Source organism: Camelus dromedarius, chromosome 5 (assembly GCF_036321535.1).
Source record: "Camelus dromedarius isolate mCamDro1 chromosome 5, mCamDro1.pat, whole genome shotgun sequence".
NCBI lineage: Eukaryota > Metazoa > Chordata > Mammalia > Artiodactyla > Camelidae > Camelus > Camelus dromedarius.
Genome location: NC_087440.1, coordinates 2,904,021 through 2,964,968, shown reverse-complemented (window position 1 = coordinate 2,964,968; position 60,948 = coordinate 2,904,021). Strand labels below are relative to the sequence as shown.

General features: G+C 50.6%; 1 long non-coding RNA gene across 1 annotated transcript; it reads right to left on the bottom strand.

Moving 5' to 3' along the window:
- Window positions 1-17,331: 17,331 nt before the first annotated feature.
- Window positions 17,332-56,245, bottom strand: LOC105093273 (uncharacterized). The gene is made up of 3 exons (XR_837543.3): window positions 56,122-56,245; window positions 17,825-17,883; window positions 17,332-17,572 (listed from the first exon to the last, which is right to left on the bottom strand). It is a non-coding gene; the product is annotated as an uncharacterized LOC105093273 (long non-coding RNA).
- Window positions 56,246-60,948: the final 4,703 nt, after the last annotated feature.

The following is a 60,948-nucleotide window of genomic DNA, read 5'->3' as shown; positions in this document are numbered from 1 at the left end:
GAGCCATCCCCCAGCCCTGCCCCTCATTCCCTGGGTATCTTTGGGATTCGGGCCCCGGTTTGGTGGGCAGGCCTGAGCCTGCGGGAAGAATGGAGGCAAACGGCCATGGAGAGAGAGTTCTGAGGGGGCTGCTGCCCTGTGGCGGTGCCCGGTGGTGGCCTGGGGACCACTGATGGTTGATGGAGTCAGGGAGACTAGCTGGACGTGGACAGGAGAGGGGCCACGACAAGCTGGGACACACTGGGCACCTCCACGGGTTTGGCTTCACCCCCAAACTCTGGATTTCACGTTCATCTTGCACGTGTTACAACTCACACCTCAGCTTGAGGAAAGGGGATTCAGGGAAAGGCAGTTCTGAGCTCAAGAAGGGAGCAGAGGTGCCAAGCCGACGCCCTAACCCAGAGCGGTGACCCAACGGCCTCGCCTCCCCTCTGGGGCCCCTGAACGTGGGAAGGTATCTGGCAGCTGTGTGTCTTTGGGAACTGTCCCCCCCCACCCCGCCCCTCACACACTGGACAGACACAGGCAGCCTGCAGGCCCCTCCTGCCCGGGGTCTGGAGCCAAAGCAGAGGGCCTGGGGGTGAGCAGGGGGGAGGAATGCGGCTGGGCCTCCAGCTCCAACATCCAGAAGGGAAGAGAGTCAGGGGCTGGCACTCGCCCTGGGCCCCTGGACCGGCGTCCTTCTCCCACTGGTCTTCTCTCTCCTCCACTTTCCACCTGTTTCTGAAGGGCCCTCCAGGCTGCACCAAGGGTCACAGAGCCCTCCCTTCCTGCACGAAGGACAGAGCAGGGAGGCTGGCCCTGCCTTCGGACAGGCTCCCGGGGGCCTGACCATCTGCCTTCTCAGAGCTGGGCCTGCTCACTCAACCTTGTGTGTGCTCTTCCTCGGAGACAAGCCAAATTCCATCACCCGTCTCTCACGCTAGCCGTTCCCTGCCCCAGACCCGCCCTGCAACTTCCCCCAGGGAACTAGCAAGTCAGAAAATGTACCTTTTCCATGTGGCCGGAGTGGGCAGCCCTGAGAGGGGTGGAAACTGCTGGGGCGGGAGTCACGGTCCAAGTGTGAGTCCAACCCGGACCGCTGGGTGGCCGGGAACCTTCGGGGCATTTCTGCCCAAGTTCCGGCCCAGGGTTGCTGCCTGGGATGAGCGAGATGGTAGCAGCCTCACCGGCCAGTCCCCGTTGACAGGACTGGTGTCACAAGAGGAGCCCAGCCCCCAGAGCGGCGCGGGGCGCGGGGCGCACACACAATAGAGCACCGAGCATTGTTAAAGAAAGAAGCTGCTCTCGGGGCTGGCGGAGGGGCCTGCCGAAGACATGAGACTTGAAGGCATCCCACGGAAAGAGCGGTGGCCGGGCCCTGTGCGCCCAGCAGGAGTGAAGGCCCAGGGAGCCTCGCGGAGATGCTCGGGGTGAAGGGGCAGGTCTGGCAGCGCTGGGGGGGAGTCGGGGAAGCAGCTGTTAGCGGTTAGCACAACGTGAATGTTACAGAGAAAGCAAAGTTCTGGGCTCTGGAGAGGGGGAGGGCTCCTAAGGACAATGACAGGCCTCAAGAGAGAAGCCGGGATGACACAGGACCCTGCAGTGACCAACGACTTAGCTCACGGCATCACTTACAAGCCCGTTCACAGGTACATCTTTTTCTCTTCATCTTCCTCACAACCCTGTGAAGCAAGTCCAACTGTCTCCTCATCTCCACTTTCAAGACCATTTCAAGCCAAAACGAGGCTCAGAGGGGCAGTGATTTCCCGAGGCCCCCACGGCAGAGTCAAGACTCCACCACGCGCCGGTGGCTTCGACCCTGTGCTCTGGGGAACCCAGCCCGGGTGAAGGCTGGGAGCTGCCCTGAGCGCTGAGGGCCTGGGTGACAAGGTGACAGAGTGGGTTGGAGCAGAGGTCTGCCCTGGGGAGCCCCCCTGGGGGCCCAGCGGTGATTCCTGAGGAAGATGGAGGGGCGGGCTGGGAGGCAGGGTGGACACAGAAATGCCAAAGCCACCCTGCCTGACTTCCTGCACCAAGGTGCTCCCTTTGGATGTCGCCTTCAGGGGAGGGGCAGGGGTGGAGCTTGCCCGCAGGGTCTGTGGACCCAGCTCAGCTCAGACAGCACCTCTGTCATTGGGTGAGCCTTCTCTGTGCCAAATTTTTTCACCTACCTCCTCTCCCCCAAGTGGACATTATAATTTCCACACTACAGTTCAGGACACGGAGGCTCTGAAAAATGAAGTCACTCACCCAGAGTCTCAGAAAAGTGGAAGAACTATCACTGAAGCCAGGATCTTCTGCCTCTAATGTCATATTCTTCCCAAAGCATGATCCAGAGTTAATGAGAATTGCCAAAGACTCGAGTAGCAACCAGGTACAGTGCCAGGTGCTTTATCTGGGTTATCTTTCATCTCTATGACCCTCCCTCATTTTATGGAGTAGGACTCTCAGGCTCAGAGAGGTTAAGTGATATGCTTGAAGCCACACAGCACTCAACGTAGATCTTCCTTGACTCCAAAGCCCATACTCTTTCCTCTATTGCTTATTTCCCAAACTGTATTCCATGGGATGTCCATTGGTATCCTGGAAAGGGTGGGTGGTGGGGAAGATGTTGGTGGACAAACATTTTGGGAAGCATTGGGTTAGACAACTATTCTTACATTAAGACTGTAATAATCCAATCTATTTTTTGAATCTCTGACACTGGAAACTGGTATATTGAAACTTACTTGGCCCACAGTCCCTTTTTATCACAAAGCATCGCATTTGTGAGGGATGTGCTGAACTCCAAGTAGAGAACCACCTCCCCAGGAGTGGCCAGGAACCAGTACAGAGACAGGCAGTCCAGGGCTGCTGTGGTGGCTCGGACACGGAGCTGGGGACCCAGGCTCTTTCTAGCTTCCCACTCTGCCACCCTTAACACATAGCCTCCACCCTAGTGGCTGCAAATGACTGGAGCCCTTTCAGGCACCACAGCTCCATTCCAGGCAGGAAGAAGGGAAAAGGCAAAGAGCAAAGGTGAGTTGAATCTTTATACCCCCGAAGCTCCCCCAGCGGACTTCTGCTTCACCCCATCAGCCAGAAGCATGTCACATGAGCACCCTAGCTGCAAGGGAGCCGGGAAGGTTGAGTTAGTTTAAGGGGCACATTACCACCCAGATGGGATTCGAGGTCTGTGGGTGAAGGAGAATGGGGGAGTGGGTACCGTAAAACCCCTCCTGCGGTTGGGTTCTGCGAATCTGATTTGGAAAATGCTGCTCTACACTCATGCCATCTTATTTTTCCGCCCAGTGACAGTCAACTCATTCTTCCAGGCCCACAAACGGCCACTCCACCACCAAGGCCCTCGGAGTCCTCCGTCTCCTTCTCCCCACCCCTGGCTGCTTGGGAGACAACGTGCCCCTCATCACTGCAGCCTGTACCCAGGCGAGGAACAGGGATGTCAGCTCCCTGTGGCTGCTGGAGGGCAAGGACATGACCCACATGTGCGGTGTCAGCCACAGGGCAAGCAAGCCCTGGCACAAATGTCCCATAACTGCACGAATGCGCTGCAGAAGCAGAATGTGGTCCAGGGTGCTTTGCTTGGTTAGCTGAAGCAGGTGCCAATCTGAACTGGCATAAATAGAACAGAAGGCACCTAAATAAGGCTCCAGGGCGGATACAGGTACCAGAGGGCAGCGATGCAGTCAGGGCTTGGGACGGGATGCTGCGGGTCTGGAAGGGCTTTGGGATCCCGTGCAGCCTCTCTCCACACGGGCCGCTTCATCCACCTGCTCTGAAGCCCGGCCTTTTCTGCTTCTCTGTCCAGGGGACAGAAACAAGATGCCACACTTGAGCTCCCGGTGAGATCAGCTCCAGACGCAAGCTGGCCCTCTTAACCCAGTTCCCAGGTCAGGGAGTGGCCCGGCTTGGGTCAGGTGTCACCCTGGTCCAATCAGTTGTGCCCCTCCAGCGCTGGGGGGAGGCCAGGTGGGGCTCACGTAATACAGTGGGTGGGAGGGGTAGTAAGGGCAGACACCCCCAAGACGTGACTACCTGCATTTCGAGTGTAGCGGGGGGGCGGGGTCAGCAAATTATGACCCAGGTGCTAAATCCAGGCTGCCGCCATTTTTGATAAATAAAATGTTATTAGAAAGCAGCTATGCTCATTCATTGCTGTATTGTCCACGGCTGCTTTTGTGATGTGACTGCAGAGTTGAAGAGTTGTGCCACAGACCGCAGGGGCTTACTACCTGGCCCTTTGCAAAACAAGTCTGCCAACCCCTGTATGACCGGGAGCAGGTGTGTCTGTCTGGGAGCTTGTGGGCAACTTGAGGGCAGGGATGTATCATTCATTCCTGCATCCCTGAAGGACCCAGCACAGGTAGCTGGGTGAGCTAAGGAAGGAAGGAGGGTGGGAGGGAGGCAGGGCAGGAGCGGCGGGGGTGGGTGGGGGCCTTGCTAGTTTCCAGACCACTTCTCTGGCTTCTATGCTGGGGAAGGGGGTCGCTCCCTCTTGGTTCGCTCAGCCCCGCATCTGCTCTTAATTGAGGCGTAGTGGTACAAGCCTGATTGGGAATAGCAGGTGCTGGGCTGTGGTGAACATTAGGGAATCGTCACTTGGCGGGCTCCGGAGCTGCCAAAACGAAAGTGTGCCGACGGGCCAGATGTGCGCTCATTACCACCCGCTCTTCCTCTGAAACGTTTTAAGGGAACATTTGTTTGTGGAGGAGACACAGCTGTTCCCAGGGAAATGGGTTTCCCTCCTTTGGGCAGGGAAGCGGGGGAGGGGACTGTCGGGGGAGGGACGCTGGGGACCCAGGACACCGTGGCTGCATGACAGCTAAAGACCCTCCGTCTGGTCAAGGGCAGGGGTCCAGGAGGACGGCTCTTCGGAGGCTGGACTGTCCTAGAACGCCCATTGTGACTGTCTCCACACTCGTGTGAAGGAGATGGTTAGCCCCATTTCTCAGAGGAGGAAGCAGAGGCCAAGAGAGGCCACATGACCTCAGCCAAGGCCACACAGCTAATCAGTGATGGATTCCCAGCCCCAACCCGGCCTCTGTTCTCCAGGACCACTGCTTTCACTCAGGCCTGTCTCCATCCCCTTCTGCTCTGAGCCGCATCTCTGATCTCAGCCTTGGGCCCTCTGCTTCCCAGCCTGTGTGTGTTTCTGTCTCTGCATCTCATTGTTAATTTCCCGCCTCTGGGCCTCTGTGTTTCCCATTTGATTTCACGCATCTCGTTCTCCGCCCTTCTCAGTGTCACGCTGTGTCAGTGGGTGAGCGGCTCTGTGCGTGCTCGTTCTCCCCTTCCATCCCTCTCCCTGCATCTCCCTCTCCATCTCTTTATGCCCAAGTCACCTCAGTGATGTCTGTAACATCTGAGGGCTTGAGGCCAGGTCTGTGTGATTTTGCCTCCTTGGGGTGGCTTGAATCCTTCAATCTAATACACACACACACACACACACACACACTCTCTCTCTCTCTCTCTCTCTCTCTCTCTTTCTCTCTCTTGTACCTATTTCTGTATATTTCAGAACAGTGTTTTTCAAGTTGTGTGTCGTGATCCTTGGTAGGTCAAGAAATCAATGTCCTAGACTGTGACCAGCAATTAAACAAACAAAAATAAAACAAAGTATCAGAGTGTGTGGCACGGACTATCTTGTAAATTGTTTTGGTTTTCTACGTGACTGTGTGTCCCGGGTTCCAGTGTAAAATATTTTCATTGTAAAATCTGGTTAAATAAATAAATGTTAGACAACCACTGAGTGGGGATGCTTTGGCTGCAAGTGCAGAAACCTCTGACCCAACAAGTTCAATAAGAAGGAACTTACTATCACCAGTATAAGAAGCCCAAGGGCAGGGCAACCTCAGCACTAGTTAACCAATTGCCGGACAACATCACAGGGTGTCAGGTACTTTCCTTTCTCCCTCTGTCCTCGGCCATCCTCAGTGAGCCAGCTCACTGTCCTCATGGTCACAAGGTGGCTGCTGGGGCTCCACTCACCCCTGACAAGTCCATGAGAGAATGAGGGTCTGTCTGGTCCCATACATCCCTTTTTAGAATCCAGGAAAACTTTCACAGCTCATTAGTGCAGACACGGTCACAAGGCCACCCCTTAACCAATCACTGGCAAAGGAGTCAAGGCTCACTCTGATTGGCCAGACGACGCAGGAGGAAGTCGCTTCCCCGATGCACGGATGCACAGAGGATGGTGGACACTAGAGGCCTTGAGCTTTTTTTTATCAGGATGCAGAGGGAGAAGTCTATGGGCTGGGCTCCCACCCACACCTGCCACACCCTCTCACTGTCCCCTCTGCCTGGGTGCCTGCCTCAGTTTCCCTCCTAGTCCTCAGGGGACGCCACGGTAAGTGTGGGGTACCACTCAAGGGCTTTGTAATTATTTTTTAGGGCTGCTGTAACAAATGGCCACAAACTTGATGGCTTAAAACAACAGAAAGAGATTCTCCCACAATTCTGGAGAAGCCCAAAGCCAAGGTGTCGGCCGGAAGGCTCTAGGGGAGAAGTCTTCCTTGCTCTTTTGGCTTCAGGCAGTTCCTCAGCTTGTGGCAGCACCCCTCCTGCCTCTGCGTCCGTCTTCACACGGCTGTCTCCTCCCCTCCCCACATCTTCCCTCTGTGTGTGTCTTAGAAGGACACATGTCTTTGTATTCAGGGCCTCCCTGGGTGGTCCAGGATGACCTCATCTCCAGATCCTTCATTACATCAGCAAAGACCCTTTTTCTCAAAAAAGGTCACATTCACAGGTTCCTGGACGTGGATGTACCTTTTAGGGCCACTATTCAGGCCACACCGGGGCCTCTGCTCACCGCAGCCCAGCCCAGCCTCTTACAGGCGCAGGGCCTGGAGTCGCAGACCCTCTCCCACTCGCCCCAGGAGGCCTTGACCTCTGAGCTGCAGTGTCTCCATCTGCCAAACAGAGACCCGGATGAGGAACTGAGGCAAACAGGCCTGGCCAGTATCCGGAGGCGACATGTTTTCCCAGTCTTTCTTGTTCCTTAAGAGGAAAAAGCCGGTTGGCATTCCCACCCATTCTCCGGGGAACTGAGCCCTTTTTTGGAAACTGGGCTGAGGCAGTGGGGCCTGATGAGCTGTTAGAAAAACACCCCACGTCCTGCAGGAAGGTCAGGAGGCCTTAGCCAGCCTCCTGCTCCAGCCACTCCCTTGAGTCAAGGCATGAGGTCTAGAAGGTTCCTCTGATGAGGCTGCACCTGCGACCTGAGAGGGGCTAACCTGGCCGCAGCCTCAGCCATGGTCGGGGGTACCATCCCCCACCCCACCGAACGCCTCCCAGCTCCCCAAGGGCCCCCACACATCAGGCTCTGGCAACAACCCTCACGGCTCAGGTAAAGGGGCTGAAGTCCATTCATTCATTCAACAAACACTGACTGAGCACACCTGCCCCCCGCCGTCTGCCCCGCTCACTCACCACTGGGCTCCCCTCCGTCCATTCCAGGGTGTGTGTGTCCATTCTCCATCGAGGCTGCGAGCTCCTCCACACCTTGAACGGCACTTGCTACTGTCTCGTTGCTGCCACCACCAAAGGGTTTCTTTGTGGATGAACTAAACAGCCTTTCCTCCTCCGGGCCCGCAGCGCTGGCCTCCCCAGGGCCCCTGCGGTGGGGGCGGGGCGCTCGCTGCTGGGGTCCCACCTTACGAGTGGGCTTCTTTGAGCTGCTGCTGGGTTGTTCTTTGGAGGGGTCTCCAAGTTGCAGAGCGCAGGAAGGAGGAAGAGGGTTGTCCAGCTGTCACACGCTGCCCCCCCCAAGCCCACCACCCCGACCTCTGGTCCCAAAGCCACCAAAAGAGATCAGATCCTCCTTCCCCAGGATGACCCCACCCTCCCTGGGGCCGGGGACTGTTTAATTAGAACACCTCCAGTCGGAAACGCTCATCCGTTGATGGGCAAAACAGACGCAGGCTTTTAAAGGACATGCCATAAGTTTGACAGTTATTGGATTTTTCAACTTGTTTACAAAAGCAATATTGTTAAATGGCCAACGGCCAGGCCTGGTTGTTTCTCCTTCTGTGCCTTCTGATGACAAGGAAGCATTTTATCTCCCCCAAGCCAGCTCCCGGGAGGTACGGGGAACAGCACTCCATTTTCCTATCTGTTTAATTATCCATTCAGCCTGTCTTATGCTGAAGCTCTCTCTCGTTCGTTCACAGCCAGATCTGTTCTGGAAGGCAGCAGAGAGCTCCCTCCCCATCCCGGACCCCTCGCAGCAGCTCCTGAAAGCAGCCTCACTCAGAGAAAATGCCACCCACCCCAAGAAGCTGTCCCTTTGGAACAACGGATCCAAAAAGGGGATGTAAGTGGTCTGGGTGACCCTGACGCTTGACTTAACATCCCTGGGTCGAAGGCTCCTTATTCAGAGGAAGAAGATTGCTTTCGGCAAAGTGGTTCCCAAACCAGGCTGCTGGACGCCAGGAGCCCGTGGGAAGATTTAAAACATAAAATAGACATGATTGTCATGTCTTGAACTTTCAGATTCTGATTTAGAGGAACTGGGTCCTCAAATCTGGATTTTTTCAAGTCCCCCGCCCCCCAACCCCACCCCTCAACAGGTGATTCTGAAAAACTAACAGCCAGATATAGAGGCTTTCAGACTGGAAAATCTCTGCCTGCCTTTGCCCCTGAGGTCCTGTGGTTTTCTGTCGTGGTGAAGCAAGAGGGGATGGGAGGCCTGGGTCTTTCTTCGGCTGTTCATCCCAGACCAAATGAGAACTTCACGGTCGCTCAGCTGGCTGAAACTGATGAAAGTCACACCTGATGGAAAGTCATCTCAGGTAAACATCCAGATGGATGGGGCTCCAGAACCATCAAGTAGCGATAAATAAACCGGCACGTACGTGCCCACAGGCAGATGTAAGGGCTTTGTGAAGGGTCTTATCACGCAACACTTGCCCTGGGAAAATTTATCCCTGTCCAGCTTCTGGTGGGAAAGTGCCTCCAAATAAAGGTGGACCGCACAGGGCAGCTGGCTTGGCTGCGGGATGCAGAGAGGAGGGCGAAGGTGGTGAGCCCCAGGTGCGAGCCCCACCCCCACCGCCCCATCCCCGAGCGCCCTCCTAGCAGCCCCAGTTTATCCCCCTCCCCAAGAAGTAGGCTGCAGAGCGGGGAGCAGGACCAGGAGCCCCTGCATTCAAACTTCCCCACCTGTCCCCTCTAGGTGGGTTGGAGGCTGGAGCGCAGACAACCACACGGGCAGTCACACTCACACTAAGGCTTAACCTCTGTGTGGCGCTCAGTCTCCAACACCCTTACACATCCATCATCTGGCTCCATCCTTACAACAGCTCTGTACGGGAGGCAGGGCAAGCCCATTTGACAGCTGAGGAAATGGAGGGTCCAAGACAGAACTGAGTGGCTTGAAAAAGGTCACAGGGCTGCCAAGCAAAGAAGCCAGAATTTGCCCTCAGATCTTCTAAGTCCAAGTCCAGAGCCCATGTGCCTTCTTTAGTATAACAAGTGTACTTGGTTTCCATCCTTCTCAGAGTGCTTCCGTATACATGACTCTGCTGGACAAACTGAGGTCGGATCCTCAGCCAACAACTGAGGGAACTGAAGGTCCAAGAAGTTCAAGTGACCACAGCAGGAGCCCTTGTAAAGCAGGAGCTATATCTAAGAAGAAAAGATATAAAGCTGGCTAGGGGGGTGGGTAGCGGCAAGAAGATAAGGTTTGGAATCAGACTGCAGCTTTTACAAGCTGTGACCCTGGGCGAGGTTTTTCCATTTTAAGTTCTGTCATCTGTGTTAAAGGACAGTTTTTAAAATGTAAAGTAACCACTCTAATACAAATATAAAGACAAATGAATGTCAGAATGATTTTATTTAACTAATTAACGAGGGAACCAGTAAGGTGTTAAACACTGGTTCCAAGGAGAATTCAAAGATCTTACACACATAAGGCGATCTGAAATGAATTTATATAAATAGTTGCAAAACTGGTCAATATCCTCAGGCAATAGTTATTTGCATCCCAACAGGCAAAATTTATTTGCATCTCTGGACAAGAATCATTTGCATTATTATCAGTTTTCGACAACTTCTAGAATTGTTCAAATTGCTCAAGGACAATAAAATGTACAGATTACCCAGAAAGGCGCACTCTCCAAGACATCAAGCAATTTTTTTTTTTTTTTTTGCTCATTTCAAAGACTTCCACAATTTTTTCCTAACATTATAAAACAGGGATGGTCCAAAGGGCTGTTGGGAGGACTGTGTGAGGTGGCATGTTTCCTGCCTGGAGCGATAAAGATGCCTACGAGGGCTCCCATCCCTGCCCCCATCAAAGATCGTCCCTTCCAGGATGGTTTGCTGGCTACCCAAGCCCCGGGGCTTTCTTGCCCTGCTGAGTTTGGTACAGGGGAAAGGGACATGACCCTGACGTCACCCAGACTTGGGGTCTGGTCCCAGCTCTGCCACATCCTCAGATAAGTAATTTCTCTGCTTCCTCCATCTCAATTTACCAGCAGTAAATACGAGGAACCGGACCAGCTGGCCTCAAAATTATCTTTAACTCCATAAATCTCGGCTTCACATTGACTGATATAGCACAACCGGAACTGTGGATTTTCTGAGATCAATCCATGGCACAGCTAACAGACATGGACTCGGGAACCAGACAGATGGATATTTGAATCCCAGTTCCGCTCTTACTATCTGTGTGAACTTGAGTCAGTGGCATAACATCTCTGAGCCTCCACTGCTTATCTGCTGGATGAAGTTACAACAGAGGCTCCAAATGTTACTCTGAGGGTGGATGTTACATGCTATCCCAAGGTTAATGCTCAGTACATGTCAGTTTCCATTCTCCACTTCCCTATACCCACTGGGTCCCCCTCTGGGTCACAGGTTCAGATAGCCCCTGCCTCTGCCCACGGTCACTCAGTCAGTCCGTGAACAGACCCTCACTGAGCTCTGGCCGTGCACTGCAAGAGTGTTTGTACTTGACTCCTGCGCTCGGGCAGTTTCAGTCTTGCCTCGGATCTAGGCTGAGGACACAGCTACCGTCAGGGGTGAGAACTCAGTCCTTAGAAGGGGCAGGCAACAGGCTGGGAGAGATCACGGGAGGTAGAGCTCGCTTTGGAAATGGTGCTAGGGTGGGCTTCCAGGAGGAGGTGACCCTTGAACAGACACTGCAAGACTTTTAGGCTAAGGAAGGTGCTCTACGGGCATAGGGGCCACTCAGACTAAGACTCAGAGTTGGCAAGGCAAGGTGGGTGCTGGGACACTGCCGTTCAGTTTGGCAAGGGCCCAGGGTACCTGCGGGGCAATCTTGGAGAAAGGGTCTAGAAAGGGAATGTGAGGTCTCGATTGCCAAGGGCTTTCAGGGATGGGCAAAGAAGTCTGGCTTTCACCCTTCAGATGGTGGGCTGCCGGTGGAGGCGGCTCTGGGACTCCTGTCTCCTGGCCAAAAGGGAATGCCACGGCTGGGGTTGCACCTGCTCCCCATCGCAGCCTCCCCAGTGCCTAGCCCACGGGGGGTCGCATAAATGGTCTCCCTAAATAAATACGGATTTCTTGTTTTCTAGCACAGTGCTTCTCAAATTTAGCACACATGAGTCCTTGGGGATCTTGTTAACATGTAGATTCTGATTATATAGGGCCAGCACTGAGCCTATGACCCTGCATTTCTAACCAGCTCCCAGGTGACACCGAGGCTCCTGGTCCACGGGCCACGTGCCGAGTACTGACTGTGGGGTCCAGCATACCCTCAAAGCCTGCGGTACCCTCAGGACCAGCCAGAAACAACACAGACAGGAAGATGGGATTTAGACTAAATAGCTTTCTCTCCTCTCTCCTCCTAGTCTCCAGGCCACAGCTCCCAAAAGCCAGACTTCCTGGGTCCCAGCTGCTTAAGACTCACCCGCTAATGCACTGACCCACCCAGCCTGCCCCTTCCAAGCTCTATCGATGCTACAGGTCTTACTTTCCATCACCCTCACCATAACATAGGTCTCACCCCCTCCAGACTACAGGGAAGGGGAGACTACTTTCCCTAAACCCTCCAGGAAAGTTTGGCTAAGCTGGGAAGGATGCCAGCAACTAGAAGGGGTTGACCAGCTGAATGGTCACTGGCTGATAAGAGCCAATCGCCCGTGACTGTCACACACAGTTCTAACCAGGCCTGAGTTCTAACCAGGCCTCGAATGAAAGGAGTCAGCCTCACGTGGGGTGTCACGGAAGGCTTCAGGATGAGGTCTGGCACCTGTCACCTCACATCACACAGGCACCTCTCAGCAGGACTCAGCTTAGATGGTCCCCCAGGCCCCTCTTCTCAGGTCAGGTGCCCTCTGCTCTGTTCCCAGAGCACCCCACACTCCTCCACCATCACCACCCAGATGACCTGCCCCCACCTGCTGCCCGGTAAAGAAAGCACTGTGCACTCCCAGCGCCTGCCAGAGGGGGCGCTGCTTCACAGTGTTTGAGAAGTGAATGTGGGGCCCACACCCATGCATGGATCAGTGGTTCCTAACGGGGCGATGTTGCCCCCAGGGACATGAGGCAATGTCTGGAGACATTTCTGGTTGTCACATCGGGGCTGGAAGGGTACGAAGGGGCTGCTGGCAGCTGGAGGCCAGGGCTGCTGCTAAATATCCTCCAGTTCACAGGACAGCCCCCACACAAAGGACGCTGCAGCCCCAAATGCCAAAGGTGTCAAGGTTGAGAAAATGAGTACACAGGGACATGGTACTTCCAGGGGATCTTTGTGGGGACAGCGTTTACTAGAGAAACCGAGACCCCAAAGAGGTGAAGTGACTTTCTCCGGGTCACACTGCAAGTTAGCAACAGCCTGGAAGGAAAGGCGGTCTCAGGACTCATCAACCACAGTTCTTTCAGCCACCACACCCCTCAGAGCCTCTCCACCCCTGCTGTCACTTCTCAGCGTCATCTTTGTCCCACCTCCCCGACACAGTCTAACAAGAACGCTTCGGCAGCAGTGTCTGGAAGAACAGCAGATGGTTGAGATCTTTGAGACTTTGAACACACCACTGACAGTAGGACTCTGAGCCCTCTCCCCAGGCCTGTGTTTGTGGAAACATTCCCACCCAAGAATTAACTGAAGCAAAATTTAAATGGTAACAAATAAGTAAAGGCAAACAACACTGAGCAAGTAATAAGACACTCTGAGATGTTCACAGTGCTGGATTTCTGGACAGTTAAATAGGTTAATGCACTTCCCAACGGCTTGTGGAACAATCTCGGTGACCACTGGGGATGTGGCGGCCACCTTGTTATACGTTACAGTTTAAATGACTCGCTGACTCGACCAGGGTCCAGGTGAGAGCCCGCTTCAGGGACAGCAGAGGGCAGGAAACAGATGACTCTGTGCCCACCATTCAAGCCGCCTGGCGGGCCTCACACTGACTTTCTCGTGCCCGCCCATTCGCATGCAGTTACCCCCAAACAAGCAGTTACATGTGCGCAAGTGAAAGTAATTTACTCAATGAAATATCTGTTATTAATCCATTAATTCCTGTAATCAATTATTTCCTATAATTCGTGGGCATGGGGGATATCCTCACGGCCCCCCTCCATGGGGAGTTTCATTTGAGAAGCCACAGAGTTGGCATGGCCCAAGGAGGGAGTGCTCAGATGGGGAAACTGGGATGGTTTGGGGGCAGTCACTGGGAAGAATCTGTGTAGCAGACCTCAGAAGGGGGTGGTCTCCTATCTCAGGGCCAGGGGCGAGGCTCAGAACTCAGGAGTATCACAAAAACCCAGCCAGGGCGGCAAGTCTGTGAAATGCGATCTAGATCCCCTTTCAGTTTCCTTGTCTGCTAAGAAGGGGCTAACCACCATCCTTCCTCCCATCCATCGTCTCTTCCGTCCTGGTGTGTGCAGACTCTGGGCTGGGCACAGGGACGGAACTGGAGAAGAGGGAGAAAGAGAAGGGGCGGGGAAGGGGCCACGGATGGCGAGGCGCCGGAAATAGGGTGCAAGCTGGGTAAGTCAGGTGGGAACATTATTCAATGTATTGATGGTTAATCGTCACATGAGTTCCCCTTGGCTGAAAAGCCAAGTTGTACCACTTCACATCCATTTGGATGGCTAGTGTCAAACATGATATGAAAACAAAAAACCAGGAAACAAATGTTGGTGAGGGAGGCTGGAGAGACTGGAACCGTTGACTGCTGTTGGGAATGCAAAACGGTACAGCCACTGTGGAAAAGCATACAGCAGCTCTACAAAAAAATTACACAAAGAACTGTCATTCGATCTATAAATTCTACCTCTGGGTAGACACACAAAAGAAGTGCAAGCAGAGACTTAAGCAGATATTTGAACACCCACGTTCACTGTAGCATTACTCACATTCGCCAAAAAGGTGGCAATAACCCACATATCCATTAATAGATGAATGGATAAATAAAATGTGGTACGTACATCCAATGGAATATTGTTTGGCCTTAAAAAGGAATGCAATTCTGATATATGCTAAGACACAAATAAAACTTGAAGACATAAATGAAATAAGACAGACACAAAAGGACAAATACATGATTCCATTTATATGAGGTACCCAGAGACAGCGGTATAAGGTAGGCTACCGGGGCTGGGAGGAGAGCGGCATGGGCGTTAGTAGCTGATGGGTACAGAGTTTTTCCATCTGGGAAGATGAAAAGAGGGCTGGAGTTGGATAGTGGTGATGGCTGCAGAACAACAAGACGGTACGCCACTGAACGGCACCCTTAAAAGTGGTGAAGTGGTCAATTTTCTGTTACGTCTACTTGACAAGAAAAAAAAGTGGAGAAGAAATTAACCTAAGCCTTGAATTCCTTTTGGGAGGGCCTGTATTTTGCACTTTGGGGGTTTCTGTTCAGTGATGCCAACAATGGCAATGCCTGTGTGGAGAGGAGGGGAGGAGGAAGGGAGGGGCATCTCTAGGTCAGAGCCCTCCCCACCCCAGGTTCAGAGATGGGAGCGGCAGGGTCCTTCCAGTCCTCTGTCCCCACAGCATGCATCTCCCATGGGTCAGTCTTCCAGATCTGCAGCCCTGGCTCCACTCTTTCCTGGCCTGAAGTAGCCACTGCAGCCACAAGCATCGCCCCCAGCCCCCCAGCACACACACAGGCCTCCACGTACCCTGGCAGGCCTTCTGTGCTCCTTTCCTGCCGACTTGGAAGGCCAGGTGCCTCATGTCCCCTGTACTCAAATCACAATGGACAACTTTGTTCCCAGCTGTGCCTTTGCAAGGACCATAACTTGTATCCAAAAAGTCCCGTCTTACCTGCTACCTGATAAAGCCCACCTCACCCCTCACGCCTCAGTTCACACCCCACCCGCCCTCCGAGGCCTCCCCTGAACTCGTGTGCGCCTCTCTGTGCTCCCACGGCGCCCTGCTCAGCCTCTCAGCACCTGATCTGTAATCGTCGGTATCTCCCACTGGATGGTGGGAGGGTGGAGCGGTCAGCGCTGATTGGACCCCCTCCCCCTTTTTCCTCCGTGATTAGAACCTAACTTTTGTTCAGCTGGTCCCCTTCTGCCTGACCATGGCAGTGACCACAGCTGCCAGGGAGGTGAATCCTGATCGGTTTACACCAATCACCGTATCCCATTCCCCTCCCCAGGCATTGGCTGAGGAGGGCACGTGATCTCATTCTGGCCAACGAAACGTGAAGGGAAATTTGCTGGGGGAACTTGCCTGTTTCTGTGTGCTTAAAAAGATGTGGGGCAGGGACAAGAGGAAGGTAGATTCTCTGCCTCTGAATCTACTCGTCAATATTTGCGAAGTGGAATTGCTGCAGCTGCCGTGTCACCCTGGGGGGTGACATCCCTACACACGGGGCGATGGGAGGGCAGAAAGCGGCGCTATCAGGCGGGGTCCCGGCAGGAATCAGGAACCGTGCCAGTTATGTTAGGGAGAACTTATGGTGAATAATGGTCTGCAAGGTGCTAGGAATGTTAACTAGGTAACAGAGCAGGTAAAAACAGAGGTAGCCAGATACTACTTTTAGGGCTGGGGGAACAAAGGGAAGGGGTTGGAAACATTAATACTGACTTAGAGGAGGGCTGCGTGGAGCTGAAACGCCCACCTCTGGGAAGGGGCTGCTGGGTGGCTGGTGCTGGTGTCCCTGAGATCGGAAGACGAGCCCACGGGGGCCTGGACCCAGGCTCTGAGGAGGGGTGCAATGGGCCGCATCTGTGAGAGCTGGAAAAACAGCAAATTCATTCGGCCTTGCTACCCGGAGGAACGGCCTCCGCCAGGGTTTAGACGCCTGGCTGGAGTGATGCCCGCAGGCGCAGGAAGCCCTTCCTCCAGCCTCGCGGGCTCCCTCCGGCGCCCCCTGTTGACCGAGTCCGACAGCGAGCAGCTGGCAAAGCAGAATCGGGGCGTGTGGCGGTCCAGACCCTGAGTCGCGCAGCGGAGTGTGGGGACGGGGTCTGGGATCTGAGACGACAGCCTAATGACTGGTACAGATGGAGAGCACCCGAACCCCGCAAGACAGCGCTAGGACACTGAGCTGGAAAACCGGGGAGCTGCCCTACCTCAGATCTCCTTCATGAAAGAAAATAATGTCCCCGTGCGCTAGCGGCTCCTGGTGGTCCCGGTGGTCCCTCCTGTCACCGACCCAGCATCCGTACAGCCACGGCCTGGTCTCGTCAGCCCTGTTCCCCACCCCCACCCCCACCCCAGGGCCCAGTGCGGGACCATGCTTGTAGCCAGTGTGATGCTGAGGGGCCCGGACTCGGACTCGGGCTGTCAATGTGCCATCTCAGGCCCGTTTTCACCTCTGCCAGCCCCCACTTCCTCAACTGCGCAGTGAGGGCATTAAGAACAGCTGTGGGCTCGGAGCCCCGCACAGACTAAGTGGGAGGGAGGTCTGTGTGGAGTGCGGACTCCCGCCCCCCATCCCATACAGCAAGCCCTCTGTTGGCACTGTTATGAGTCCTCAGCTCACTGGCTGCTGTTTTGACAAATGGGCTCCAGGATTGGCTCCCAAAGAACCCAGTTCCACCCTGTGCCTCACGGGTGTGGCCAGGCTCCATGCTTTACCTCCCTGGGCTCCTGTCACTGGCTCAGTGACCTGCCTAGTACTTGCCCCCCACCCCACCGTGTCTCTGGGTCGGTCCATCTTGACACCTTCTTGTCTTTCACTGTCCCACGTGCTCCATGTGCTGCAGATGCCACGTCTGCTGTCAGCCTAGACTTCCTTTCCTTGCAGCCGCATCGGGTCCTGCTCTGCATTCTGCTGCCCTCCCAGCAGCCTGTCCCGCTCCCCTTCCCGGGACCCTCCCTGAGACGGGTGCTCATTTCCATGGTGTTTCAGCACTGTACTGGTTTCCTAGGGTGTTGTAACAAATAACCACAAACTTAGTAGCTTAAAACAACAGATCTTTATTTTCTCACAGTTGTGTTGTCCAGAAGTCTGAAACCAAGGTGTCAGCAGGGCCAGGGTCCCTCTGCAGGCTCCAGGGAAGGTTCCTTCCTTGTCTCTTCCAGCCCTGGTAGCCCCAGGCATTCCTCGGCTTGTGGCCGCATCGCTCTGATCTCTGCCTCTGTCTTCTCCTGGCCGTGTCCTCTGTGTCTCTGTGTGTCTGTTCTGTCTCTCACTGGATTTACACGTCTACAAAGACCCTATTTCCAAAGAGGTCACATTCTGAGGTCCCAGGTGGATATGAATTTGGGAAGGATGCTATTCAACCCACTACAAGGGGTTAAGACCCAGATCCCGAGAGGAAAACTGAAGACAGAGCAGTGGTCGCCCCACCCAGACATAAGGGCTCCTTCTGGAGCCAACTGTCACGTTTCAGCCCTGCAGCCACCTGGTGATCACCAGTGACTGCAAGACCCTCTAGTGGGTTACATGGTCCCCCCCCTGTAACTCACCTACAGATTGTTGGTGAGGTCCGTCTGTCAAAGCACACTATAGATAAAGCCTTTTCCATCTGGGGGATGGTGGTAGAGCAAAGGGAAAAGGGAAAGAATTAAACAAATCAAGGCAAAAATCTTCATCATCCACAAAACCATACGCAAAAACCAGGGCATTCCTCCGGACCATCAATAAATAATACAGACCACAAAAATAATACATTAGACAGCTTGTGTAATGGTAGCCCGTGAAAGACTGTGGAACTTTCTAAAATTAATTTTCTTCATTTGGGTTTATTAAAATTGCGCTCATCTATCTCCCCTGTTAAATATTTTATTTTTTCATATTAATGGCTGCAATTTCAGCTTGTGCCTGTTTCTGTCATTAACACTGTACAAACTTAATATCATTAGTAGTTTTTCCCTTAATTATGTGACTAGAGAAGAAAAACATCAAAGTTTCCGTGAAATTGGAATAGTATATCTAAATTGCCTCATGTTTATTTTAACATTAACAGTAAATGAAGCTAATGGGCTTTTATATTATTAAAAGCACTCATTTGTGTCCTGCCTGTTCTAATATATAACAGAGCTTTAAAAGATGTTAAATAATTAGTTATTTAATAGGGACGGGTGGGATAGATCACGCGGAAGGAAAAGTTGAGGGTAACCAACACACACAGTTAAAGGAGTCTGTCCCTTTTAGGCCTTTCAGATGGGATTCCCTCTCCCCAGGTTCCCTGCCCCACTGTTCATGTGAGAGCTCTAATTTATAACAACCCTGGAGAGTTGAAGCAACAAAGTCTATAGCCGCAGGCTCGTGGAGGACACACGCGTGGGGCGGGGCGGGGGAGGGGGCGGCAATAATGTTGGTGATTATTTCTGGGCAACTTCCATTCATAATTCAGTACCTGCAAAGGCCCACGTGAGGCTGGGGCTCGGGAGGTCCTCTGCAGGAGGGAGCCGTGTAGCTGCTGCCGCCGCCCCCCCCCCCCCCCTACAGCCTCCTCACTGCCTCCTGGTAGCAGGGTCTCCTCTGCTTTAGGGGATGCTGATGGATGGAGGCATCGCTCTGCGTCAGGAGCCCAGGGAGACCCAGGGAAGGACTGTGGCCGGTGGGTCCACTGAAACCAGTCACCTTTTCTTCTATCCATTTCTAGTCATTCTTAAAGATTCAAATTCCACATCCTCCATTAGTCCTCTCCTGGTCCCTCTGTTTCCTGAACGCCTGGAGCAGTGGTTCTCAAACTCTTAAAAAGCTTGCATCAGAATCGCAGAGGGGGCTTATTACAGCACAGACCGCTGGGCCCCACCCCTAGAGAGTGTTTGATTCCAAAGGTCTGAGTGGGGTCTGATAATATGCATTTCGAACAAGTTCCCAGGTGATACTGGTGCGGATGGTCTGGGGGACCACACTTTGAGAACTACTCAAGCACACGTGGTCATTCCAGACCGTTAGGCACTATGCTTGTACTGGCTTGAAAGGTACTGTGGCCAAGACGTGTCTCCTCAAACAGACAAAAGGTTCTTTGAAAGCAGGGACTCTGGGCTACGTCTGTATATCCCTCAGAACACCACTAGCTCAAGGATGGGTTCATGGTGTTTGAGCCAGTGACTCCTGATGAACAGATTGACTTGTGGCCATGAGTTTCATTTAATCCTTAGAGAAATCTACGTCTTATAGGTGAGGGCGCTGAGGCTTAGAGAGATGCAGCAGGTCGCTGAGGGTCACACAGCTGTTAAGAGACAGACAAGACTTGAACCCAGGTTCATTTCCAGAGCCCTGGCCAATGTTTCTGAGTCGAGTGATTTCAGACATGGGGACTGGGGAGGACAAGCCCCTGTGTTAGAGGGAAATCGACTGCTTTTGTCATTTTGTGTTAAGGATTTGGGACTTCCAACAGAGTTATATCTAGTAGAGGAGAACAGCTCAGATGATTTCCCCTCTGTGATCATCTCAGTTTGGGGCAGACCACACATCGTAAATAAGCTGCTACTCTCCTGCTCCCCTGCGGTCAATTGATGCACTTTGTCACCCTCATGTAGGTGCAGTCTCAGAGTCCTCTCACGGTGCAGCAACTGATTGGCATCTCTATGGCAGGATGAAATATATTTGCCATTCATAATCTAGTCCAATTTCTCCACCACGCTGGTGAGAAAATGGAAGCCCAGAGAAGAAATGCAACTTGGCTACACAGCAGATTAGTGATATGTATTAGTTATCTCTTGCTGTGTAACAAATTATCCCCAAACTCAACAGCTTAAAACAACATTTATTGACTCACAGTTTCTGCATGACATGAATTTGGCAACAGCTCAGCTGGTTGGTTCTGGCTCAGGGTCCCCAATGTGGCTGCAATCGAGACGTTGGCCAGAGATGTAGGATCTAACTTCTTGACTAGGGCTGGAGGATCTGCTTCTAAACAAGCTCACTCACTTAGCTGTTGGCTGAAGGCCCAAGTTTCTCGTCACAGGAGCCTTTCTATAGGCTGACTGAGTGTCCTCACAACATGGCTTCCCCAGAACAAGGGATCCAAGAGAAAATAATGAGGATTTTACAATGTCTTTAACAGCCTGGTCTCTGAAGTCACACATCTTCACTTCCACTTTATTCTACTTGTAAGAAACAAGTCAGTAAGTCCAGTTCACATTCAAAGGGAGGAGAATTTGTTTCCATCTCTTGAAGGGAGGAATATTAAAGAATTTATAGACACCGTGATGGAACATGGTCTAGAACTCAGAGTATTTTTTTCAATTGTGAAATAAATCATGCAAACATACATTAAATATACATATACAGTGTAACGCATAACTATCATATGAACACCTGACCTAGCTCTTCAGCACCCCTGATCTCCTGTGTACCCCTTTTTGATTGCAACTGCTTTCCCCCCAAGATGGAGCCACTACTTTGACTTCTATGTTTTAATTGTATTGCCTTTTTCATTTTACCACCAGTTGTGAGCTACTAAACACTATAGTTCAGTTTTTCCTGTTTTCTGAACTTCATGTAAATGGGATTGTACTCTAATGATTGGTGTCTGGCGTCTTTCACCCATCATTACACATGAGTTTCATCCATGCTTGTGCACGTAGCTGTATTTTATTCATTTGTTTGGTTGTACAAAGGCCCTCTGTATCTTTAATAATTCTTTTTGCCTTTAAGACTATGCTGTTTGATATAAATATAGCTATACCAGCTTTCTTTCAGTAAATATTTTCATGATATGATTTTTTTTTCATCCATTTGGATGTATCCTTGCACTTTTTGTTTTTTGGGGTTTTTTTTTTTTTTTTTTTTTTAGTATTTTTAAGTATAGTCTGATAGTCTTCAGTTTTTTAATTGGGACATTTACTCCACCTATATTTAATATAACTCCTGATATATTTAGATCTATTTCCACCGCATTATTTTGTGCTTTCTATTTTCTCCACTTTTTCTGTGTTTCTTTTACTTTCCTTTCTTGCCTTTTTCTGGATTAATGGAATATTTTTGACCATGCAGAATTGCTCCATTAATTAGTTTGAGAGATATATTCTGTTTCTGTTCTTTTAATAGTTAGCCTAGAAATTATAACAACATGTATTTAAAATTTATCAGTAGCTGCCATTAATCAGTAATACCTTTACCCTCCTCCTGGCCTATGCAAGGGTCTTAGAACACTTTCAATCCATTTAACCCCTGATATCTGTGTTTCTGTTTTCATATTTTAAAGTCTTTCTCCCTTCAGCACAACCTTTGGGCTTGTCTTCTGGGAGGCACTGCTAACGGCAAGTTTCTTCCCTCTTTTTTTATCTGAAAAGCCCCATAGTTACTTTATTTATAAAGAAATATCCACTGACTGCAGAATTCTAGGTTAGTGGTTATTTTTTAATCAACATGCAATTAGTCTGTTCTCGCTGGCTCCCACAGTTGCTATTGAAAGTCTGCTACTAGTCGAGATACTTCTTTTGAATAGATTGCAACCTGTGTGTTCCCTTCTCTGGCAGCTTTCAAAGTCTTGGATCTTGGTGTGCTTCAGTTTCACTCTAATGAGTCTATATGTGAATTTCACTTACTTAACTTTCATGGGATTCATTCATTCATTCATTCATTTCATTCATTAAAACTATGGAGCAGGGGAAGGTACAGCTTAGTGATAGAGGGCATGCTTAGCATGCATGAGGTCCTGGGTCCAATTCCTAGTACCTCTGTTAAAAATAAATAAGTAAATAATAAACCAGATTACCTCCCCACCCCCCAAAATAAAATAAATAAATAAATAAACAAACAAACATAATTACCTCCCTCCCAACAAAATTTAAACAAAAATAAAATTAATTAATTTTTAAAAACTATGGATCAGTATCTTTCTTCAGGTCTGGAAATTCTCAGACATTATTTCCTGAATTATTGCCTCTGCCCCATTCTCTTACTCTTCTCCATCTGGAACTCATTTCCTACAATATTAGATCTTTCATTTTAACTCTCTTATCTCTCAATTCCTCTTTCCTATTCCCCATCTCCTTTTCTCTCTTTGCTGCATTCATCTAGTTCACTGATTCTCTCTTCAGCTGCATTTAATCTGTTATTATACCCATCCACTGAGCATTTAGGTCAATTATGTTTTTTATTTCTAAATGTAACATTTCCCTCTTTTTAGAATCTATTGTTTCTCCTTCTGATATTTTCCTGTTCTCTGCAGATATTATCATCTTTGTCTTTTTACTCCTTTCCAATAGCAAGCATCATTGTTTTATATTTTGTACATGATAATTCCAATATCTGAAATCATGCAGATCTGTTTCTGCTTACTGTTTCCTCGGGTTCTCATTCCCAGAGCTTTGCTTCCTTGCGTGCTTGGTTATATTTTTGTCTGAGTTGTTCATTTTTCTTGGGAAATTACTTTTGCTAATTTTTTGAGGTATGGGATGAAAAGATCTGTGTTTGCTTCTGCCAGTGCCATTAAGGCATTATCAGTCCAAGACCCTTTGAATTAAGTTCATGGCTACAGTTGTTCTGACCGTGCAGCTGATGTGGACTTGGGCTGCAAATGCACTTTTCAGGAATGGCTCTTTCCCCTCCTTCCCTGCTCAGAACTAAGGCAACTCTCCTAACAGTCCCTGAGGGTGTGAGGGGTGAGGCAGTCTTCCTTCTGGCTCACATTTACCCTAAGGGTTCCCTTTGGAATCCCACCTTTATGAAGGAGGATGTCCTATTAGATTTCCCATCTTGGCTGAGCCATGGGTTTTCTTCTCTCCCCAAATACCCTCCGTCATGTCAAAACTGAAGGTCAAGTTTGCTGGTTGGGCAAATGCTCACTGGGCACAGGTGGCTTCAGGACTCTCAGAGTTCCCACCCTTGGCCTTGGTGCTTCCTACTATCTTGTGAGCTCTTTAATGCTTTAAGAAAATATTTTTCATTTTATTCAGCATTTCCAGTTGTTTCTACCATGACAGTCAGAACAGACTGGGATGGAGCAGTCTGGGGGCTGCTGCAGTGGTCAGGGTGAAGCACAATGGCAGCTTGGACTGGAGCCGGGAAGAGAGAAAGAAGTGAAAGATTGATTCATGTCAGGAGGCACCATCAACAAACCTCCCACTGTGGGCGCGGGTGCTCTGGATGCACGGACTTGACACAGTGCAAACTGTAGGGCTTAAGAGATGCAGCTCTTCTTAAGGCTCAGTTGACATGAACGGCAGCTTGATTTCAATGAACCAGTCCTGTGACCACATGGATTATTGTGGCTCGGGGAGAGTTGATCGTGAGACTCCCTGGATAAGAGATTCGAAGCTCCTTCCTTAAGTGGCCGTGCCAGATGGACAGTCATAAAGACAGTGAGGGGGCCAAGGCGTCCAACCATCCCCCAAAGTGGATGGGGCCTTTCTACATCATGACTCCCCTGCACCCACTCATCTTGCTTCCTGGTGTAAACACCCATCCCCAGGTAAAGAGGACTACACAAAGGGAGCAGGAAGAGGGGAAATAAAGAATAGAAACAGATAATAGAGGTAGGAATAGAGAATCATAAAAGGTCAAAATTAAGAATGGGAATAAGATGATAACATTTTTTAAAGACAACTGTTCCAAGAGTTGAAAATCATGAGTAATACAAAAAGCTCATACAGCTTAATATCAAAAAAAACAAGCAACCCAATCAAAAAATGGGCAGAAGATCTAAACAAGCAATTCTCCACAGAAGACATCCAGATGGCCAACAAGCACATGAAAAGATGCTCAACATCACAGATTGTTGGAGAAGTGCAAATCAAAACTACAATGAGGTATCACCTCACACCAGTCAGAATGGCCATCATTCAAAAGCCTATAATCGATAAAAGTTGGAGAGGGTATGGTGGGAATGTAAATTGGTATAGCCACTATGGAGGACAGTATGGAGGCTCCTTAAAAAACTAAAAATAAACATATTATCCAACAATCCCACTGCTGGGCATATATCTGGGGTAAAATATAATTTTAAAAGACACCTGCAACCCAGTGTTCACAGAAGCACTATTTACAACAGCCAAGACATAGAAACAACCCAAATGCCTATCAACAGATGACTGGATAAAGAAGATGTGGTATATTTATAAAATGGAATACTACTCAGCCATAAAAAATAATAAAATAACATTTGCAACAACATGGATGGGACTGGGAATTGTCATTCTAAGTGAAGCAAGTCAGAAAGAGAAAGAAAAATGCCGTATGGTATCGTTTATATGTGATATCTAAAAACAAGGACACAAATGAACTTATCTATAAAACAGACTCACAGACATAGAGAACAAACTTATGGTTACCAGGGGGAAAAGGGGGTAGGAAGGGATAAATCGGGAGCTTGAAATTTGCACTTCCTGGGGAGTGATGGAAATGTTAGCTATTTTGATTGTGGTGGTGGTTTCATGGGTGTATACATTTACCAAAGTTAATCAAACTGTACATCTGAAATATGCGTAGTTTACTGTATAGGAACCATACCACAACAGAGGTGTTTAAAAAAATAAAATTATGAATTATAATAATAATAATATATTATTATTGTTATAATACAATTATATTATTATATTATTAATAAATAATATAATATATTATAATATAATGTAATTATTATATAATTATAATATAATATAATAATATTATTATTATATAAAATAATATATAAATATAATCAAATGGATTTTTAAAAATATAATCAGCTGGATTAAAAAATAAAATATTAGAACCTGATATATATAAAAAGCTAAAAATGTATGAGAGGGATTCACTTGGAGCAAATAAAAGAGTGGCTTCAATTCAAAAGTAAAAATGATGATAAATTGTTTAAAGTGCAAAATTTGGCGAAATTGATACAAGGGGTCCAGATAGGGATGCGGGATAAGAAAAAGAGAGGTAGATAATAAAAAAGAAAAATCTAGGTAACGTGAGGCCTGAGAGCTCCCGGGGAGGGAGAGAGAACCTGGCCAGGAAGGCGCCTGCTCTCCCCCCGACCCCCACCCTGGACCGCGGCATGGGAGGCACAGAGGCAGCTGTGAGGTGGGGGAGAGAGCCCCAGTCTGGGAGCTGAGAGACTCCGTCCCAGCTCCATCTGACTGCATCCCTGCAGGGCCCCAGCCAGCCCTTTCCCGCCCAGCGCTCAGTCTCCTCGGCTCTAAGGAGGGTGGAGCCAACTTGATACACACGGGGTTCCTTCTGCTCTGCTGTCTGGACTGGGGAACGCTGCCACCAGCAAGCAGGAGACTGGGGAGCTTGGTTTTCTGGCTTCTTAGGGGAAGCACTGAATCTGGAGGCTGAGGGCCTGGCTTTGAGTCTCTAAGCTTCCAGAACACAGCAGAGAGCAGAAAACAGCTCTTCAGCAGGGCAGCAGGGGGCAGAGGGTGCTGCCCCCTCTCAGTTCCCCAGATCAGGACTGTCCAGGTAGGTCAGCCCACCTGTGAGGAAACCCAGCCACACGCTGCGGCCACGCGAGCAGCATCCCAGAGCTGGCCTTCTTCAGCCCCTCACAGTCTGTCTGTCTCTCTGGACACTCAGGCCCTTGCCTTTTGTGGTCTTTATCCCAGCCCCCACGCCAGCCCCCAGCAGGGACCTTGCTGAGACCCCGCTCAGGGCACGTATGAGGGATGAAGATAGTACAAGTGATAACTCTGCCTCTTGTCAATGCTTGGTAGGTCCCATGACTTCACCTGCATGGGTTCATTGAACCCTCATGCAGCCCTTTAAGGTAAGGGCTATTATTATCCCATTTTATAGGTGGGTAAACTAAGGCTCAGAGCACTGAAATAACTTGCCAAAGTCACCACCCAGGAAGGAGCTGAGCTGGAATGTAGACTCAGGCATTCGGGTTCCCACGTGGTGAGAGTCATCATTCTGCTATGAGGTGAGTGGGAGGGAGTGACCCCGGACCCCACAGCCCACCAGCGGGGACCCCCAGAAGAGGCAGCCGCAGTGTGGTGAGGGCATGGATGAGACGCTCTTACCTCACTGTTGCGGGTGGGGACCCCACTCTCCAACGTGCTGGCTCGTCCCTTCGGATCTCCTCTGCTTTGGTGCTGGGGCCAATGGAATCGTCCGCAACAGGGCAGAGCAGCCCTTTCAGGATAAAACCCAAGGAAGGAACAGCCAGGGGACTGGTGTCCCCTGGCAAAGGGAGATGGAAGCGTCCCTGTGGAAAGGAGCCTTGGGCCTGGAGGACTGGATAGCCTCCTAGCAGGCCCTGCCCCTTCAGTCCGCTCTCACCACCTTCCTCCCAGGGTCTCTGAGACACGGCTCTGCCACATCTCCCACAGCCCCCAGCCCTTAGCTGGCTCCCAGCGCTCGGGACACGCTTCCGCGGCCCCACTCTGCCCGCCAGCCTCTCCTCTGACCCGGACAATGTCTGCGTCTTTAGGATTCCGCAGCCCAGCTTCAATCCTGGGCCAGTGGAGTCGATGGGCAGCCCACGCTCCTTCAGCGTTCAAGGGCAAACACCGGGTGGAGGCTGCTGCCTCTGCCTTGGACTTGTCCCCTCAGGACCCAATGAGGACACGCCCTGTCCATCCTGTGAGGCCGCGGACCTGACCCTACCTCCCCACAGGCTCCAGGCGGCGAGTCGAGTTCTTTGGTCTTTCATGAACTTTCCTTTCTGCCTCCTCTGAATGGTCACACCTGGCTTCCTGCACTAGTAAAGCCCCCTCCTCTGGGCCCCCGGGTGGTGGACTGGGGGTCTCCCTGCAATAGCCCCCCCCCAGAGAGGGCCCATCCCTTCCTCTCTCCCTGCAAGTATTTCTGGTCCTCTTAGCTACAACCTTTGACCTGAGGAGGCCTTTAAGCCCAAGCTAGGCCTGCTCTGGGGAGACACAGGAGCCCCTTCCTTAAGGAGGAAGGAGCCAAAGAGAACACTGGACCACAGCCTGGGGGGTGGGCTGGAGAGGGCGAGGACCAGAAACGGCACCCTAGCCCCGCCACCCAGCCATCTGATCAATGAACGTTACTGGGGGCTGCTCAGTCGGTGCCAGGCAGACGTGGTTTCTCCCCTAATGGAGCTTGTTGGGTAGGGGAGGGCCCGGGGGACAGCTGACACGCTGAGCAATCACAAGCTGTGTGGCCAGGGCTGGGGCCAAATCCGTCCTTCCCCCTGAACCTCAGTTCCTCTTCTGTAAAGTGGGTGCATCACTACCTCCCCCTCCACGGGAAGTGGGATGGCTAGATGATACAACACATAGAAAGTCTCCCCTGTGGTGCCAGGGGAGCGTGGCATTTTCCACACTGGGCTGAGTTGTAAGAATGGGCTGCAAATAATTTAGTGAGTCACGAACAATTTCCTTTACAAAGGAAACAGAATAAAAAACATTCTATGTATTCTCCGAATTAAAAGCATGATTTTATGAAACTTCTACTTTAGTTACAAGTATGTGTGGGGGAGTGTGTGTATACTGGGTCACGTGGGAAAATGCACTTTTTTTTTCCAAAGAAGGCTGAAGGCCACTGACCTAGTGGTTCAGAGCAGGGCTCTGGGGTGACGCGGCTCCAACACTCATGACACTGTGCGACACGGATGTGTCCCTTCACCTCCGAGCCTCCCACTGTGAGGACTACAGAGACGGTGCAGGTGAACAAGTCACTCAGAACACCACCCAGGACATCACAGGGCCTCTTCATGTTAGCATTTTCATATTATATAGCCAGACCCCAAGAAAGGGCTAATTGTCTCTGATTTAAAACATGACCAGGAAAAAGGAAGCGAGTGTCACTGTCCCTGGGTTTTTCTATAGCAATAACTAACATTTTTAGGCGTTTGTGTGTCAGGCACCAACCTCATTTAACCCTCACAGCGACTCTGTGAAGTCAAGTCTATCATTATTCCCATTTTACAGCTAAGGAAACTGAGGTCATGAGAGGTTGAGACTAAGAGAGTGGGTCTCACAGGAGGAGCAGCCGGATTCCCACTCCTGCCCCAGCACCAGTAATGCCCTCTGTCCTGACTTGGGGTCTCCTCTGGCCCTAAAGGCCCCAGTGGCCCCTATTTTGAGCCTCCTGGGCCGCCGGCCTGACTGCTCTGCCCTGGTTTCCTCAGCCACTGGCTCCCACACTCCAGCTGTTTCTTACTTAAACCCCCGCTCCTCAGAGCTCCCAGAGGCCGCCTTCAGCACTGGCAGCAGCCAGGTAGCTGGTCACAGGCGAGCAGGAGCTGGAGGGAGCCTGGTCTTCAAGGTTGGAGCCAGGCCTGGGGGCTGTGGCCCTGCCGGCCTTGGCTCCAGCCCCGAGTGGCCAGGAGAACGGGACTCAGCTTCTGCCAAGGTCTGAGAAAGCACCTGAAAAGGGGGTCCTCCCCCCTGGAGCCCCCGACCCAGGAGATGACCCCTCAGCTGGAAGTGGAACGCCCAAGGTGCCACCGTCGTCAAAGCCAGCAGCACAGGCTGGGTACCAGCGCCGTGTCAGCCGCCGGCTCTTACCCCATCGATCATCCAGTCCTTAAGACATATTAAAATGGATTTAAAAAGACATTTTGCATTTTCTCTCCTTAACACCCACATTATTGCCACACATCGGCTTTTGTTTTAATTAAAATCGGTTTTGAAATCCTCCATGAAACTTCAGTGGGATTGTTAAAGGCGGCAATTTCCTTATCGGCAGTGCGTCCACACACATACTGTAATAGTTATTTTGCAACAAAGCGCAAGTCTTATTAATTTAGCTCAATCAAATCAGCACCACGTTAATTTATGGGGCTGTAAAAATCTGGCAGTCCCGCTCTACAGCAAGGAACTTAGGGCAGGCAAGACACCAAGCGGGATGTTTATTTTGTACAATGGTCCCTAACTGCATTTCTGTGATTTAAAAGCTTTCCGAGGCGTGCAATGATAATATTACACGCATATAGAATTGTGTGTTTGCTATGCCTCATTACTCCCCACAGAGACCCAAAATCATTTGGTATTCAACGCCTACCTAAAATATTTCCTTTTACATACAAATATTTTTTCTGCTTTAAATGGCTTCTCTATGCTAAATTTTTTTCTTTTTCCGGGGCCTTGGAGCAAGATGGTTTCCTACGTGGGGTTCTATTTTGGTCCAGGATTGAGCTTTACTTGTGGTTATTTAAGCCGGTAGCTGGCTTTTCCTCCGTCCTTCTCTCTGGCCAGTCCCTCCAAATTCGAAGCACGTGATGATTTCCCTGGAACGGATTTTGCATTTTCTGCCCCCCTTCCCACTCCCCCTACCCCTTCCAGATTCCTGCTTCCTGGTTTACTTTTACTGATGTCTATTTCAGCGTCTAAGAATGTTTCTCTCTCAAGCACATCTTAATAGCAAAGCTTCACAATAATAATTATAGTGATTTGTCAGGAGATGCAGTGTGGCAGCCAGTGGAGGATTTGAAAGGCACTGTGGGGTGGGGAAGAGCAGGCAGGGGGTGGAAATGGGGCCATGGAGGCTCAGAGAGAGTGAGTGACCTGCCCGAGGTCACACAGCAAGTGAGGAAGAGAACTAGACTCTGGGTCTCAACCCAGATCCTCTGAGCTCCCAATTTTCCCATTAGTAGAAGAAAGACCATAGGAACTGGAGGGAGGTCACTCACATGAAGGGCCTAGCACAAGGCCTGGCGCAGAGCAATGTTAGATATGATCATACTGCCCTTCCTCCACAAGGGGAGACCTCTCTTTCCTGGCTCCTGCCTGGCTCTGACTTGCAAAACTGGACTCACGGGGAAGCTACAGGCAACTGACGTTTCCAGTGCTCACATCTGCAGCGTTTTCTCCAGCGTACAAAGATGCTTCCATCTGCTCCCAGAAGGCACACACCTGCTCCGCGGATACAGACTAGGCACTGAATATTAACTGATGGACTCAAGGCAACCTGTCAAAAGACAGGCGGGCATGTCATCCCATTTAATGGAGGAGAAGCCCGAGAGTGGCAGAGAGCTTGGATGACCTCCCTCAGGTCAGATAGCCAATGGCCGAAGAGATTCCAACCCAGGGCTGTAGACTCCAAGGTCAGCGCCCTTTCTAGCACACTGGCCACCTCAGGCTCCCTGGCCAAGCGCCAGGGAGGCGGTGGCCAAGCTTGGGCAGGAAGCATGTTTCCTGTTGGTGGTATAAACAGACAGCACTTAGGAGACCCCAGAAGGTATCGCCAGCTCCCCTCCTGACTGTGGCTAAGCCTTAGAGAGAACTGTCCTCTAGGTTAAGTCATGCCTTTTCCCCACACATGTATTTGTTTCAGTTATGTAAACCACGCTGTCCACCAAGCTTCCTTCTCTGTCCCGTTGAGAATGAATTTCTGGTTAGTCTGGACAGCAGGTGAGCGCCCAGTGCCTGGCGGGGGCCTTCGTGTTAGGTGTGGCGATGCTGTTGTGTGATTCCCGATGCCATCGTATCTTTTTTTTTCCTTCCTTTTACTTTTTTTCCTCTTATTTTGGTTTTCATTTAAAATTTTTTTTTTTTTTTTTGCCATCATCTCTTTAGTGACAACGACATGGAACTCACTCATTTCAGAGACAGTCCACACCATCGCTGGACAAAGCTCTGGTTTGAAATTCACCTTTCCTGTCTGGAACCCAGACCAGCAATGTCCATAAAGCGTGATCACTTCATTATGCACGTCCAGGCACGTGCTCTGATCTGCCCACTGCCAGGAGGTTCCAGAGCCACCTGGAGATGGAGGGTGTGACAGCTAGGCCAAGCGCCAACCCAGTTAAGTCACTGAGGCCAAGAGAGCTGTCTTCTGTGGACCTGGGCAAGCAAGGTCCTGTGTCCCAGGAGAGGGGAGAAGCAGAAGTGAAGTCACCGGAGAGGAGAAGACAGGCAAAGGGGTTCCAGGCCTAGGACAGACACACGACGCGCTGCGCGCACGGCCCCGTGGCCTCTAGTGAGGAATGGAGCCAGGAAAGTCGCAGGCAGTGGGCGGAGTTCTAAGCAAATCCAAAGCCTTTGGTTAAGTTCCAGAGAAAGACCATTAAGAAGGCAAGACGTGAGCTGAGACGGTCTGCTGGATGAAATTTCAGAGGAGGCTTCATGACTGGCCAGTGATGTCAAGACTAAAAGCTTGACTGACAGCCATAGAAAACAAACTCATGGTTACCAGGGAGGGAAGGCGTGGAGACAGATAGATTGGGAGTTCGAGATTCGCAGATACTAACTACTATATGTAAAATCGATAAACAATAAGGTCCTACTGTGTAGCACAGGGAACTATATTCAATATCTTGCAATAACCTATAATGAAAAAGAGTATGAAAAGGAATATATATATATATGTGTGTGTGTAACAGAATCACTATGCTGCACACTAGAAATTAACACAACATTGTAAATTGAATACACTTCAATTAAAAAAAAAAAACTTAAAAACAAGATTAAAAAACAAAAAGACTAAAAGCTTCACCATTGACTTAATGCAACAAGTACTTTGGAAAACGTGCTGTGTGCCCAGCACCGGGTGGGCTCTGGAAAGAAGAGGAGGTGGAAAGCGTTCTCCACGCAGGCCCTGTCCTCAGCGGCTCGCCACTGGCCACAGGTCCCCAGGCTGCGGGTCCACCCTTTGTCTTGGTGAGAGAGTCAGTCCCCATTTCTCGCCACATTTGGTTTCTCCAGAATCGAGTGGGTGCTGGCTTCGGGGCTGGGCCCAGGAGGAAATGGAAATGTTCTCAGAGGAGGCAGCTCTCTGGACATCCTAGCTCAGCCTCTGCAAACAAATGCTAAGCCTAGGCAGGGCCGGGTCCCGTGCTTAAACCAGCCTGGGAGCATCAGTCACCACGGACAAGAGGCAGGAACTTGGTTACTTTCAAAATGACTTCTCTCAAACAAGGTCACAGTGAGGTCGGAGCACCTTTGTATGAATTAGAAGAAGGTGCCCACCCCAGGCCAGACCTAGCCCCATAGGACCTCAGATGGGTGCATGGATCACAGGACAGGCTTCAGCATTTACAGTCCCCCCGGGCTGGGCACACTTGTGCAGTGAACAACATGAACAACTGTATCTAGCAGCCTTGCCCCCAGACCCCAACTGCACATCCAAAACCCCCAGACCTTTGCAGTCATTGTGTGTGAGAAGATCCAGGCCTCGGCTCCTTCTAGACACATGGATGACCCCGGATCTAAGCCAAGACTCCCCCCAAAAGGAGAAGAAAGCTGTGCTCTAATACTCGCACGCATCCACAACCCACTGACTCAGAAACTCAGCATCACTATGTGACCTCTCCAGTCATTCCTTCTCTCCTTTCACAGAGGGACAGGTGGACATGGCCGGGAGAAGGGGAAAGAGCCCAGAGGACCCTTTCCACAGTCGGGGGCCAAGCCTTCCCCTCTTCTCGCTGTTCTGTAAGAAGCTTTCTAAAGAAGAGGAACCCCCCGCGGTAGCAGATGGCGGATAAGTAGGAATGGTAAATAGTTTTAATTACTGCATAATGTAAGTGAGACAATAAAGGGGAGACAGTGGAAGCAAGCTGCTGCTGCCGAGGCCCTGAAACTGTTGTGGGGCCCAATTTGTCTGGCATGTGCTGTTCTTAGTCTTGGGAGGGCTTTAAAGAGAACGCCGAAAATATTAATTGCCCGCCTCACTGGCCCATCCATCTTCACAACCGAGTAACACGCTTTTTTAATTTCAGGGGAATCGTTTTCAAATGGGAATCATGCAAATGAGTATTTTAGCTATTCATTTGTTTTACTGCGAGCGCTTTGTGAGCAAATGGCCTACAGCTTGCAATGAATTAAAAGACATGGGCACTGGAGACCGATTTTTAATACAAAGTCTTGACTCGGAGACGACCCCGACCAGCAGCACAGAAAATGTTGGCATAGCAACTTCGGGCATTTTCATGCAAATTGGCTTCTATATAGATGATACGAACGCAATGTTTTCCTTCAACTAATCATCATAAAATTAGTTTCAGTATATTTAAATGCCTCCACTTAATGCATTATATCCATATGCATGAAATTGCCTCCGCTAATGCAGTACATAAAACGCCAAAGACACAATGAATAGCCAAATTGCAAGCAGTTATGTTATCTCCCATAAAAACGGCTCCCCTCCCCCCCTTTTTTTTTTTTGTGAGTGTGGGTGTTATTGAATGTGTGGGCGCCAAAGGCATCTATCACAAATTGCTATTAATACACAGACTCACAGACACACACACATCCCACAGTCCTCTTCAGTTAAGTAACACTAAGGTTGTAACACAATCTAACAAAAACCAGACAAGGTTGGGGCTAGGCTGGTTGTGCTCGCCTGGGCTGGCCAACCTCCCATCGCACAGAGCCAGTAACTAGAGGACACAGTGGAGTAAACAGCACCTGACTTCTCTTGGAATTAGGGGTGTGGCGCCCCTCCCCACCCCACCCCACCCCACCCCACCCCACCCCACCGTCAGTAACTGAATTGGGAGGCCTGAGAGGGATGTGTCTCAGCTGATTTTGAGAAGATCAGTTGGATCAAGAATTCGACTGGAAATAATCAAAGATGGAGTCACTGCCCCCGAAGACTGGCCCTGGTCGCCTGGAGAGATGAGAAAAGGCTGGTGAGGAAGGCAGGCAGGCAGGCAGCGTCCATGGAACCCCCGTGTTCTGGGTGCTGTGCTTGGCACCATGTTCTGTCATATTTACAACAGTGAAAAGGTCGACATGATCATCACCAGTCTTGTGCACCACGAAATGAGTCTCAGAGGACCACGTCTGAGGTCACACGACCAGTAAGCACCAGAGGAAGGATTCAAACCCATGTCTCCCCAACGCTGCACTTTCCTCTGGGCCAGGCTGCCCCCTGCTGGTGGCACTGAGTAACGATAGGTGTGGCTTTATTAGCCTTCTGTCCTCACCAGCAAGGCAGACGCTGGGAGGGTACAGGAGATAAGAGTTTTGTGAGTCTTTCCTTCAACATCGAGGCTTGATTCTCCTTCTGCATCTGATGAGTCAATACGGATTCCAAATTCCCCCAGGGTCAAGGGTCAAGAGGATTAGGCTTCACGTGGACAGAGGGTAGCACTTTTCAACTCACTATCTGGGTCTCTCCCCTCTTCAATCTGGCAAGAAAGCCAGGGTTCTTCTCCGCTCCAGCCTTGGTGGATTTAAAATTTGGCTTAAATATATGGATGCCAGTCATGTCCAGGGTGAGGGTTACGAGGGAGAGAAGCAAGAGATGACTATGGAAAAACACAAGCCCTTCCTTTCCACTTGGAGATGGAGTTCCACCTCCAGAATTCTCCAATTCTCATTCCTTGGGGGACTCTGTGTTTGGCTTAAGTAGGGGTGTCACTCCCTCACAAAAATGCGTGGGGTTGCTATAGAAACAGTATGGCGGTTCCTCAAAAAATTAAACATGGAATTACCATATGATCCAGCAATTTCACTTCTAGGTATATACCTAAAAGCACTGAAAGCAGGGACTCAGACATTTGCACGCCCATATTCATAGCAGCATTGCTCACAATAGCCAAACAGTGGAAACAACCCAAGTGTCTATCAAGGGATGAATCAATCAGCAAAATGTGGTGCATATATGTACACAATGGAATATTATTCAGCCTTGAAAAGGGAGGAAATCTGGACACAAATTACAACACAGATGAACCTTGGAGACATCGTGCTAAGTGAAAAAAGTCAGTCACAAGAAAACAAGTTGTAATAGCCTATAATGAAAAATAATTTGAAAAGGAATATATACGCATAACTGAATCAGCATGCTGTATACCAGAAATGAAGGCAACATTGTAAATCAACTACACTTCAATTTTAAAAAATAATTTTTTTACAAGAATGCATGAGGTGGGAAGGCATCTTCCCCAAGACCCCAAGTATGTCACAGAATTCAGAGACTAAACTCTCCGAACAGCTTGAGGAAGAGGTGGGAACAACTGTTCCTAATGTCCCAGGACTGCCCACCTCTTGTGAAACACTTGTGTTCAATACAGGCTTATTGAATCAAATTCAGTTGAATTAAATTAAGTGGTAAGTTGAGATAAAGTGAGGGACCCTTAAGAGTGACCAGATTACCTGGCGTCTAAGGCATAGATCAGGATCTCCTCTGATCTTATTCAGTTGGCCCATTTCCCCTTCCTTGTAAATCTCTCGTCTTCTGTCTTGTCTGGACGACACTCTCCACTCATGCCCAACACACACAAGTACTTCTATTATATTTCTTTCCATTGGTCTTTTTTCTGTTTCCTCACCACCTGGAATTGTTTATGGCTACTGTGACTTTACAAACACTAGAGCAGGTTGGCACGCTCCCTTGTAAGTGCAACGTGTTAATCCTCCGCATTGTTACACTTCCCAACGCTTATCTGTTAACACTGGTCCTGCGATTCCAATAGCAAGCACCAGGTGGCAAGTTTTGGAAAAACCCAATTATGGCAAATACCGCCCCTGGTGGCTATAGTAGGATTTGCAGGCAAGATGACCAGGTGGCAATTAACCAGGACTTGCGAGGGCACATCTGTATTTAAAAGCCAGCTCCTTTCAGCGACGGCAAGAGGAACTGCTCCTGAAGATGCCCCACAGCTCTGGCTGCTCCTGTGTTCCCTCTTGTGCCTTTAGCTCCAAGAAGAACCAGGGCTGCGTTGTCTTCTTGTGTATAACTTGCCGTTCTTTGGTGCAGGGCTGCACGCTCGGTCCTAAGAAATCCTGGATCAGCTAGATTCTGAGATGAGTTCAAATGTTCCAGCTCATCCCGTTTCTACTATCGTTTCCAGATTCGGTTTTTAAATTGTGCTCTCGTGGAAAACCTCCTGTGGTTTTTTTGTTCTTGGCACAGGCTCCCTGATGAGGCTTCCTTTGCTCGTCTTCCTCCATGTCTGCACTTCCTCCTGCTGCCGGTGGGGGAAGCCGGATCTCCTGCTGCAACGGAATCATGTCATCCTTGGTCTGCAAAGTTGCCGCCTCCCTTTGGAGAACTCCCTTTGGCAACTGATAGCGTTCCCCTAGTTTACAAGCAGTTAGAAACAAAGAATCGGCAACCACGAGGACTTAGCGGGGATTCACTAGGAAAAATCTGGCAAGCTCACCTGATCTCCTCTCCTGATGAGATGCTTCACATGCATTTTGATTTCTGCCAAACATTTTCTTAAGTCTTCCTTGCTAGCTTTTGAACAAAATGGAGAGATGGGGCAAGATGAGAGCTTAGATACGCAGATTCACAGCTGGTTAATCAACCCCATACAAAGAACAAATGGTTGGAAGGTGGTCTCTGGTGAAATGTGGTAGGGCCCACCCTTGTCTCTGCTCTAATCTGCATTTTACTGCCTTGAATGAAGACTCTTAAAAGCAGACTTTCCATATTTCCAGGCATTGCAGAAGCACTTGAGTTACAAAATATTTCATAAGTGGGAAAAATCTTTAATGGGCTAGGAAAAATACGCTGAATGCATTATGGTGAAATTTAACAGACAAAAATGTAAAGTTTCCCATTGAAGGTCAGTCAGTTGGCTCAGCATAGAATGGAAAATGCTTGGCTTGGCAGTGGGTTCTTGTTTAAAATCTCTGTGGTTTGAATAAGATCTAAACCAATTCCTTACTAAAGATGGTGTATAGCTGCTAAAAGAATTAGTACCAGTTTAGGTGGTATCAGCGTGGTAAAGATGGTGGTGGCGCTGGACCCACTGAGGACTCTGTGATGAGTGACCACGGTGATCAGGATGATACAGTCATTTGCTATGAGTAACGCTTGAGCTATAAAAGGGAACAGGGACAAATCTGGTCCCTGGTGGACAACTCTGGGGGAAAGGACCACATCCTTTTTTACTTTTACATCCCCAATATCTACTAAAGAGCCTAACAGAAAAGAAGGTGCTGGTTATGACTGTCGAAAGAACGAATGCATGAATGATTGGAGAGGGCAGGAAGCTTTCTTTGCATGTTGGAAGGGCTTTCATAGGAAAGCGGGAGCAAGGGCCCCACACTGATGGCGGCCCGGGGCATCTTTGGTACCCTGAACCCCCTATCCTCTGAGCCCACCCACAAACCGATCCATGACAATCCATTTTTAAGACTCCAGTGATAAGTCATTTGCATATCCTACAGTGGAAGGAGACATCCACTCCTGGGTTCAAACTCTGTCTACCACCCGCTGTGTAAACCTGGGCAATTAACTTCCCTGCACCTCTTTCCCTATCTGCCAAATGGAAGTAAAATTACTGCCTCCTTCATAGGGTCAATGTAAGGATTGGAAGAAATGGCATATGTAAAGACCTGGCGCGTAATAAAGGTTCCAAAAAAAAAAAACCTGCAGAATGAAAACAATTTCCTCTGAGCGCCTCTCATGCACCCACTGGTTTCCACTGATAACCAATACCCCACTGCCCAAAATTCTGCTCCTTCTTCACAGGCAGAGCCTCCCTTCCTCCGTAAGGAAACCTCCCTGACCTCACCCGGCCATGATTCTCCTTGCTTCTTCTGGTTCCCCAACTCACAGTCTGTTCCACACCCTGTTCCCTGGCTCCCGTGGGGAACTGGGGGTCATCTGCAGGGGTGCCCATCTGAGTCTGCCCTCACTGCCTCCCAGATTGACATCCTGGTGCTGTGCAGCCACTGGGCAGAGTGGAGTCGGGAACAGGATCCTAACGGGGAACTCGGAAGACCTGGACTCCACCCCTGGCTGCTAGAGAACTGGGCAATTCCAGTCCCCTCTCCAGTCCTCATGGAAAGTGCTCCAGATTGTCCCTCACATGTGGTGACTCTCTGTGATACTCCGGCTCGTGTCATCCTCAGTAACTACAAGGTAAAGATAGGTCCTTGGCAGAAGGGGGTACCTGCATGGCAGCCATTTTTACCTTCCTAGGAAGACACAGGTACTTGGAGACAATGACATGCTGCCCCCTCCCATCATAGTCGTCCAACTATTTCCTTAACAAGTTAGGAGATTCAGTTCTTTAAACTCCTTTAGGAAGCACTGATGACCCACGTCAGGAGGACGTCCCTTGAGGCTCCTTGAACCTCCGGCTGGTTTTCTCAGAAATCAAAGCACCCAGGCTGGGAGTCTAATCTCTGGGGACCCTGAGAAGCTCCCTTCCCTCTCCGGGCCTCACTGTCTCCATCTATAAAATGAAAAGGTTCAGGTGGAGGAGCTCTGAGGTCCCTGTTAGCAAGAATGTCAAAATTCTCTCTTCATTGTGGCCACACCCCCAGTAACTGAGGCAGAAATATTAAAACAGGATCTGGGGTTAGTAAACAAAGCTCATTAAATGGAACCCTCCAACAATCACTCCTCCAATCTCAATCAAGAGACCCAAATAATCTGGCTTCTCAATTTGCTCTAGCAGTTTCTTTGAATTTCTGCCGCTGATTAGTTCGGGTAGCCAGGTAATGGGGTCTGGCACACCTAAGCCATTCGTTCTGTTCGCTGCGAGGCAGGCTCCATCTTGGAAATCAGAACCAGGAGGTAATGGCTTTTGATGTATTGTCAATGACGGGAGAGCGAGGAGTTCTCACACAACGTCATCGCTGCCTGGGGTCCCACAAGGACAACGACCTTGAGAAGAAGGATGAAGAAGGATGAGGAAGACGGGGACCAGCCATCGCTGGGCATGGGCGGGGTGGATGTCCCGTGAGACAGGGCTGGCCGTGGCAGAGCCCATGGGCAAGCTGGTTGGGTTCTGGGGTGTCCAGCCGTGTCACAGCAGGGGAGCAGCAGGGTTGACAGTGGGAGTTCACACTGGGTGCCGAGAGGTGGAGCCAGAGAAGAAGCGGAAATTCTAATTCCAGGGACCAAGTGGACTTGCCATCATCAACAGCCGGCAGATGTCAGTGGCAAAGCTCAGGGTCTGGCTGGCTCAGAGTATGTCCATTCATTCAACAAGACTGACTGAGGACCTACTATGTGCCAGTGACAGCTCTAGACACTGGGGATACAGCCGTGACAAAGACAGAAGAGCCTGGCTCGCACGGAACTAATTCCAGTGGAGGCAGCAAAAAACAAATAATTCCATAATAGAATGTCAGGTAGTGGTTGGTTTAAGGGCCATAAAAAATAACACAAGGGAAAGGAATGGAGAGGGATGGGAGCTGCTATGGTAGATAGGGTGGTCAAGGAAGGCTTCCCTGAGGAGGCGACAGGGAGCAAGGACCTAAATGAAGCAGGGAGTGAGCCACGTGAATATCGAATGAATTTCACCAAAAGCTGCTCTTGTCATTGTGGGTGGTGGAGCTGTTAGGACTGCATTCAAGCTGTGAGCATCAGAAAATCCTGCTAATCACGGCTTGAGCAGACAGGGATGAAACAGGGATGCGGCAGGCAGCCCAGGGCTGGAACAGAGGGTGAAGGGGACCTTGGGACCCAGGCTCTTCTTCTCTTTCTGCTCGGTCATCCTTAGCGTGTGGCTCTTGTCCTCAAGGTCACGGGGCAGCTGCTCGCCTCCAGACACAGAGAGTAAGTTCATGACATGAAGGGGGAAAAGGAGCAGGCAAAAAAAGCCAAAGGGACATAAGCTGGGTACTGTCCCCATTAGCCCCACCTGATGACTTCTGTGACTTCCGGGCCAGAACTGGGTCACGTGGCCATCCCGCACCAGCCACTGGGAGAGAGAAGGGGTTGTAAGTGGGGACTGGGTCAGCCAGTCAGCACCAGTCACCCTGGCTCATTTTATTAGGGCCTTCCATTGTGGAGGGTGCCTTTGTGATGGCTTTCACCCGGGGACATCTTAAAGGCTCTTCTCTCCTCTGATGCACAGAGAAGCCCTGTAGGGAGTCGGGACACTGAGCCGCAGCTCTGCCACAAAGCTGCTGGGTGATCTCAGGCCAGTTGCTTCTGGTCTCTGGGTCTTGCCGGAGCAGGCACGAGACTCCTCTTTGCTTTCATGGTCTAGGGTTCCAGGTGCCACCCCTGTCCCAGCCACCCATAAAGCCTGCCACTTAGAGGCCTAAAGAACCCAGCTGGGTTCCCGGAGGGGCACACAGGATGGCCATTTTACCAAATAAGACACAAACTCTGACCTCACCTACGGGAACACAATTTAAGCAGGCACCAAAACCCAAAGCAATCAAGACACATATTTGAATGCAATATTTTAAAAAATCAAAAATCAATGCAGTAACCAGCAATGAAAAAGAATATGAAAAAGGAATATATGTACGTATATGGATGACTGAAATATTTTCTGTACACCAGAAAGTATTGTAAACTGACATATTTCAACTAAAATTTTTTTTTTAATTTTTAAATCGATGTAAAAAAAGTCCATAATTAACAAAATATCAAATTTTAAATAAAGACAAGATCAGTATTACCGATTTTCCCCCTTTGCTCCAGACTCTGCTGCGGCTCCGCATGGCACAGCGCTGATACTAACCCCATCTTTAAATTTTGGAATTTTGTTGATCATCAATTTTTTGCATTTTTAAAATAGCCTGCATTAAAACATGATTTCACTTCTGAGTATTTTGGTACCCACTTAAATTGTACACCCGATGCAAAGTCCTCACCCGCCTTTACACTGGTCCCCGCCCTGTCCCTGGAGGCCTTTAGGAAGCCCTTGCTGGACAGCGGCCAATCTGCCCAGCCAGGACTTTTGCACGTCTGGGGACGAGGTCACACTGCGCATGTGTAATTTTTAGCCCTTTGCCATGAGGTGTTTGGATTAAAGGCCCTGGTATTTCTTTCATAAGAAAAATCAGCTGTAGCCATTAAAAATTTAGTCCCACAAATTAGTAGCTCCTCTCTGAGATGCCGTATTTATTTAATCATAGGAAATTTGGGCCAAATCCTCTCCTGGGGTTTCCAGCACCTGCCTCCATTCCCCTAAGGAGTTTGTCACCAGGACCACGCTATTCGCACAAAATCCCTCTGCCTTTGGCTCCCCTGGCCCGCTGGCTCACAGGGAGATAAAACACCTTAGCCTCATTACTCAGATGGCTAATTGCGAACTGATTTAATTAAAGTATACAGATATTTCCCCAAGTTAGTTACATTTCATATCACTCCATTAGGAGTAATTGGCTGGAATGAGGAGCTGCAGAGATGGGGGCTGGCCAGGTGGGCGGGGAGCCAGGGGCCCCCTTGGTTGGTGGAAGTCTTGCTGCCTGACTGTTGGGGCCGTCTGTGAGTGTTCCTGGTGGTACAGGGTCACCAAGAGAGCCACTTCAACCCAGCCGCCTGTGAGGATGTCCCTGCATCATTTTAATCACATGCACTGAGTTGCTGACAGCCAGGGTTGGGAACCTGGATTTCAAGCCCACTTCCACGTACGAGCTCTGGGACCTGGCACAGTCACCTCACTTAGCTGAGCCTCAGTGTCTTTCTCTGTAAAATGGGAGTAATAGTAATGCCTGCCTCAAATGATTGGTTCCAGATTAAACAGAACAAGCCTGGGAAACCTTTAGTATGGTACCTGGCACATACTTAACGCTTAATAAATAATATTTGTGAACAGGTGGGGCTGCAGAGTGAAGCAGTAGAAACCGCAGAAGAAGCATCTGTCTCAGAGTCAGAAACTTTGGGGTCTGGTCTCAGGCATGCCCCTAACTTTTGTGCAATCTTGGACAACTTCTTCCTTTCCCTGAGCTGTAGTTTACTCAGATGGCAAATTAGAAGAAGGAGGCAGAGACTGAGGTTTATCCATCCTCCACTTCTCCCCTGCTGGCTCAGCCCTGACTGGGGCAGCAATGTACTACCATCCACATTTCCTAGCCTCCCTTATAGTTTGGGCTAGTGCCATGACCAATTCTGGTCACTGAGACAAGAGCCAAAGTTGTTATCTTCTTGGGCAAGGATCCCAGCAAGTCTCCTTTAAAAGGGAGCTGATTTAGGCACCACTTCTACACTTCTCCTTCCTTCTTTCTCCCACCTGGAATGTGACACGGATGGTTGGAGCTCCAGCAGCCATCTTGTGACCATGAGGTGACTTTAAGGGTAAAAGCTACTTGCAGAACCACTTGGCCAAGCAGAAAGACAGAAGATGTCATTGTGGAGTTGTTGCCACAGCCCTGACCACCCTGGATTTCATAGCACATGACAAAAAAAATAGGCCTTCTTGTTTGTTTGTTTCTTTTTTGTTTTTGTTAAGCCTTAGCTTTCTGGGGTCTTCCTTCCTTACTGCCAAATACTATTCCTCACTGATACAGGGTTTCTTTCTCAATTGGAATATTCAAAGCTTGATCTCTGAGCAGTCAGAACTGCCTGCCCAAATCCCTTTCTGCACCAGGAGAGACCCCTTCAGCCTGTAGCAACATCACCTCACCCTCACCCTGACTCCAGCCCCAGTCTGCTCACCCATCTCAGGGTCTTCACTACAGAGCCAAGATCACCATACTTCGAGCCTGTAAGTCTCAAACCGTTCTCACAGGGAGATCAGGCCCCTGGTCTATATAGTCCCCAAGCGCCTGCACAGCCAGTCCCTTTGCTGATTGCCCATGGCAGGAGCAGGCAGAATGGGGAGGAGGCTTATTTATGACAGCTCTGATGTAGTGGAAAATGTGACAATTTGCTGCTGAAATACCCGGTTTTAATCCCTGTTCTGTCCTTTACTGATTGTTTGATGGCTATAGATTGAATGTTTGTGTCCCCCTGCCCCAAATTCATATGTTGAAAACCTAACGCCCAGTGTTTTGGTATTAGGAGGTGGGTCTTTGGGAGGTGATCAGGACATGTGGGCAGAGCTCCCATAAATGAGATTAGTGCCCTCAGGAAAGAGGCCCCAGAGAGATCCCTCGCCGCTTCTACCAGGTGAGGTTACAATGAAAATACAGCCATCTATGGGGAAGCGGGCTCTTACCAGATGCCTAATGCCAGCGCCTCGATCTTGGACTTTCCAGCCCAAATGGACAAAGACAGTGATCTTTGGAAAGTCTCTAAGTCTCTCTGGACCTTGGTTTTCTCATCTGTAAAGTGAGCATAAAAATAATAATAATATTGTACCCTTGTGTAGGGAATTGGGTGAGGAAGTGATTTGGATGTGAAATGCACTGCAAGTCGAAAAGCACAGTACATTTATCAGGAGTTATTATTATCGTCAGAGACCATTTTTGGAATGAATCTACAAGTCATTCCTAAGCCCCTTCCCTGAGCCCAGCCCCTATAGGTACGGGGAGGGGAATACCAAAACAGTACAAGCCAGCGTCCTCCATGTCACAGAGGAGGCAACAGAGGCTCAGAGAGGGTAAGTCACTTGTCAAAGGCCACACAGCTCAAGAGTGGAGGTGCTGGGATTTGAGCCTGGCTTTCTGAGTCCAAAGACCGCCATGGCCTCACTACACAGAGGTCAAGAGCTGTGGCCAAATCCAGCCACCACCTGATTTTATAAATAAAGTCTTACTGGACCACAGACACAATCACGTGTTTACACCTTGTCTGGCTGCATCTGCATTACAGTGGCAGCGCTGAGTAGTGGCAACAAAGATTGTGTGGCTCACAAAACTTAAAATATTTGCTTGCCTGGCCCTTTACAGAAAAAGTTTTCTGAACCCTGATCTACAGTGTCCGGTCCATCTACCTGTCATCCAGCAACCACGGAATGACTCTCGCACACCTGACACTGCTGGGCACCAGTGACTGGGGGACAAACTAGCTGCAGACCTGGATGCTTCCCAGGTCACCAGTGAGGCTGGCCCCATTTCACAGATGAGGAGACTGAGGTTTGGAACCACTGAGTTTCCCCAGATCCCCGGGAGATTTGCGGCTGATGTGGACCAAAATGCAGTCTGGCACCTCGCTCTGTTCCCTCATGGGGACTCCAGAGGCTCCATGGGAAGGGCTCACAGGCCCACATCAGGACCCCACGAGGGGAAAGGGATGGAGAGTCTGGAGGGAGTCGGTCTCCCTCTCCCTCTCTCTTTCGGTGCCCTCCAATTCCCACTTGTCGGAAAGCCAAAGTAAGTTGCAGCATCTTGTTTGGGAAGAAAAAATGATACCTATGACCACTAATTCATGGACAGTTACCAAGGGCTACTGTGTGCTAAGCACATTAGAAACTCTCTTCTTCTACAGTGACACTGACAGGTGGGCATTGTAACTCCCCTGCTCCACTTTCTAGCTGGGGACATGGAGACCACAGGGATCAAATGCCTCACCCAAGGCCACGGAGGTCACAGAGCTAGGAAGCGGCAGAGCCAGAGTTAGACCTCAGGTCTGTCCGATTCTGATGTGCAGACAGGACGCCCCTCCCATCTTTATGTTCAGGGTTGGAGGCCAGTGAGACTGGCTTTGCTCACCTTGAAGAATTTATGCAAGGGGAAAAGTTTGTTCCTGGGTCTCTCAGTCACGCTGTTCGGGGACTTTGACCCTCAACCTTGAGCTTTCCTGCTTCCCTCAGGTTGCTTTTGTACCCTGAGGTGGCAATGACCAAGAACCAGGCCCCCTCCCGCAGCATCTGCTCTTTAAAGAGGATTAACTACAAAGGTATCTAGTTTTAAGGGTGGAATTTGAGGTCTCTGCAGGCCAGGCACAGGGGGCAAAGCTCTCCTGGATCCCTGAAGCAACAACCCAGAGGATACACACTCTGAGCCTTCTTCCAAAGCAGGCCTCAGGCTTCAAGCCACAGAGGATGTTGAGTTAGTGAGTGTCTGTCCTCCAAAGCATGCTGCCTACCAGCAAACCAGGGGGGTGGAGAGAGAAGCTGGGTTTCAAAACTGCTGCAGGGGAAGGTGTCAGGGGAGGAGCAGACTCCAGGTGGTAACTTGGCCTCTCAGGTCCCATCGTCACTCACCCCAGTCCTCACCATCCCTGCCCAGGCATCCTCCTGCCCCAGCCTTCGTCTGCACACTTGGGCCATCCTTCTCACACCTGCATCCAGACCCACAGGCAGTCCAGGAGCATCCCTGAGAAAATGGCTCACAGTCCTGGTCCTCTGCCTCTCTCCTCCCGCCTCCATCAACAGACGTTACCTTCATGCAACAAGCAGCCAGACCAGGCGCTGGCTCTGGGCACCGCGTGGGATGCCTGATGTCACAGCTCCCCGCCTGCCTCCATCCCTCGACCTCCTGCCCCTGCCGGGTCAAGTTCAAGTACCAGATGGTCCACCTTGCTCACCAGCCAAACCCCCAGACCCCTTCCCTCTGCCGTCACCCACCTCGCTCGCTGGTGTGTTTACTTAAGGCTGAATTCTGTATCTGGAAGTTCATTAATTTTTTTGTGGGTGCCAAAATGCGGATCATTTGTGCTTATCCTCAACTAAATAAGTCAGGTCATAAGAGGTAATGCCATGGGTAGTGGAATGTAAACAAACACATTCTACCTCAATAAACATGCTAATTTCCAGCTATAATATTCACAAGTAAAAGATCCATCACGCCGACCCTATTTGGCAAAGGCAGCGGGCCTCATCCGTCAGCGAGGGAGGCCCCCGCCAGTGCTCTGCGGGAGGGAAATAGTGCAACTTAACTTGCTTGATGACGCCCTCGGGGGGAAACATGAGCCTCATAAATGAGTCTGGAAATGTGATAAAAGGATAATCTTGCATAAATGAGCCTATATCATCATTACCTGCGCCGACCAAGGCCAGGCGCAGGCTGTGAGTGATGGAGTCCCATTTCATATAAATTAAGGTCGAGGAGGCTGCACACCAGGACAGCGGGAGCTCCCCGTCCTCGGCGCGTCCCACCGGCCACGCTCACCCAAGGCCGCCGCACAGGCTGCGTGTGGGGCCCAGCGGAGGCTCCAGCCCTTGGCCGGGGCTGGGGGTCTGGGGTGGGAAGAGCAAAGCCAGCCTGGACCCTCCCTGGGCACGAGGGCGTCCTTGGCAAAAGGTGCCTTGCCCTCTTTCACCACCTCATAGAAAAATAATGGATTATTTATTGACCACCTTGGAAACGCCAAGGCACTTGGAAAATTGAAATAAGATGAAGCCCTTGCTTTTAAGAATTGACCGTGGGCTCAGGGATCCAAAGCAAGTCTTCATAGCCTGCTTAGGTGATCAAGTGGGGAGAGGGCACAGAGGAGGGGCTTGGGTAAGGCGGGGAAGGTTAGGTCCACTGGTGCCTAAAGGTCGGTGGGGCACTTGGCAAGGTGAGCGGTGATGAGGCAGGACCCTCCCTCTCCTGCTGCCCATCTCCGGCTTACCCACCCCTGTGCACGCCGCCATCCCCAAAGCTCTCTCGGGGATGTTGGCCCTGCCTCCACCCATAGGTCTATACCTCTGTCCTTGCCTGTAAGTCCTTTTAGCCAAAGACAGAAAGATGAGGACAAATGCCCAGACCATGCACAGCATCTTGGAAAAGACCTGGTCTTAACACTCCTTCCTGAGCCTCCTTCCCCTCCCCCCACCCAAGGGCACGCTGTGGGCGCCCCACCCCAGACCCCCAACACATGGCTGAGGCACCCACCCCCCTACTGCTGGGAGTGTTGGCAGCTACAGCTCACAGCCATCCTCTTCCGCAGAGAAATGCCTTTGGCCAAAGAGGAGCCACTTCACCTGGGAGTCACCTCTGCCCGCCCTCTGACGTCAGACTCAGTGACTCGGGGGTACGGAGGCTGGCTCCCTTGACCGAAGGGGTTGGCAGTTCCGCTCCCAGGTGCAGTTCCTGCCCCAGAGCTCCCCGTGGGTCAGGCTGAGGCTGGATTCCAGCAGCACCCGCATCCTTGCTGCCCCATCCTGCTTCCGTCACTGGCTTCTCCCAGGAACATGTCCCAGACAAGCTGTGTGTGTCCCAATCCCCAACTTAAGACACCCTATTGTCCCTCTCAATACCCAGCTCTTGTGTCCTGTCTCCTCAAAGGCAGACGTGAAAACAGCTCGTCACAATGTGGTGCATTGGGGGCAGCACCCTATTATGACTAAAGTCCTGGGGAGCTCAGGGAGGAAGCGGCTAAATATGCCTGAGGGAGTCAGGGAGGGCGTCTCAGAGGAGGCGGCCTGCGGTCTCCAGCTGGCCGAGGTCAGGAAGCGTGTTCTAGGCAGAGGAACAGCACGCTCTTGAATTTCCAAAGCACTTTCCTGTATCACGTCACAGCAAATAGAACCAGGGGTGGAAAGTGGAAAGGAACCACCACCAGGGGCGAGGGGTAGACGGGCCCTCCGTTTGCAGTAAATGCTTTCTCCGAGAATGAGTAAATGTGTATAAATGAGTGAGCAGAATCTTTGTGAATATGCCTCCAGTAATAAAATGAGCGACATTGTATCCAGTGAGGGCGACTGCTCCCTCAGTAGACCAGAAACTCCTTTACAACAGGGACCGGAGCCTGGGCATCAGGGGCATTGCCACAAGGCTTAGCTCTTCCCTTTGCTCAGAACTGATGCTCAGGAAGGACCTGCCCATGGCTTTCAACTGTTGACTTGGGAGAGGACTGTCTAGAGCAGAGGGGGGTTCAGGTGCATCAAGACCTTCACCCATTCATTTGCCAGCTTTGTGATGAGAGAGCAGACTCAATGACCAAGAAATAAGGAAGAGGGGAAACCACTGCGCACCTACTGTGTACAGGAATTGTACAAGGTGCTTTCATATGCTGCCCCTTAAACCTCACCACAGCCTGAAGGTGGGTACTATTACAGCCATTTCACAGACAGTGACACCCAGTGGGACCGGATGTGTAACTGACAGAGTCCATTGTCCTTCCATCCTCCCTCCCTTCCTTCATCCCCACGGGAGGACGGCTTAAAATCAAAGTTGCAGAGGCCTGGAATGGGTTAACCAGATCTCCCTGGAGGCAAACGATCTGGAAGTCCTCGGGGATCCCTTTCAACAGGGAATCCTCTGATTCAGGCTGCCTGGGCCCCAAGGAGCCCAGATGGACGGCAGATCCCCCTCCCTGGCCGAGGCCCATCCCAAACCACGCCTCTAACAAGAGACAGCACCCTCCCAGGGACTGTATGATTCAGAACCTGCTTTCGGGTTAATGTTCTGAAAGGGAAAAGGGAAAAAAAAAAGTATAAATGCTGTTGAAAAACTGAGCTGACAGCTCCCGGGAAACCAGAGCCACAGAAGTGTTAGTCAGAAGTGCTGGCTGAGAAATTGCTGGCTGCCGCCAAGCCCGGCCCAGTGGAAGCCTGCACATTCCCCAGCTGTGTGTTTCAAAGCGTGTTTCAAATACTTTCCGTGGTTTCCCCAGTGAAGGGCCAGGGGAGAAGCATCTGTCATTACCAACTTGGGTCTGCAAAACGGCTCGGCTGGCAGGGAGCTGTGAGATTGCAGGAGGTGGGGAGACCCGACTCAGAGCTTCAGGGACCCGGGAATGTGAAATGTGCCAGGGGGGTCGGGGGCACCCCCAACCTCAGACCCAAGGGGACAGGCGTGATCCTTCGACTCACGAGGTGTTCTTGCCAGGCAACCACCACCACCGCCCCTCCTTCTGGAGTGATGGGGGTGACAGCCTGGGCGGTTTCTCAAACGTTCCTCCGCGGTCCCACCTGTTGTTGAGCTCCTACTGGGGGCCACACGTCATGCCGACTGTCTGATACAAAAACCCAAGGAAATCAGCACAGCCAGCATCACCTGCCTATTTTTCAAACCGGAAACTGCCAGCCATAAAGACACAGGAATTGCCCCAAGCCACACAAATGGCCAAAGTCATCAGTTCATCCTTTGTGTATTAAGGCCCTACCATGTGCCAGGCACCAGATCAAGGACTAGGGTGCAGATGTGGAGATGATAAAGCCGTTTTCAGTGAAGGGTTCAAAGTCTCATAGATTTAAGCCAATTGGGGTTGTCCAAGATGCATTTGTATCCCCTACCAAAGTTGCCTTATTTAACTAAGCGAGGGAGGAGGGGCAAGGATGATTGACAGACCTGGGATGGAGGTGGGCGGGGGGCGGTGGCAGGGAGCCCTGGGTGATGACTTTTGGTCCAGTCTATAGATAACTTGCAGTGTGGCCCCAGGGGAGTCACTTCAGTCACTTTGGGTCTTGGTTTCTGAAGAATCTGCTATCCACGCCCAGACAACCTGCTTTTGGAAGTGCTGTTTGCTACACACCATTGCCATCACGCCAACGGCTTCTTCCTGCCAGCATCTGCCACTCTCTGCCCAAAGTCCTTCTTGGCTGAAGGAGGATGCTGAGAGCACGGGTAGGGCAGGCCAGAAACGCCGGGAGTTCAGGCCCCCAGGAGCAGCCCTCTACTAAAGACAGACTGGAGTTGAGGGACGAAGACCTGGCTTCCTGTCCCCTTGCACAGGACAACTCTGAAGGTGGGTGTCACACAGCCTCCCCGAGAGCTCCCAGGGCCACGGAGCCCCAGCCACCCTCGGGGGTCCTCTGCTCATCAAGTCCCCTGTGCTCTCTCCTTTCTGCCCTCCTCACATCCCCACTGGTGCTTCCTGAGGTCACCTCCCAGATAAACTTGCACTCAAATCCTGTCTCAGGCTCCGCTGCTGGGGGGCCAAACTGAAACACCTTCCTTGTCTGCAAAGGGCTTCAGCCACCACCGGCGACACCCCCACTATTGTACAGAAGGAGTGATGGAGGCCCCGAAAGGTAGAGATGCTACCTCACTGGCTGTGAGTTTCCCCGCCTTGTCCTCATGTCTTGGGAAAGCAGCTGTGAGCCTCACGGGCCCTGGCTCCAGCCAGGAGCAAGGCCGAGGGGACAGGGACAGCACAGTGGGGGGGCACCAATGTGGGGGTGCCCTCGGGCTGTGAGTCCCCTGTTGACCCCTACCCACAGCCTAAGTGGCCCCTCAGGGAGCCCTGAGGACAGGGGCCCTGTGGCGGGAACTGCAGAGGAGAGGGGGCAGCAAGCGGCAGGCCTGAGCGCCTCAGCTCCTTGACCCAGCGGCCGCCCCCACCCCCCACCCTGGACCATCACCCAGGTGAGCCCGCACGAAATGCCCTCTGCTCCCCAGCTCTGAGCCCTCACACACACAGCTCCTCTAGCTAGAAAGGGCGCCCCTCCCTCACCCCTGGGCCGACGCCTCCTCCATCTTCAGAGAAGCTCTGGCTTCTCCAGCTCCCTGCAGCCTTCCGGAACGTCTGCCCAGCTCTGGCCAGCAGGGGTCACCCACCCCTCCTGCCCCTCCAAGCTCTGCGCCCAGTGTACGATCCACAGAGAACCGCTGTGCCGAATGTGTGCCCCGTCTCCCCATAAGCGCTCCTGGGGCCAGGCTCGGGTTTTTTATCCTCAGACACTGGCTCTTAAAGCTCTAGAAATATCTGCTGAGTAAAGAAGTGTAGGCAAATCATTCAAAACTTGTGGAGACCCCAGAGTTGTTGTCCTGTCCCCATCTTTGTTGTCTCTTTTTCCTTGGTTGGTCACAGAGACAATGGAGTTGAAGAGAAAGTCTTACAGAGGCGTGTGAAGGCCACAGACAGGGCAGGGGAGCAGCAGGCCCGCCAGGTGTGCTGGGAGGAGGGGGGAGCCGGGGGAGCTGGGCAAGCAGAGGGTCCCGGGCTTAACCTGCAGAGAACCTGATGGGGAGACCAAGGCCAGGGATCTGGGACCCCAGACCAGAGCCTCAGAGGGCCAATACTGCCTATTACAGAGCTCCATGGGCCTCCATTCAGAGATGAGCAATGAAGTGGCTTGTGACAGGTCCCTTCCTGGGGCAATTTTCCCAAAGTGCAGTGGTTTTCAAAGCTTTTCTAGCTATGGAATCCAAAAAAAATCCTATTTAGACATCCAACATGTAAGTAATTGCCCTGGTTGACGTGGGGTCGGGGGGTCATGGGGTAAAGTTGCCAGCCCTCCTGGGGACCCTTTCTCCTGGAGACAAACCCTCTGAGAGTCCCCTGGGGCTGCACAGAGCTGTTTAGAAACCCCTGGCCAAGTGGCAAGAGCTGGATGGTGTCTAGGACCCAGGTTCTAGTTCCACTCTGCTACTTCAGGCTGTGTGATCCTGGGCAAGTCACTTCACCTCTCTGGGCCTCACTTTCCTCACCCCCCACAGTGGAGAAGATAACATCTCTCTCACAGGGTCACCGAGAGGCCCAAAGGTGGTAAGCCGGGAAGCTTTGCACCTCATTGTGGTCACACATACAATTTGTTGCCAGGAGGCCCAGAAGGGCATAAGAAATTGTGTGCCATCTTGAAAGACAGGCTCCCGGGGGCGTTAGGCCCTGGGCTGCAGAACAGACACATGGCTGTGAGACTCGCAGCTGCCTTTCTTCCTGGGGTTTTGGGCCCCAGTGCTCACGAAGCGCCCCTTCGCCCCAGACCTCATTACTCAGCCAGCTGGGACCCTCGCGCTGTCACTGCTTCTCTTCCCTGGGTGTGGGGCTGGGACACGTGAGCAGGGAAAATTCCTCCCCTCACTGCTCCACCAGCCAAACCTCAGCAAACCTCAGTCCCAGCCCGGGACCACGGACCCCTAAAGGGAAACGGAGGCAGAGTGTTCTGGCTCCAGGAATCAGCTAATGGAACCTTGTTAATTACTATGTAAATTACTTTAATAGCCTAGCTCCCCCTCAGACAATTGTTCAGGGGCTCAAGGCCCTAGACTGGGAAGATGGGGTCTCCAGTGAGGGGAAGGAGCAGCCTTTCCTTGGCCCAAGAGCTCCCATGTATGGTTTCCCATGGGGCGGGAACAGATGCACAGATGGGGAACCAGGGGGAAAGATAGCTTCACATCTGCCCCTGGTCCACGGGATCCTGTATGTGATACTGAGATGCAGGGATCGGGTCCAGCCTTGAAGGTTGGAACTGAAAAGGACCTCGGATGATCTCTAGTACACCCTCAGCCTCTCGCTGCTTCCAGGGAGAAACAGAAGCCCAGAACAGGTGAGTGACTTGTCCAAAGCCACACAGCAAGGTGATGGACAGGCCAGGGCAAGAACACCAGCCTCCCATCTCCAGCCCAGGGGTTCTCAAACTGGCACCTGTGGGATGAGCTGGACCTGGGTGTCCTGCCTGAAACATCATATGATGAGATCTTCCCAATGTACAGAGAAAAATAAATAAATTTAAAGGGAGGCATTTTCTTGATTTTTTACTTTAAAAAAAAGGCACTATCTTACAGACACGACATGCAGTTATATTTTCTTCCATAAATGTGCTCTTGTATTACAGGATTAGGTTTGTCAAAATGTCATAGTGATCTACGAAGGACAGCATGACCTCAGGATCCTCTGACCTGAAGGAAACCCTCAGTCCTAAAGCACTTACTCTGATCTCAATTTTCTGGATGGGGGAAGAGACACAGAGAGATGCCAACAGACTTGTCTCAAGACTTCGGACTGATCTGTGCTCTTTCTGCCACACCACTGAGTAGAAGTATGTGTAAACTAAGAGTGAATCAGTTCTGAGAGCAGGGCTGGGAAGGGAGGTGGGGACGAGGGAGCAGGATGATACCATGGGGCTGTTGCCAGGATGATGAGCTCGTGAGCAAGGCGAGTGAGTATCTAACAGGCTTCCTGACATCTCCGTGGGCTGCTCAGGGCACCTGCTCCCCTCTGCAGCACAGGCTGAGTTTCAGACCGCAGGTCTGCGGGCTAGATGAGGGCTGGACTGGAATGATTTTACCATAACTTTGAAACCAAGTTCCCCTACTGAGTTTATAATTAATCTTTCTCTCCAGGCTTTATTCTCTTTCTTGTCCTGCCCCTGTTGCCCATAGGAATGGGGAGTAGCAAAGAGAAGAGGGGATATAAACCCACCATCGGAGCCCTCCTGAGTTCAAAAGCCCTTCCGTGTCCCCCCATTTCTCGATTGTAGGAAAAAGGCTTTATTCTCCTAGGCTGAAATGACTTCCAAAGAGCAGGTTCAAGCAGTTAATGGTTAGGACGACAGAGTCACAGGACTCCTAGTTCGTCCTGAAGGGATACAGATTAACAATCTAGGGCGTACGTCTGAGCTGCTCTATAGAAACTAAGACCCCCACCCAGGTGGAGGATGGTGACTCCATGCCGAGCACAAGCCCTAGACCCCAGGCTGCCTGGGACCAGAAGGTTGAGATTCTTGAAATATCACCCCTGCCACCAGCCAATGAGAAGGTCCACGAGCTGATCATGCATCCTGTGACCCTCTCCCCTCACACGGTCTTTAAAAACGCTTGCCTGAAAGCCATGGAGGAGTTCATTCAGGTCTTTGCAGCATGGGCTGCCCTTTCTCCTTGCCTGGTGCCCTGCGAATACACCTTCACTTTGCTGCAATTACCCGCTGTCTCTCTGCACACCAGCCCTTGCTCAGGAACAACAATGGCAGCTCTGTGGCCACTTACTGCCTGTGTGACCTTGGCATGTGGCATCACCTCTCTGAATCTTGATTCCCTCATCTGAAAAATGAGAATAAATTGAATACGTGCCTCCCAGGATGGCTGAAACAATGAGAGGAGATGGTGCTAGGCACCTGGGGCAGTGTCTGTCATGAAGTCATCACTCGCCTTCTCCCTCCTTCTGTCTCTAAAATGTAGATTTAAGTATTTTTAAATTAAGGTTAGGTGCACAGACCTGGGGTGTGTCACTGGGGACATGCAGGAGGCCATCAAAGCTCCCCCGGGTCCCCAGTGCCTTCCATGACTCCCCAGTGCAGTGCACCCGACCAGACGCCCTCAGTGCCCAGAAAGCCCCTCCCACCCCCAGAGTCCTCCTCGTATGTCCCGCAGTCCCAGCTCTGCCACGTGCTCCCCAGCTGGCTGTCGGCTCCCTCTGCCAGCCTCCAGTCCTCCCCTCAGCCCCGACTTGGGAAGCCTTCTGTGGCCTCCAGAGCCAGGTCCCCGTGTCCTCACTGCCTCCGCTGAGGACCCAAGTGCCTCCTCTCCTCCTCCTTTCCACCGCCTCAGGTGGCTGGCCCAGCACCACCTCAGCCTGGGGTTCTAGGTCCTGAGTGCGTCCTGGAATCTCCTGGAGAAGAAGGCAGGGCTGTCCTAACCTGGCCCCTGCCCACGGGAGCAGAAAGGCACGGGGGCGGTGAAGCAGCAGGGACTGTTAACCTTTGTGATCCGTATAAAGATGCTCTGTGTAAACCATGCCAGGCACTCTTTCGGTGTCTGATGAGCTGTGTCCCCTCCCGTGGCTGCCGCCTTCGCACCCCTTCCTCACCTCAGAGGTCATTGCCGTCGAGAAACCCCTTTTTCCCCCCACCCAAGCTAGCTCTGGGTCCCTCCCCTACCTCAGCACTTCCGCAGGGGTCTGTCCTGGCCTGCCCGCCTGCCTATCCCTACCCTGGGCTGAGTTCTAAGAAGAGAGGAGTCACGTCTCATTCACCTGGCATTGGCCTGGTTTTGGCTGCACTAAAGCTACTTAATCGGAAAGGGGAAATTGCTGGAAGGCTGTGAATGTGGATTAGGAGGGACCCAAGGAGATGCAGCTTCAGGAAGGGCTGAAACCAGGAACTGGTCACCCTCCAGTCTTCCTCTTCATCTCTTAGCTCTGCTTCTCTCTCCTCTCTCTGCAGGCTTTTATCATGGAAGTTTGCACTCACCCCCTAACATGACAGATACACCATTTCTGAAGCGAGAAACCAACAGACCACTGTGTTCAGGGGGAGGGTACAGATCAGTGGTAGAGTGTGTGCTTAGCATGCACAAGGTTCTGGGTTCAATCCTCAGTACCTCCTCTAAAATACAAATAAATAATAAACCTAATTACCTACACACACACACACACACACACACACACACAAGGAAAAGAAAAAGAAAAAAAGAGGAAGCAGTCAAAAGCTGCTTAGATAACTGTATGGCACTCCCCTTAAGCCCTTCCCCACAAAGAGCTTATAAAAGGGTGAGAATCCGAGATTAAGGAGTCTGAGAAGGAGGATGTCTGTGGAGCTGGTCTGTATGGCTACATCCTTACCATCAGTAACAAGAAATACCAGCGATCACTGACGGCACGCTTAGCACGTGCCAGCCCCCATGTTTAGCACTGTTCATGGACAATCTCATTGGACCTTTGCAAAAGACATCTGATAGAATTAACAAAAATTCTATCATTGTTCCCCATTTTACAGACGAGAAAACTGAAGCTTGGGAAGGTTAATAACTCCCAAATAAATTGCAGAGCTGACCCCAAAGCCCTGAAGCGATGTTGCGTCTTGTGTCAGCCTGTGGGTGTGGCACATGGCGTTCTTGTGTGTGTTATACACCACGAATTCGTCTGACAGTGTTGACAGGTGTGCACGTACGTGTGTGCCCTCAGGGGTGCTAAGCACACATGCACGTGTGTGGGCCCATGTACACCTGCAGTGGGAGACTTTGGAGGGGGACCCCAGCACAATTCTGGGTCTGGCTGGCAAGCAGTGCTGGTGAAACTTTACCCAGCCACCCTCTTTGGGGACCATTTTTCTTAAAGAAAAAACTAGCCAACTGGAATGGCTGATAAGCCCTGGGGAGGCCTGCAAGCTTGGCAGTTTTGATGGATGAAGCCCCAGGGGAAGGAGCTGTGTCTACAACTATCACTGTGTCCCGCCCAGTCAGAGGGCCCTGGGGGAAATAGCCACCGCACAAGGAGAAAGAGGAGGCTTTGAAAGACCCAGGAGGCAGCAGGGGCTGCCTTCTCTCACCCTTTCTCACCCACCAGGCAGGCTCCCCCAGCCTTGTTTCCAGCCTCCCTCCCAAGTGCTGCCACCAGAGCTGCCTTCTGAATACGAGCTCCATCCTGATCACAAGCTTGCTCCACAAAGCTCCCCAGCTCCCCATCACCCTCAACATAAAATCCGCCTCTGCCCAGCTTTCCTCCACCACGTGGCCCCAACCTGCCTTTCCAGACCGCCCTTCCAGGTAGGTGCCAGGGCTGGCACCAGGTTGAGGCGGGAGATGCCCAGAGCACAGAATATAAGGAAGCCCTCACGCTCGGGGCCCAGCCCACCCCACCCCACCTTCCCAGGGTACCTTCCGCCACCCACTGGCACAGATCAGGTATACCCGTAGGCTGCTCAGGCTGACCTAAAGGTGCTGCAGGAAATTCAAGCCAGGTCCAGAGAGGCACTGAGCACCAGCTCCGTGCTGGGCTTCCAAGACAGCCTGTCGCTGAGCGTCAGAGTACCCCGTTTTGGAAGCGGGTACCTCGCTGCTCTGAGGGTCTAATGAGCTAAAGCCGCAGAACCAGCGAGCAGCAGAACAAGAGCTGTTAAGACTACCTGGGCTGAGGACCCATCACGGGGAAGCTGCTGAAGGGCGCCCGTCTATTATCTTGTTGATCCTGGCAATGATCCAGAGAGGCTGGTGCCACGCTCCGTCCCTCCCTGTTCACGGATCCGCATTTGCCAGTGCGCCTGCTCCGTGAAATGTACCTAACCTCCAATCAGCCCTTACCTCGGGCTCAGGATCATTAATGCGCATGCGCAGAGCGGCCCCACGGGCACAATCCCCGCTGCCGTCAGTCCAGCAAGGCGGCGCTCCGCCTTCCTGTTCCAGCTCGCGCTGTTAACGAGTGTCCTCTCTGACGTTCGCTTAGTGCTGCGCTCCTCCCATTTTTTGTACTTTTTGTTGGTGATTTTGTTATTTTAAATAGCCCCAAGCATAGTGCTGGAGTGCTTTCTAGTGTTCCTAAGTGTCAGAAGGCTGTGATGTGTCTCACAAACAGTTCTGTTAGAATCGGTGTGTTCGTTTTGAATCAACAACCTGTATTAAATAAGGTATCTGAACAGAAATACACATAAAACAAAGTTACGTATTGATCAACTGACAGAAATGTGACCAGAGGCTCACAGAAACCTAATCTTATATTTTCCCGAAGAATAATGGCTCAGTATTTGCTCACTCAGTGTTCCCAAGCTACTTTACAGAACATGACTACCATGAATAATAAGAATTGGCTGTTTGTGCTTTGCTGGTGGAGAAACCATGGCTCAGAGAGGTTAAGTCACCCATCTGGGCTTGCGCAGCTAGCGAGTTGCAGGTCATTCCGAGAGGAGTCAGAAACTAGCCACCTGCTCTTTCATGAGGTGGGGGTAAATGCTGGTGGCCTGGGATCCAAAGGGGGGAGGTGGAGGGAGACACAGACTTGGCATTAAATGGAATTATCTAAAGTTCTTTTCCATGTATCTTTCCATCATTGCGACTGGATACAAGTGAAAGCCTGGGCTTGGTGTGTGTCAGTCCTTAACCCCTCCCAAATCCTCCTGCTAACCACCCTTTTCAGTAAAGAAGGGGCAGCCCTGAGGTCCAGAGCCCACAGCAGGTCGGAGGGTCTAGCTGGAATTGAGTCACAATTAATTTTTTTTAATTGAAGTATAGTCAGTTCACAATGTTGTGTCAGTTTCTGGCGTACAGCACATTGCTTCAGTCATACACGAATATACATATATTCATTTTTATATTTTCTTCATAAGCTACTACAAGATATTGAATATAATTCTCTGTGCTATACAGTATAAACTTGTCTATCTATTTTATATATACCAGTCAGTATCTGCAAATCTCGAACTCCCAATTTATCCCTTCCCACCCCCTCCCCCCGGTAACCATAAGTTTGTTTTCTATGTCTGTGAGTCTGTTTCTGTTTTATACATAAGTTCATTTGCCTTTTTTTTTTTTTAGATTCCACATATGAGTGATACCATACAGTATTTCTCTTTCTCTTTCTGGCTTACTTCACTTAGAATGACATTCTCCAGGGCCGTCCATGTTGCTGCAAATAGCATTATTTTATTCTTTTTTATGGCTGAGTAGTATTCCATTGTATAAATATACTACAACTTGTTTATCCAGTCATCTGTCAATGGACATTTAGGTTGTTTCCATGGCTTGGCTATTGTACATGGTGCTGCTATGAACATTGGGGTGCAGGTGTCTGTTTGAATTAAGGTTCCCTCTGGATATATGTCCAGTCAAGACATACAAATGGCCAATAGGCACATGAAAAAATGCTTAGTATCACTAATTATCAGAAAAATGCAAATCAAACTACAATGAGGCATCACCTCACACCAGTCAGAATGGCCATCATTTAAAAGTCCACAAGTGATAAATGCTGGAGAGGGCATGGAGAAAAAGGAACCCTCCTACACTGCTGGTGGGAATGCAGTTTGGTGCAGCCACTGTGGAAAACAGTATGAAGATTCCTCAAAAGACTAAAAACAGACTTACTATATGATCCAGCAATCCCACTCCTGGGCATATATCCACAATTAATTTTATACTTGCCTTCAAATACAATACTTGACATAAATAAAGGGTCATTATAATGGTTTTTAGCGCTCAACAAAGTAATAGAAAGTTTCTTTTGAAATAGATCCACTTAAGTATAGGTACAAATATTTAAAGAAAAAATGTTAAGTAAATAATGGTAAGAAAAATCCCGAAGGTGGCATGCAGTGGTATATGGATGAGGCAAAAATCAGGAAGGTGATCTGAGAATATCTGATGTTTTGGGGGTGCTGGCAACATTCTTGATCTGGATGCTGAATATAAAAGGTGTATTAAAACATTTAATGGCTTAAACCATAGTGGCCTGAGCCAACAACAAATTAATTATTTTACAGCCCTGGAGGCCAGAAGTCCAGAATGGGTTGGTAGGGCTGTGTCCCTCTGGAGAGGAGAATCTGTTTCCTTGTCTCTTCCAGCTTCCAGAGGCTGCCTGCACTCCTTGGCTTGTGGCCTCTTCCTCCATCTCCAAAGCCAACATCAAATCTCTCTCTCCCCTGCCTCCTTCTTTCCTTTATAAGGACCCTTTGGGTTATATTAGGTCCACCTGGACAAGCCAGGATAGTCTCCCTATCTCAATATCCTTAATCACATCTGCAAAGTCTCTTTTTGCCACATAAGGTAACACATTTGCAGGTTTTGCAGTTAGGATGTGGGCATCTTTGGGGGCCATTATTCCTCCCACACACGTGTTAGTGTGTGTGCATGGAAGCACGTGTAGGGAGGGTGAGGGCGTGTGGATGCACGTGCCCAGAAGCACGCCTGTGCATACATGGGTGTATGCAGAGCCCATAGAGCTGGGCGCTTGGTAACTAAGGCTCCTCCATGCACACAGCCAAGCATGCAGCTGCCATCTGCTGCTGTCCCCTCAAAGCCTCCTTTCGCAGTCCAGCGGCAGCCAGTGAGGTCGCTTTTCCCTCCCAGCTGGGACCAGGGAGGAGGGGTGGGCTGGGTAGCCCCGTGCTGGGGCAGGGCAGTGCCAGCAGTGCCCAGGGCTCCTGCTAAAGACATAGATGTCCTGGGTGGGAAGGCGGCCCCAGACTCCCCCAGCAGTCACTCGGTTCGATTGAGCTTTAATGGGCTCCCCCCAGCAAACCCGCGGCAGGTTTATCACCTGAATTCACAGGGCGACATTTGGTCACATTTCTGGCACCACCAGCCTCCCTCATCCCTAGTTTGGCTGGATTTGGGGATTTTACATACTGCCAGTCCATCTGCCTTCATGCTTGCATCATTTACTTTAAAAACTGAGGTGCCCCTTGGAAAGCGTTTATTAGTCAGAATAAAACATGCAGTAACAAGCTATTGTTTGTGTGCAACTTACCTTCCACGTCAGGATGCTAAACGTTTTACACATGTTAGAGCCTTTGACCCTCACGCCGACCCCACAGGGAGGCATTATTACTACCTGTATGTGCAGTTAAGGCATCTGAAGCTCAGAAAGGTGAGGTGACTTGCCCAAGGCCCTGAAGCAAATGAGTAGGGGTGCTAAGATTGGGGTGCAGGCCCTAACAGTAACCCACACTGCCCCGTTCCTGGGAAGGGAATGCCTGGGCGGGGCTGTGACTGCTGTTCCACTCCAAGCAAACCTAGGCCAGGCTCTCCTGAGAGTTCTCCTCTAGAATTCCCCCTTGCCCTGAGGAAGGGAGGAAGAGGCCCAGGTTTGGAGCTGGGCCTCTGTCAGTTTCAGTGTGAGTTTCACAGTGTAATGGATGGTTTGGGGAAGACCTGGCCTGGATCCTGTGACTCTGAGGAAGAAACTTGCTCCCTCTGGGCCTCAGCACCTCATCTCCAGATTTGGGGAGGTGCATTCAATGACCTCTCAGAGCCTTCTAGGGCTGGCCCTGCAGGGCTCCCACAGGGACTGTGGCCAGCCAAAGGGCCGATGCGGGGCTTGATGAACCTGAGGGTAGTCCCAGACCTTGGTGACATGTGTCATCCTCCTTGAACCATGGGCCCCAGGCCCTAGAGAGGGGACTAGCCTAAGGGATTGGTCTCCTACCACTGTCAAGGATAAGGATAAAATCTTAGATTGGAGATTTTTTACACTTAATTTTCCTTCCTTAAAAATACGTCAGTATATAAAATATAGTTGCCATGCTGTCTAAAATGCTACAATCCAAATGTTTTCCCATGAAAACAACACAATGAGGGCTATGTCTGAAAGACACAGGAGCCAACCAAAAGAATGGCCGGGGCCGAAACAATTTAAGCAATCAAATAAATAAAGACGTATCAGCTTATAACCCAAAGTACAAAACATATATTCAGGGGTCCATGGTGCTATAAAATTAAAGATTGAATAAATAAATACATGAGGGAGACAAGACAAGTCTCTGATGCAAAAGAATTCCAAATAATTTATGTAGATACTCCCTCCTTGAGGAAGGGAATGAACATAAGCCCGCAAGAGTTAAGTGTGGGCTGTGCGTAGTGACTTCCTTCCAAAGACTGCAGGATGGGAAGGGGGAAAAAGAGCAACTTTACAGGGGAGATACCTGACAGACACTACGTCAGCCAGGTGATCAAGGGCCATGTCAACAGTGCTAAGCGATGTTGATAGTATGAGAATGTCATTCTAAGGGAAGTAAGCCAGAAAGAGAAAGAAAATTACCATATGGTATCACTTAAATGTGGAATCTAAAAAGAAAAAGACAAGAAAAAAAAGACAAACTTATTTACAAAACAGAAACAGACTCACAGACATAGAGAACAAACTATGGTTACTGGGGTCGGGGGAGGGGGTGGGAAGGGATAAATTGGGAGTTTGAGATTTGCAGATACTAATATCTATAAAATAGATAAACAAGTTTACGCTG